The sequence below is a fragment of the Cricetulus griseus genome (genome assembly GCF_003668045.3).
Source record: "Cricetulus griseus strain 17A/GY chromosome 1 unlocalized genomic scaffold, alternate assembly CriGri-PICRH-1.0 chr1_0, whole genome shotgun sequence".
Classification (NCBI taxonomy): domain Eukaryota; kingdom Metazoa; phylum Chordata; class Mammalia; order Rodentia; family Cricetidae; genus Cricetulus; species Cricetulus griseus.
The window spans coordinates 83,137,276-83,209,364 of NW_023276806.1; the positions used below are offsets into that span (position 1 = coordinate 83,137,276).

At 41.2% G+C, this 72,089-nt stretch overlaps 2 pseudogenes; one reads left to right on the forward strand and one right to left on the reverse strand.

Annotated features, from left to right (window-relative positions):
• Positions 1-29,075: 29,075 nt before the first annotated feature.
• LOC100758469 lies at positions 29,076-29,898 on the forward strand (annotated as a pseudogene).
• A 5,779-nt stretch (positions 29,899-35,677) lies between these two features.
• LOC100758760 lies at positions 35,678-36,377 on the reverse strand (annotated as a pseudogene).
• Positions 36,378-72,089: the final 35,712 nt, after the last annotated feature.

The window sequence follows — 72,089 nt, forward strand, 5'->3', positions numbered from 1 at the left end:
TTTGTGCATTTCTTTTAAGGTAAAATGTTTAAAACTGACAAGCCTGTTCAAATTTAGTTGTACGAAGAATGGCCTTTCTGTGGGTTGGCTGCGTCCCCAAAGGTTTATACACCAAAAGCTTCATTCCCAGTGTGATTATACTTGGGGGGGGGAGCTTCTAAACATACCTACCCAATGAGGAGGCAGCTCCTACAGATGAGATTGGTGCCTTTAAAAGAAGAGTAAGAGAGAGATGAACTCTCCTGTGTGTGTGTGTGTGTGTGTGTGTGTGTGTGTGTGTGTGTGTGTGTGAGTGTGTGTGTCTGTGTGTCTGTGTGTGTCTGTGTGTGTCTGTGTGTGTCTATCTGTCTCTCTGTCTCTCTGGGTGTGTGTGTCTGTGTGTGTCTCTGTGTCTGTCTCTCTCTCTCTCTCTCTCTCTCTGTGTGTGGTGTGTGTGTGTGTGTGTGTGTGTGTGTGTGTGTGTGTGTGTGTGTAGCTTTGTCTCTGTCCCTCTTGGTGAGTGACTTTAGTAAGAAGCTACTTCACTGACTACCCACCAGCTTTTCAGGCCACTCAAGGTCTCAGACACTGTAACTCACCCACCCCACCTTGGGATTTGTAGCAGAGACTCCAGAACAAAGCTCAACTTACAGCTTCCTTATAATAAGCTATATTCTCTCCATGATAGAAAATCTTGGCATCTTGGCAGTAATAATCTCACCATGGTATGCTTTCTCTAACCACCGTGATAATGACTACTCCATGAGTCCTCCATGTTTGGGACTTTGTTTCATTGGGGGCTGGGAGAGGGGTCGGTTGGTTCATTTAGGGAGATGGGTGTTGCTTTCTATGCTAGTGACTGAAACAAGAGCCAGGTGCAAGTGCTGAACCCCTAAACTATACCCGAAGCTTGATATGAATTAAATTTTAAGACAGAAAATGTATCGGGAGCTGGGGAAATAGCTCAGTGATTAAAGAGCACATGTCATGCAGATTCAGTCCAGCACTCAGAGGAAATGGCAGTCCCACGGGATCTGACACCCATTTCTGGTCTCCTCAGGCACCCAAGTACATGAGTACATACTCACGTTCACACAAGTCACACATGCACATAAATAAAAATAAATCTACTTTCAAAAAAGAAAATGTGTCAGGGTGAAGTTAAAATTTTGAGCAGAAGAATATCTTCTATATAATATATATACATTTCTTTCCAAATGACTTTGTACAATGCCTTATGTTGTTCTTCAGGCAGCATTTGTACTCTATTCAGCATAATTAGAAAGGGAACAATGGCAGCCTAGAATAAAGCCCTCTTAGAAAGTGGCTACATCCCGAAGCAGATCGTATTCCTGACCCTGAACCAAAAGAGCTTGTCAGCTCGCTTTCCTTCCGTGCAATGTAGTCCTGCAGGGCTGCTGTCCAGACAGTCTATCCACTCTTGTTCAATTTATCTTTCCATGACCTTTTCTCCCCCGGATATGTATCTCATGTAACAGGTGTGTGCACCTGACCCTGACTGCTTTGATCAAACTCAAAAGAGAAAGGAATTAGAAGAGAGAGCTTTCTTGCTCAACATATAACAGGGGGCCTTTTGTTTTGAAGAATGTGATTTGCTGTTATAATTACCTATTTAAAAGTTGGTAACATGGAGTTCTGAAACTGTTTGAAATTAATTTTGCTCTAGATCAGATTTTAATTGCTATGAAATTGTTTTATTCTCCCTCTTATTAAGAATCATATTGCAGAAATACTCATTTGTTTCCAACTCAGAGACGCCTGTAAGGCATAGACTGGAAAATGTAAATGGCAATGTGTCTACTTATATTTTTACAACTGAATGTGTAAATAAAGTCGTGGTGTAACCACTTGCCACTTCTGTGTACCTGTTCATCATTCAAGTCGACCACCCAAAGAGAAGAAAGATTGTCTTCTCGGTTGCTTCAGGCCTTTGCTTAAAACCATTTAGCTCTATTCCCATTGATCCAAGCAATAAGAGACCCAATGTTCCTTGAACCACTTATATTTGAAAATGCTTTTTGCTTCCTGAAAATATTCAACTTTTATAACAGTGAGGGTTTTATTTTCAATAATGTGGAGTTCTAGAATATAGGCAAATCTCCCACCAGGGACCTTTGAAATATTGCAATATAGCAGTGATTCAATTTAAACAGTAAAAATAGTTTCTTTTATACCATACATTTTTCTAAAGTCTGATAGATTTACACATTATTCTATAAAATCAATTAGTATTTGCTAATGTGCATCCATCACTAATATACATTAGGACCTAAGTGTTTAAAGTACAAGATAAAGTCTTAATTAAAATTGAAATCTTTTTCAGTTACTTGAATTCAACCAGAGACTGACATTGTACATATGGAAATTTTCCTATTTTGCTATATTACAATTTTAAAAAAAAATGTAGGGCTGGAGTTCTGTTCCCAGCACCCACGCTTTGAAGTTCACAAGAGCTTATAACTCCAGCTTCAGGAGAGCTGACAGCCTCTTCTGGTTTCCAAGGGCATCTATACACACATCACACACACATACACACACACTCATAAAAATAACATGGAATGTGTGCATAGACTGATTTATTTTTCAGGTTCTGGGTACCCTTTAGAGTAATCACTTAAGTTGTGCTTGTCTTTACCTCTCTCTCCTATGACCATCTTCTAAGTGGATCCTCTTCTAAGTGTCTGACCAGTGGCTCACAGGCTCTGTGCAGCCCACTGTGCTCTGTTCCTCCCTATGCTTTCCCTTTGCCTCTCCAGCAACCGAGGATGAAGTGCATCACAAATTGTAAAGATACTTCTGCCCCTTGTTTTTAGACTATCTAAAGGATATTAAGTATAAAATTCTCACTGTCTTGTTGTTCTAAAATAATTTAAGAGCAAAATAAGTATTTTAAGTTTTTCTTGCCTATTCTATGTAGAACTCAAGCATGACGTGAGAGGGGCCAGCTAGCCTGTGGGATACATTTGAACAAGGCGACCATGGGAACAAGCTGTGTTAGTGGTACCCTAAGTGTATTAAAGGTACCCTTTCTAAGGAGCAATTCAGAGCCCAAAGGTGAATTCTTCTTGCAGATTGTATCCATTTCTTATGCTTCACAGCTTCATTTTTCTTAATGCAATTTCCATGATAGGGCTCAACACAGCATCCAAAATATGAGTAAAGGAGTACAAAACATGTCTGTCCTGTATGGATTAGTTTAGGCTCCTTATTTTGAAAATTTAAAAAAATGCTATGGTTTGAAAATACCACAATCCGTTGTGAATGGATGGATGGATGGATGGATGGATGGATACAGATACAGATACAGATACAGATACAGATACAGATACAAATACAGATACATATTCAAGGGAAATAATGTAGTCACTAAAGTCTCTAATACAAGGACCTGAATTCAACCCAGAACTCATATAAATACACCAGGAATTGTGGCACACCCCTATCCATTACTGTGGTGGTGAAGCTCACAGGCCAGCCAGCCTGTCTTGCTTGACAAGTTCCAGGCCAATGAGAGACTCTGAAAACAAAATGGACTACACTTAAGGAGTGAAACCCAAGGTTGTTGTCCCCTTGTTAGAGTAGCAATAAAGACCCACTAGAGGAAAAGAATACTATCTGGTCTGAGTAGACACCTACCATTCCAGATCAACAACCTGGCCAAGAGACAACATTCTAAGGGAGGTTCACCTTTAACAAAAGAAAGAAGGGATGAGTTTTTACTTTAGTAAGACACTGCACTTTCCTTCCCAGAATGCCAGCACACATCCCTTGAGCCACCTAAAGGTTCAGCCAGGTCTGCCTGCCCTCTGAGGCCTGAATCAGAAAAGTGCAAATTTTTCTTTATCTCTTTTCTCTTCAGATGCTTGCCAGCACCTGCATTTACTTTTTCTTACACTTTCCTACTCTTCCTATAAAGCTCCTCTTCCCATCACGTGCTGTTTGTCCACCAGGTATCTGACCTCCATCCTAGATTAAATGCCTCCTCCACACTTCCTCTGTGTAACTGCTGAAGTTTATAGCTTTCTCTTGCCCTGGGTTTCTCCTTTTAAAAGCTAAGAGTGTCCTTTTTAGTCTGTTCTTTGATTTTTTTCAATAAAGAGACTGAGAGCCTCTACACAGGCCAAGAAAGGCATTTTCCCCTCATTTCCCATGGGTCACTCCTCCAGATGCACACAGAAACACAGGTAAACCCAGACACAAACATGTGCAGACATTGTGTGTGTGTGTGTGTGTGTGTGTGTGTGTGTGTGTGTGTGTGTGTGTGTGTGTGTGTGTGTCCCTGTTCTTTTTATGCTCTCCTGCCTTGCTCATAGTATAACACAGCAATAAGGCCCTTGTCAGATGTGAACCCTGGATCTTGGACTTCCAGAACCATGAGAAATATTAATAAATGCCTGTGATTTATAATTTACTCACCCTGTGCTATTCTGTTATAAGAACACATAGGCTAAGGCAGAAATTGGTACCAAGAAGTGGGCTGCTGCTATAGCAAATACTTTAGAATGTGAAGACAGCATTGGAACTTGGCCATGAGCAGAGGCTGCAAGAATTTGGAGGAGGTGCTTGATGAGAAATAAGAAAGAAACGTAGTTTGCTTATAATGGAGAGTTAAAGACGATCCTCGTAGTACTCCAAGCTACAGGAGGTGCTGCAGGAAAATGGTGAAGCGTTTTAAATTTTAAGAGATTATGACAAGAATGATGGTGGAAACTGGGATAGAAAGGCGAATTGGATTGGGTCTCACAGAGAACAGAGGAACAAAACGTTGCAAGCTAGAGTAGGGGACTTCTGTTGTGAAGTGGCCTTAGATCTGCCACCAAAGCATCAAGAGGAGTAGAATGACTTGTTAATTTATGCTATGTGTATGGATGCTTTGCCTGCATATGTGTGTGTGTGTGTGTGTGTGTGTGTGTGTGTGTGTGTGTGTGCCTCATGTGCATGCCTATTGGATCCCTTAGAACTAGAGTTATGGGTGGTTGTGTGCCACCATGCTGCAAACCAAACCCAGGTCTGATCCAAGAGCAATAAGTGCTCTAACCACTGAATGATCTCCCCAACTTCTGCAAAAGAGAATTTCAGAGCAATGAAGTAGGGTATCAGGAAGAAGGGATTTCTGAGGAAAATACTAAAGGAGAGGCATGGCCACATGTAGTATAATGTGAGCAATGTGAAATTGTTTTGAAAGAAGAAGTTGCAACTCTAAGAAAAGCATACAGGCAGAAAGATTTGAAAATTCCACAGCTGGGCCATGTATAGAGGAAATGGGTGTCAGAAAGGAAAGGTAATTAGTATTGACAAAGGACAGTGGGTGATCACCCTCAGGTCAGTGGAAGAAAGGCCCTGAGGCATTTAGAGCTCTCAAGCTGTCCCTCACTTGACCAGCTCAATGTGAGGCCTTGAGAGTAAAATCTCCACACAGGCTCCCTGTATTCTATCACAGGATGTCTACCTGTGTGCCCTATTGCTATTAGGTAGTCCCAGAAAACACGGAAGATGAATTCAGGAGCTATATTCCAGGAAATCCTTGACTCAGGGAAGTAACTACCAGACCTTGTTCTTTTTATTCCTTGTTCTTCCTAGCAGTTGGAACTTCATTGGGGAGGGGAGGGGAGGGGAGGGGGCCCACTGGCAGGTTTCCATCAACCAATTAAAATCCCCATATTCACTCAAATTAAGCAACCTGGTTCACCCCAACTTGCTCCAGAGTACTGTGTGACAACTCATTTTCAAGACCCTTCCCTGGGGCAGGCAACTGTCACTCCACGTCTCAGTAAGCTTGCTTGCCTTTTTATTTTTTTCTACTGTCTTTGTAGTGAGACAGCAAACTCAGCTCTGACTCAAGACAGACAACAAGAAGGACATGAATCTTAGCGTCAGCATCAGAATGCTATAGTTTGAATGTGTCCCCCTAAATTCCTAGGTTAGAAACATAATCCCCACAGCAACAGAGATGAGCAGTAGCTCAGCCTTTAAGAAATGGTTAGCAGAGGAGTCCCTTGCTGATTAGCAAGGTGAGTTCAGCCCTCCCCCTTCCCTCGGCCGGTGCTGAAGATGGTATAACAAGAAAGCCCTTCCACAGACACAAGTCCACTGAAGTCTAAGTTGGTGAAATACTGAGTTTATTTGGTTTATTTTACAACAGTATGAAGGGCTCAAAAGCAGTTACATCTTCAAAGAGTCCCATCCACTGTGCATGACGTCTTCATGGAAACTGCATTTTAGAGTCCTGGTTCCATTTAACCTTCTATGCCCTAAATAATCTAATACCTCCCAAGACAGGGTCTAGCTGGGAGAGAAAAGGAAGCCATGAGATCCAAGGAGATACTCTCTCCTTTCCTTCTGTTTGGGAATGCCAAAACCCCATTACCATTGGGGTAGACCCAGAAATTTGTATACTGTATGTATTATTTCATTGCTCAGACAATAGGAGTTAGGTTATCTTGTCTCCATGATGGCACTGGATGGTCATGTTACATCTACAGAAAACATCTATCCTACAACATCTGCCAATGCAGTGGGAACCATCCAGACCAATCAAGTGTGAGCCACACTTGTGCCCAGAGCAAGCCTCCTGTAGAAATGGCTCTGAGCCTGAGTAACCTAAGTCTTTCACTTCCCTACAGCACAGCTCAAAGTAGGCTTTCCTAATAGAACATCCCAAATCCTTAACTATTTGATTTTACACAAACTCAAGTAGAGAATGCTAATTGTCTTGCCTGAATGTCTTTTAGAATACTGAAAAGAACACAATGCAAAACCTCATTCTTCCATCTGAAAGCAGGAGAAAGGTGTCTTACATAGCTGGAATGAGTTTATTCAGAAATATCTCTCCAACAAAAGAAACCAAAGATACCATATGAACAATTCTGCCTCCATAAAACCAAACTGCAGGCACTGCTGAAACAAACAGTGTCCTCGGTGAACCCTTTATAAAGACATTAATAACATGTTTTCTTACTTTTAAAATCACGTATAAGTTTTAATTTTACACTTTTTAAAATATATACTATCTGCTGATTGGCACAAAATTCAAAGTGGACCAAGAAGCACTCTCACACCCCATTCTCAGGAGTGACCTATGTCTCTTACTGGTGGCTTGCTCTTTCAAGAGATGGAAGAATCCATGACACTATAGCAAGCAGGTAGTGTCATGTGTCTTTGGAAGATTCTAGATCAACTTCTTCCCCTGAAGACTTAGGCTAACTCCTTACATTAAGACTCCATCATCTTCTGATTTTGACATTTCCCTCCACACACCCTGTGCTTGCAGTGGCCTGAAATTCCATTACCAGCCATGATGTTTTCAAATCCTACCCTACAAGATGGGGTCTACCTTACCTCTGAACTGTAGCTCTATTTTACAGGATGTGTTTTTTATTAGATTTTATTGGTATTCCTTGTCCAGTCTTTTGGACCATTTATCCTGATTTTAAAATTTGGTGGAGATTTTGCACTTTAGACAAGAAGCATGTCCAGAGAATCAAGAACTGTAAAGGGTCTGAGATCTTAACCTACTTGCAAAGCAACACATTAGCCTCCCACAGTCTAATGGATTCTGGCAGAGGAAACGAGACTCCTGGGTCAAAGACAAAGCACAATTTATCGCTCAGAGCAGCAGCAGTAATCAGGGCATCAGTGTTTGTGCCACTTTCCCAAGCACTGGTTCCTACAGTATGACATCAAAGGGTAAATGATACTTCTTATGTGGTACAGTAAGCAGGGACCTGCAGCCTAGGATTCCCAGGCTTCTGTACAGTGAAGTAAACTTACACAGACTTCACCTGAAGAAAATCTCTTTATCGTACCGAGTAGCAAGCAGGCTTGCCCAATACTCTGCCCCTCTTCCAACACTGCTTACACAAACATTCCTGAAAATCTAGTTCATAACACAGAAGGTCTCCTTCATAAGATTTCAGAAATGCTCCTCCTGTTCCAGTCCCACGCCCACTTTGGTCCATAACTATCCATTCTTTTTCCCTTCCTAAGGGAAATCTATCTGCCCGATCCCACCCCATCACCACCCTAGTCCTCACTCTATACCACTGTGGATCTACAGATTGTAGCTTGGTTATCACTGACTTAACAGCTTATATTCATATATAAGTGAATACATACCATATTTGTCTTTCTAGGTTTAGGTTACCTTATTCTGATTTTTTTCCACTTCCATCCGTTTACCTGCAAATTTCATGATTTCATTTTTTTTTTAATGGGTAAGTAAGGCTTCATTGTGTAAATGTACCACATTTTCTTTATCCATTTTTCTGTCAAGGGACATCTAGGTTGTTTCCAATTTTTGGCAGCAATGGACATGATTGAACAAGTATCCTTGTGGTAGGACAAAGTGCCCTTTGGGTATATGCCCAAGAGTAGTATAGCTGGATCTTGAGGTAGATTGATTGCCAACTTCCTGAGGAGCTGATTTCCATGGCAGCAGGAGAAGTTTGCACTCCCACTACCAATGGAGGAATACCCCCCTGGTTCTACATCCTTGCCAGTATACTCCATAGCTTGTGTTACTGATTTTAGACATTCTGACCAGTGTAAGATGAAGTCTCAAAGTAAGTTTGGTTTGTGTTTCTCTGGTAACTAAGGATGTTGAACGTTTCTTTAAGTGTTTCTCAGCTTTAAGTGTTTCCTCTTTTGAGAATTCTTTAGATCTACACCCTATTTTTAATTGTTTTTTGTGTTTTCTTGATATTTAGGGGTTTTTTTAGCTCTTTGTGTATTTTTGTATATTAGCCCTCTACCAGATGTGTGGTTGGCAAAAAAATTTTCCCATTCTGTAGTCTGCCACTTTTTCCAAATAACAATGTCCTTTGCTTTACAGAAGTTTTTCAGTTTCATGAAATCACATTTATTAATTGTTGATATTAATGCAGGCATTATTGGTGTTCTGTTCAGAAAGTCTTTACCTGTGCCAGTGACTTTTGTATCTGGGATTATTTTAAGGTCTTTGATCCATTGGGATTTGAGTTTTATTCAGGATGATAAGTATGGATCTATTATCCTTCTTCTATATATGTAGCCATGCAGCGTGACCAGCACCATTTGCTGAAGGTGTCTTTTTTTCAGTGTGCATTTCTGGCCTTTTTATCAAAATTCAGAAATCTATAGGTGTATGAATTTATGTCTTGGTCTTCAGTTCAATTACCTTGATCAACATTGTCTGTTTTCTGTGCCAATATCATGCTACTTTTATTATTATGGTTTTGTAGAACAGCTTGAAATCAGTGATGATGATACCTTGAGCAGTTCTTTTATTATTCAGGATTGTTTTAGCTATCCTGGGTTTTTTATGTTTTTGTATGAAGCTGAAAATTGTCCTTTTAAGATCTGTGAAGAATTGTGTTGAAATTTTGAGGAGGATTTCATTGAATATGTGGATCACTTTTGGTAGGATGGCCATATTTTTACTATATTAATTCTACCAATCCATGAGCATGGGAGATCTTTCCATCTTCTGATATCTTCTTCAGTGTTTTAGAGTTTTATCAAATAGGGAGGTGGAGGGAAGTGAGGAATGAGGGAGGTAATATTGGGAGAGACAACTAAAATTAAGAGCCATTTGAAGGGTAGTATAGAAACCTAATGCAAAAGAAGCCTCTTAAAATATATATATAATGCTGAGGCAGTGGTAGCATATGCCTTTAATCCCAGCTCTAGTAAGGCAGAGGCAAGTGGATCTCTGAAAGTTTGAAGCCAGCCTGGTCCACAGAGGGACTTCCAGGACAGCCAGTGCTACACAGAAAACCCCTGTCTCAAAAAAACAAAAACAGACTATACAGACATGAAGATGATATAAATGAATTCTCCAAATAATGGGAGAGACTGAGCCCCAGTTGTCCATCTCCTGTCACCAAATGAAGCTTCCAGTACAGGGATTGGGTACATCTAATTGTGTTGTTGGTCAAACAGTTTCCATGGGAACCCCCCAAACAACCCAGGCTGTTGCCAAGAATATAGGTTGTGTGGTAGTTTGAATGTAATTTACCCCTATAATCTCATAGGGATTGGCACTATTAGGAGGTATGGCCTTGTTAAAGTAGGTATGGCCTTGTTGGAGGAAGTGCGTCACTGTGTGGGCAGGCTTTGAGGCCTCTTTTGCTCATGCTTCACTCAGTGTGACAGTTGGTCAATTTACTATTGCCTGCAAGATACAGGACTCTCAGCTACTCATGCAGCACCACATTTACCTGCCATGCTCCTCACCATGCTCCTCACCATGATGATAGTGGGCTAAACCTCTAAAATGGTAAGCAAACCACCACAATTAAATGTTTTTCTTTATATGAGTTTCCATGGTCATGGTGTCTCTTCACAGCAATAGAACCCAAATGAAGACAGATTGCTCTCTACAAAATGATTGCAAGGCCCTATTTTTTTAGGACAACACCTGTACAACTCATTAAACATAGAAAATTCAAGCTGGTGCCTACATAAAGCTTCCCCCCTATATCCTAGCATCATTGGCATTAGAAATTACTCTGCGAACTACCAAAGGAGAAACATAAACACCAGCCCAGCCACAAGCCCTTTGATCTACAATAGTGTCCTACCTGCAAAATATGCTAGTGCAATGGTGGCACAAAGCTTATGGGAGTTACCAACCAATATCTGATTTGACTTAAGGGCCACTGCATTACATGGAAACCATACCCAACACTGCTTTAGTGACCAAGAACCTGAGACTAGATAGCCCAGGGACCTAAGATAAAGCCAAATAATACTGATCTAAAAAAAAGCATTTTAATATAGCAATAATATGACTCCTGATTTCATTCTACTATACTCATAGATTGGGGCCTTGCTCAGCCACCATCAGAGAAGTTTCCTCCTGCAGCAAACTGGAACAAATACAGAAACTCATAGCCAGGTTTATGCAGAGTGAGAGACTTTGGACCACTCAACCCTAAATAGAATGTCTCCATCAAATCCCTCACATCGGGCTCAAGGAACACCTTAGAAGAGGGGACAGGGAGAGTCTAAGAGCCAGAAAGGATAGAGGACACAAACAAAACAAGGCCCTCCCAAACAGTAAGATTGTAGCACATAGGACCTCACAGAGACTGTGGCAGCATGGGCAATGCCTACATGGCACTACAGATCCTAGAGCTGAAAGGAGAAGTGGACACATGTCCCCATTCATAACCCAGAAGTTATCTCCAGTTGATAACCACTGGCAAATGAAAATTGAGCTGCCGCTGAGGGAGTCTCACTGGGGAAACAAACTACTCATAAGGATAGGCTGTGTGCCCATCAGTAGATGGCCAGCAGAAAATGAACTCAACAGTTTCTTTGGAGGTTTCTTGTCTCAAAATGTCATGTGAGGGTTCCTTCCCCCCCTCCTCTTTTGTCTTATTTTTTATTTTTAGTTTCATTTTATTTATATATTTATATATTTTATTTATATATTTATATTTTTCCTTCTCTGTTTTTACCCTGCAGTCTTCTTTTTTTATTATTTTTTATTTGAATTAGAAACAAGATTGATTTACATGACAATCCCAGTTCCCTTCTCTCTCCTGTCCTCTCCTACCACCCCCCCCAACTAAAAACCCTACCTATCACATATCCTTTCTTCTAATCTTCACCTGACTCAACCTTTCTGCTCCCTCATGACCTCTGCATCCTTCCTCTTCTTCCCTTCTCATTCTCATAGCTCCCTCCCCCCTCTTCCCGTGCTCTCAATTTGCTCACCCTCCAGTCTTCCAGTTTAGTGTTCTTATGGGATTCCTGAGTGTGAAAGCAAGTGAGTCTCTGTTTCTTGTGCCTTCTCTTGAGCTGTTTTCCTTCTGTGGTAGTTTTGTCCTATTCCAATACGATAGTTTTTATCATACTTTATTTCATTATTACTCCCGAGAAGCCTGTTTGTTTTGTAATGAGAGACAGAAAGGGGGTGGATCCAAATGTGAGGGAGTGGGTGGAAACTGGGAAGAATAGAGGGAGGGGAATCCATAATCAGGATATAGCTTATAAGAAAAAGATGCATTTTCAAAAATAAAATTAAAAAACAATTTCAGAAATGTGAGGCATCAGTGCAGAATTGTCTCAAACATGCAGTGCTTACAATGCACTAAATCCTGATAAAAATGCAAAAAACCTTCATTTCAGTACCTACTTCATTCCAGAGGCTATATCAGGTGCCCATACAATAAAGGAAATAGCATATGTGGAGGATTGCTTATGTTACAGAAAGACAAGCATTAACTACTTTTCATACTACAATAGTTGACCCATGTACTAGATATTTTTATTTTAACCTGACACAACTTAGAGTCATCTGAGAAAAGGGAACCTCAATTGAGAAAATGCCTCCATAAGAATTGGCTGCAGGCAAGTTTGTAGGGCATTTTTTTAATTGGTGATTGATGTGGGAGGTCCCAGTCCACTGTGGGTGGGACCGCACTAGACTGATGGTCCTGAGTTCTGTAAAAAGCAGGCGGGATCTAGTCATGAAGAGCAAGCCAGTAAGCAGCACTCCTCCATGCCTCTGCATCTGCTCCTGCCTCCAAGTCCTGTCCCAACTTCCTCCAGTGATGTTCTACAATGTGGAAGTGTAAGTCTATTAAACCCTCCCCCACTCCCAACTTGTTTTCTGTCATGGTGTTTTATCATAGCAACAGAACCTATAACTAAGACAACCCATCTTGTTAATTTTTGCCACCAACCTTGTCAGTTGTCAATAACTGAGATATTCCCATTTTAGTCATCTTCTAATAACTGTGGTAATCTTTTACTGGTATAACTGTGTAGCTGAAGACCCAGAGTACTTCACACAGAAGAGACTGATTCTCTGTCCATGACCAGTTTCCCGGGGCTCTCTTTTCACAATTGGAAACAGGAAAAATTGGCTGGCTGAAATTCAGAACTGAAAAACTCAGATACGCAATTAAATAATGTTTAATGACATTAAGAAATGATAAAATAAGATTTCTCCATTTGATTGCTCTTCTCATTTAAAATAAACCCATTTTGCTTATGCAGATTTTGATGTGGTGTGTATTCAACAACAGTGTGTTGTATAATAAATTACTGGTAGCTAAATACTTTTTACCACCGTGCAATAAAATTTTCAAGATGCAGAAAACAACTACCCTGCAAACTCATATATAATGCATAAACACTTTATATAATACCAAGTTTTTAAAAGTACTTTAGGCAAGATAATATAAAACTTTAATTCTCGTTGTTTATTTTTCTCTTGTTTTACACTGCTTTGAAATATATAGTAACTGTACATATCGAAAGCATCCGATATGCAGATATATTCATAAAGCTGGCACCAGAATAAATATGATGAATGTTAACCCCCCAAAACTTTCAAGAACCTACCTGTAGACACTTCCTCCTCCCACCCCCACCCAGTGATGTGTATCATGTCATCATACACACACTTTCATTTTATAAAAGTGGACTACACAGTATGTACTATTTCTAATCTGGCTTCTTTCAGTAGCATAACATCTCTACATGTATTTATGTTGATATCTGTATCAATAATTCATTATTGTTTGGGCTGACTAGTATTCCACTGCATATATATTCCACAGCTTATTTATCTGTTTGTTGCTTGAGTTTTGGTGCACAAGCCCCCGCTCCATGAGTCCCCATAGACTATGCTGGGCCACCCACCCACAATATGCCAATTAAAGAGACCACAGTGGTGAAAGGCAGAGAAAAGAGATTTAATGAGCACTGCAATGTGAGAAAGAAGGGATTAAAGGGTTCAGAGATGCCAAGCCCTTCTTTGTGGGTATTAACGTAAGTTTAAATACAAGAAGAATTGGGACACGGGCGCCAGGTATGCATAGTTAAGCAATCATGCTCAAAGTGTGATCTAGTTACCTGAATTTTTATCATAAAATCCTGGGCTCCAGCAGCTCCAAGAAGCTAAGCTCAGACACCCATCTGTGTAGATCAATTAATGGGGTGAATAACAATAAAAAAAAGAGAAGACAGATTTCTTCTATATTGCTGCCTATGGGAGAGGAACAAAGAAAGAAAGGGGTCTAGTGACCATGAGTCCATCTTTAGGGTACGGACACTGGGTTAGTTTTAAACAAGGACAATGGGTATTCATAATTAGGCAGCTCCAGTTAGGGTATGATTCCATTCATCACTGAGCTACCTCTGTCTCAGATCAATCCCTACAAGATAGTCCTGCAAACTGTAAATTACAGTCCTGCAGAGTGGTCTATAGAGCCATAATCTGTTAATTACTGTCATCGGTACAGAGGATTGGTCTGATTTCTAGGGCATTACTACTTTTTTTTTAACTTTTTATTGATTCTTTGTAGATTTCACATCGTGCATCCTGCTCCCACTCATCTCTGCATTTCCTAGCTTCTTCCCTTGCAACCCCCCCCAAAAAAGTGTAAAAGTAAAACCAAAAAAATCTCAGCATGGGAGCTGTAGAGTGGCCCAGTGAGTCACACATCTTTAGTTGTAAGTGCTCATTGCAATGAGTCATTGTGTGGTTTGAGTCCTCTGGCTTCTGCTACACCTGTGATCCTGGGACTTCACATGGATTCCTCCTGCATAGCCTATTGTTGTCTTGTGTCATGGAGATCCTGTAGCCTTGGATCTGCAGGTCTTGCCCCTTCACATGCTCTAGCAATTCATAGATGAGGTGGGTGTTGGGTTGGGCTACCTCATAGTCCTGGTTCTGGGCCTGGATGGTAGCGGGGTTGGTCAGCCCACCAACTTTCCCTCATCATCACCACCTTGATGAGCTCTCCAACACTATCCTGGCTAGCTCACTCAATGTAGCAGACAGCAAGGAGAGGAGCCAGCTCTTCTGCTCTCAAACCCTTGGGCCAACTCACCAGCATTCACACTACCAGGACCAGCTCTACTGTTTTGCTCAGGCGACGTTCAGGGCCTGTACTTCTAATTGCTGCACCTGGTGAGGGGCAGGACCAGCTCTTCCAGTCTCATGCCCCGAAGACCAGCTCTGCAGCCTGTCACAGGTGGCAATGTGTGGGAGTATGCATATTTCTCTTACACCATGGCATACAAGGGGGAAGGCAGCTTCCCTGCAAAGTGCACAGGCCCGGCTCTCCTGTGCCTCTGCCAACAGAGTTAACACTAGTGCTCTAGTGTGCTGCCTAGGTGAAATGTTATGCCCACTCTCCCAGAAGGGAAGTCTATCTTGAAAGGTTTTGCTTTCCCTGGAATTCAAGGTAATTCAGGAAGAACGGTTGTAAAAGAAGATGGCAGCTGGCAGACTCTCTGGTTAATAAATTGGATAGTGGGAGGGCAGCTCTCCTAGGAAGCGAGTGCATAAAAATACTAATTTCCATTACAAAGGAAGAAAAGTTGACCGAGAAGACAGAATTCATTGCAGATGTCTCAGTAGCATGAGCAATTGTAGCCTGCAGAGGATCAAAACCACGATTTTAGACAAGGTGGGCTTCAGAAAATTTGCAGTTTTTAGTAACAGACTGTTGAGAGAGAGAGAGAGAGAGAGAGAGAGAGAGAGAGAGAGAGAGAGAGAGAGAGAGAGAGAATGCAAAACAATCTGGACACAGAAACTACTCTTGCAGAGGGAGAGAGGGTCCTAGAAAGTTCCCTTTTCTCTGCACTGGGACATCTAGAGTACCAACAAGAAGCCATCTCACAAAAAAGAGTCCTGAGTCAGCAGATCAGTGGTGCTCTGGGAACTGACAGAAAGTGCTGAGGACCTGAAGTCTGAGTGAGATCTGGCCTTCATAATATCACTAGTTAGAGAGGAAAAACTGAATCCAAACTGTGCAGTGTACTGCAGAGGGGAAATCTGATCTGATCCATCGTCAAGTGGATCACATAGGGACAGCAGGAGCAACCACCCTCCATGAGAGTGCACAGAGGCGGGACTAGTCCTGTGCCCAAACCCACATTAGGGAAGCAAAGAGGCAAGACCTGTGTGGTGATTTTAATAGGAATGGTCCCATAGGCTCATAGATTTGAATGCTTGGCCTCCAGGAAATGACACAATTTGAAAGAATTAGGAGGTGTGGCCTTGTTAGAGGAAGTATGTCACTGGGTTTGGGCTTTGAAGTTCCAAGAGCCCAAGTCAGGCCCAGTGGCTTTCTCTTCCTGCTGCCTGCAACCGGTTGTAGAACACTCAGGTACCTCTCGAGTACCATGGCTGGCTGCATGGTGCCATGATCCCCACCATGATAACAATGGACTAAATCTCTGAAGCTATAAGACAGCCCTAATTAAATGCTTTCCTTTATAAGAGTTTCCATGGGAACTGTGTCTCTTCACAGCAATAGAACACTGAGAAAGACAATCAGCCCTTGTATCCCATCTCTGTGGGGTGTGCACAGAGCAAAGGACACCTGTACCACACCCTACACCCACACCCACCACCTTAAAAGCCATTAATATTCACACAGAGACAAGAGCAGCACCCATTCATTCCACAGGCTGTCCTTTCCCTCAGTAGATTATTTCCTTTGGTGTGCAGATCCATTTTTATTAGCTGTGATCTTATTCAGGAGCCTCCTATTTTGCCTGGGCTTTTAGGTTGCATTCAAAAATCTTTGTCTAAATAGATGCTCTTCTTTTTTTGTTTTGTGTTTTCTTCTACTAGTTTCACAGTTTAGAGTCTTACATTTGAGAGTTTGACCAATTTTGAGTTGAGCTTTATGTAACAAGAGATACAACAGTCCTGTTTCTTTATTTTCCACACAGAACTATTACACAGTTTTCTCAGCCTCGGTTATGGAAGATATTTTCCATTATCTGGTGTATATTATTTCTACCTTTGTGGAAAACTGGTTAGCTAGAAACTTGAAGATTTCTTTCTCAATTTATTCCACTTTTTCAATGTGTGTTCTATACCAGTACCTGTTGCCATTACTTCATGTTATGGTTTGAATCAGATATTCTAATGTCTCCAAATGTGTTCTTTCTGTTCAAGATGTTTTTTTGACTGATTGAAGTTTTCTGGAACTCCATGTAAGTTTCAAGATTGTTTTTATAGTTATGGAAACAAAGTTACTGATGTTTTATAGGAATTGTACTGATGATTTTATAGGAATTATACTCCCATCAATGTCTTCCTTCAAGAGTCTCCAGTTCCTAGAGGTTCTACAACCTTCCCAAACAACACTGTCAGTTGGGGAATAAGTGTTCAAACACAGAAGCTCATGGGGACACTGCACAGTCAAACCACACCATGACCTAAACTGAAGACATGGTAAATTTTTACCACTACCTTGGATGCTTATGACGCACAGGTTTTCATTTCTAGGGTGCAAAATCAAATCACAGATGTACTATGTCTGGGGGTGTATGGAAGTCAGTGCATGGTCACCTTGATGGGTGCATTGGAGCTGGACAGGTAATGAGTGGCACAGGGTGCTTGTCACTGTCTAAGAATCAATTGCACAGGGGTTATGTCATCAGGTGCAGGTGGGCACTTATCAGTGCCAAGTGCTTCAGAATGACTTTGCCAGGCCTCTTAGGGCTGTCCTGTTAAGTGAAGTATACTGGCTGCTTCCTGAGTATGAAGAGTGGGAACATAGGACTACTCAACTGTTTTTTGAGGACTCAATGGGCCAAGCATCTAAAAACGGACAGCTCAACAACTTATTGTGGCCACAGAGAAATGCCAGGGCTATCTGCCATTGCTTTCTGGAGACCATGATGGCCAAGCCTCCCAGAAAGGGCTACTCAGCTATTTCTCTGGACCATTGTGTTCCAAGCCACTAAAGATACATGGGTAAATTTAGGAGTATCTCTTGGAGCTGAGGGTGAATAGGCAAGCCATCTGGCTGATTCAGAGTTATCAGAAGAGCACATACTGCCCAACTGTTTTTTGGACTCATTAAATGCTTTCTCTCTCTCTCTCTCTCTCTCTCTCTCTCTCTCTCTCTCTCTCAAACACATACACACACACACACACACACACACACACACACACACCATGCCCCACAAGTGCTTTCCAAGATCACACAGGTGGTCTTTCTAGTGGGTTTGCATGGCTGGGTCAACAGACCTGCTTTGTTGCTGCACAGAAATGTAAAACCCATTCTTTTTTTCTTTCTCTCCATTTTTATTTAAATTAGAAACAATACTATTTTACATGTCAATCCCAGTTCCCTCTGCCTCCCCTCCTACCTTGCCCCCCTCAACTAATACTCTACATGTCCCAAACCCTTTCTGCTCCCCAGGGAGGGTGAGGCCTTTCATAGGGGGTCTTCAGAGTCTGTCATATCCTTTGGGATAGGGCCTAGGCCCACCCACTTGTGTCTAGGCTCAGAGAGTATCCCTCTATGTGGGATGGGTTCCCAAAGTCTATTCCGATGCTAGGGATAAGTACTGATCTACTACAAAAGGCCCCATAGATTTCTGAGGTCTCCTCACTGACACCCATGTTCCTGGGGTCTGGATCAGTCCCATGCTGGTTAACCAGCTATCAGTCTGGGGACCAAGAGCTCCCCCTTGCTCAGGTCAGCTGTCTCTGTGGGTTTCACCAGCCTGGTCTTGACCCCTTTGCTCATCACTCCTCCTTCTCTGCAACTGGATTCCAGTTCAGTGCAGTGTTTAGCTGTGGGTGTCTGCTTCTACTTCCACCCACTGCTCTGTGAAGGCTATAGGATGGCATGTAGTCATACCCTGCCCTCAAGAGGCCACATTTGACATGCATGGTGCATTTTTTCAACATCTGGTCTTGGACTGCCTTATACTCCATTTGATGTCATGGAAGTAGAAAGGCCTTTCCTCTCAGGTGCATGGAAATACAGCCTACTCCATGTGCTGTATGAGCTTCATCTTCTGCTCTGCCTGATTCTTCTTGCTGGATAAACATTTGAGATCCTGGTTGGCAAATCCTCCTCATGCAGCTGTCTCCTAGGCACTCAACTCTCCCATAGTAATGTGTCAGCCTCCGACTCTGTAAGGTGGCTGCTGGGTTCTGTTTGTGTCATTGACTCCTGTCCACTCTGAGCCCCATAATCTTGAGAAATAAATCATAAAGCTCATCTTACATGTTCCTTTTTCTCATGAATCTCCAATGTCTTAAAATCATTGTTTCAAATAGTTTGTATGGTTATTCAGTTGCTTAAGGTAAGTGCTGTCCCTATTAGCTGATAACCAACACACATAGAAGTTGATTATAATTTTTTATTTATTTTTTATTTAAATTAGTAACAAGCTTGCTTCACATGTCAATCTCAGCTCCCTCTCCCTCCCCTCCTCCCCCACCGTCTACCAACTTCCCAAGCCCCCATCCCAACCCCCCTCCACTCCTCAGGGAGGTTGAGACCTTCCATGGGGGGTCTCCAAAGTCTGTCATATCATCCCAGGCAGTGCCTAGGCCCTCCTCCATGTGTCCAGACTGAGAGAGTATCCCTCCATGTGGAATGGGCTCCCAAAGTCCATTTGTGTGCCAGAGATAAATACTGATCAACTACCTGAGGACCCATAGATTCCCAAGGCCTCCTCACTGACACCCATGTTCAGAGGGTCTGGATCACTCCCATGCTGGCATCTGAGCCATCAGTCTGGGGTCCCTGAGCTCCCCCTTTCCAGAATCTCTGGAAATCTCCCTAGTGCCAGATTTATCTTTAAACCTATAATGGCTCCCTCTATTATGGTATCTTTTATCTTACTCTCCTCTATTCTTCCCCCAACTCAACCTTCCTGCTCCCCCATGTCTTCCTCTCCTCCCCTTCTCTTTCTTCCAGCTCCCTCTCCCTTCCCCCCATGCTCCCAATTTGCTCAGGAGATCCTGTAACATTCCCCTTATAATTTTAATGCTTATATAAAATTAAATGTTGATTTAAGCCCATCATCTTCCTACAATTTATGTAAATCAGATTATGCTGGTTAGTTACATGAACCGCATTAATAAAATATATCCTTAGGACAGCTTTTATTTCCTGTGGATACATATGATTTTTAAACAGCTATTAAATGGCAAACTTTTCATTGTGATATTTCCTGAGAATGAGAAAGCTATTAAAACTAGAATAACCATGTAATTATATTTTAATTTTTTAAAAAATAAAAAAATTATATCAGTGTTAGCTATAATGAGGATATGTTAAATATCCCTTACCTAGCTATTATAATTAGGGAATACTCAAATTTACTTAAGCATTTTAAATTCAAGTTTACCATCAAATTTGATAAGTAGACCTCATCTAGAACAACTTGGATTTTAGGAATTTTGCATTTTAATTGCCTTTAAAAAGAAGAACAGCAATTTTAGCATGATGTATCTAAAGCCCTTATATATATGAAGTAAATAAATTCAAAGTGTACAGGTCTTTTAAGAACCATTAGTTAATTACTTTGAAAACCTCTAATGACTTCTTGCAGATTTTGATTAGAATGCCAATTATTCCAAATGACATGTTCGATGTAATTTGGTCTTCCTCTATTTTAAAACTATTTCATTTGTGGTAAGATTGCTCTCCAGCAAATAAGCTAAAAATGTGTCTTAAATATTCAACACTAGAACCTAAATTACATGAACAATAACACTTCATCCATGAAGTTCCACGAACATTTTTAGAATTTAATAGAATAAACATACTTGTATTAAGTGAAATAAGGATAATATCCCTGAGAAGAGAACCCTGTTAAAATTCTGGGCAAGGAGCTCCATTGATTAGGCATTTGTCTTCCAATTGTAAGGATCTGCATTCAGATGGCATCCTAAAACCCATGTAAAACTGGACACAGCAACACATGTCTATGATCCCAGAACTCCCTCCGGTAAGATAGGAGGTGGAGACAGGAGAATCCCTGAAGCTCACAGGCCAGCCAGCCAGGCACACTCTTTGGCAAACAAGAGACGGTGTCTAATACAATATGAAAGGCAAGCACCAACACCTGAAGCTGACTTTTGACCCTGTGGCATGTACTATATATCCACACTCACATGAGCACACAAACATACACACATATACACATATCAAACATATACACATGCACACACATAAAATATTGTAGAACTTTTACATCTGTGTTGCGATAAAGTCACTCAAATCTACATTCATGAGACAATATTAACATTAATTGTGGTGTCGATCTAATAATTCTTTTTCATATTCTTATTTGTTAAGAAGTAGTATTTTTTCCACACAGCTTTACTTAGCTCACATTAAATACCCTTGAAGCCAAGGTAGTGAAAAGACTTATACCTTCTTCCTTCATGGAGTTAATAATCTAGTTGTAAAAGAAGGTAGGGAAACACAAGAAATTAAATAGCAGAAAAGGTATAATAAGCTATTTATAACTTGGTACAAAATAATGCAATTTATTAAAATCTACCATATTCAGGAATTCTACACATCTACTCTTATCAAAAATGATTTAGTATGGGGAAAATTATACTCTTTAGTTGCATGAATTTAATTTAGCTGCAAGACACCTTTCTTTGTTCCCTCTCTTCCTGTCCCCTCCCCATCTCTCCCTGTCTTTCCCTTTCCCTTCTACTAGAATAGATTCATTTTTCTCCAGTCAGTGAGGAAACAAACCCCTACCTCCAGTGTGATCCATCTTGAGACTTCTGTTTATGTTCTCATAATCAGGAAAGAAAAACAACTGTTTTCTCCTTACGTTATTTTTTTAATCTCTCCAGGAATGGTGGGACATACCTGAAATGCTAACACTCAGAAGGCTGAAGTGGAAAGATCACAAACTGAAGTCTAGCCTGTATTTACATGGGAAGATCTGTTTGGAAAAAAAAAAAAAAAAAACCCTTTAAAGTAAAAGTTCATAGCCATTAGCCCCAGCTCAAGTGTCTGTGTTGAAGAGGGGACTGTAGCTACCAGTATAAAGAATATCATTTGTTCCAATGGAGGGACTCTTTAACAAGGAGAAGGGGTGGCAGCATAAACTCACTGAAAAATACACTTACGATTAATAATACTTTAATAATATTTGGTGTAGAAGAACATTTTCACCTCGTGGTGGCACGGAAGCTAAGTGCTGTGACAGGACTGGGTCTCAATGTCCCTTTCAAGGGTATTTCCTCAATAACTTCCTTCCACCAGGCACTGCTTTTTATAGGATATGCTATCTCCAAAAGGCATCTCATACTGACAACCAACCCTTTAACTCAAGAAACTTGAAGGGACGTTCCAAATTCAAACTGTGTGGCACGTTTCCTAACCTACAAAACAATGGTAAGACTGTAAATAGATTGACGCAAATATGACCAGGGCAGGATCTGATCCACTGCCTGCTTTGTAAATGAAGTTTAACTATGGTGCAGGTTCTGTATAGTTCCCTACATGATACAACAGCAAAATAGAGCAGTTGTAACAACAATGTATGATTCCCAAAGCCTAAAACATTTGCTGCCTGGCCCTTTAGAGAAGAAAATCTCTGTCCATGACTGATGGTGATATAAAATTGGCATAACTACTATGGAAATCAGTAGAGAGGTTTCTTTTAAAACTAAACATGGGACTACCATATGACCCAGGGACATCACTCCTAGATATATACCTAAAGAACCCTGAGTACCACTGACATACTTGCACATCCATGTTTAATGCTGTGCCATTCATATCAGCCAAGAAATGGAACCAGTGTAGATGTCATCAATTGATAGACATATAAGAAAGGTATGTACATAAGAACAATGGATTATTGTTCAGCCATAAAGAAAAATAATAGAAAATCATTATGTTAAGCAACTGAAGCAGACTCAAATTCTGAATGTTTTCTCTCATATACAGATCCTAGATTTTAATTGTGGGGTATCCTAAGGGAATGGGTAAAGGAAGAAGGGATAATGGAGCACATATGACATGAAAGTAGAAAGAGGAAGGAGATTGTGGAGAAGAGAAGAGAGGATGGGACTTGGGGAGAAAAGACCATAATAACAGGGTATTATGAAAACACTATAATGAAACCCATTACTTTGTATACTATCTGGAAAAAGACTAGTGAAAAATAAATAACAAAACATCAAGTATTAAAATACATAATTTTAAAAATAAGCATTCTGGAACTAGGGAGGTGTTGGCTAAAGGTTATAGAAGGCCATTGGTTTGGACCAAACTCCTACACTAAGTCCAATAGACCAGACTAAACTAGAGTGACTTGTGCCAAAATACCGTGGCACTGGCTGCACTAAGTCATCCAGTCTTCCAAGATATCAGGAAGAAAAAGATAGCAGCCAAATTGCCAAGCAGGCTGGTTTTAACCGTCATGATGAGAAAAAGCTCTTTGCTTTAGTCTTAGCAGGAAAGATAACCTTGAAACAGTTATTCGGCCTTTTGTGGTGGCTGCGTCCTCTCCCTCCTTCCCCTGACTATGAAGCCAGCCTCCTGTGCACAGCTCACTGGAACGGCGACGGAATTGTGTGGTGAGGTTCAAGAACTGCAAGCAAAGTCAATTAATTCCAATCCCCAGCACTAGGCGAAAAGCCAATTAAGATCTTCCGGCAAATGTGTTGTAATTTTTTTCTTCAGAACGAGTGGTGCTTGTCGCAGTTCTCAGCCAGCACCCTCAGAGGCTCTGCTCTGTGTTACACACTTTAAAGGGCACAGTTATTATGTGTTAATTATTTCTCAACCAAACTGTTACTTTTCTTGAAAGGCAAAGTCAAAGGGTTCTGGTTGTTCTGGTCATTATAAAATTCTCTCATCAAACTTTTTCCTCTTTATTTTTTTTAAATCATTGTTGCCGTTGTTTCATTAGAAATCAGCAAGTAGTGGCTCTAATTCTACCAATGTGTCTGCCGTCTACCAGCTGTATTTCTTCCATAAAAAAGAACTTACTAATCAACTATTTGAGTACAACAGTTTACATGAATGAACTTGAATCTTGCCATTTCAGTTTTTCACGGTGGTGGCTGGCACTGTGGCAACCTCCTGGTGAATGGTGGGATTCGGGGTTTGTACTGTATGCTGTCTGCCCGTGCAATTCAGCCTTTTGTTTCCATGCTTAAACACCCCATCCACTGGAAGCTGCTTTACAATTGACTGTGCCCTTTCTTTCAGCTTCATAACTTTTCCCTGTTGCTTTATTATACATCGAGTATAATACTATTCATGTAAACTATGGACTGCAATCATTCATAGTCATGAAATTCTTCGATCATAACCACCATGAAATTTAGAACATGTTCATTACTCCCCCAAAGAAACTCTATACCCATTAAAAACTCTTTTCAATATTTCTCCTGATCTCCATTCTACCTCCTGCCTTATGCACTCACTAAATAACTTCCTGGCTTTACGGCTTCTGACCTGCATCACATATAAAAAGGCTCAAGCAATACCTCACCTCCTGGGTCTTTTGTCTTCATTTTGCATCTTTTCACAATTCATCTCCGTTGTAGCCTATGTTGGTAATGTATTTTATTAGTTTCAATGACTGAATATTTATTTTGTGGAAATGACACATTTCATTCATCCACTTCTCTGTTGATGGACACTTAGACTGATTCTGATTTGGAGCTGTTATGAGTAAGGCTGCTGTGAGCATCTGTGTACTATTATTTCTAATGGTCACTTCTCATGTTCTAGAGTACAACTTGGAAGAAAACTGCTGGTCTTATTTCAATTTTCAGGAACTGCCAGACGTTTTCCAAGGAGGCTGTGCCCTTTTACTCTCTCTCCATATACCAACTGAGCTTGAGGCTTCCCATATCTCTAGCTTTCAATTATATTTTATATAAAATGGATGTCATTGAAATGTTGATGCACATAGTTCTGAGGGAAAATGAGATTGGACATATCTTTTACCATTTCTATATCTCCAGTCGAGAAACATCTATTTAGATGTCCCCCTGTTTTGATGGGAATTTGTCTCCTTATTGCAGCATTGTGGAAGGTCTTTACGTATTTTAGATGTTAGCTCTTCTCAGGTGTAAACTCTGTAATGTGCTATCATTCAGTTATTTTTCTTTTCATTTGCTTGAGTGCATCTTTTGAAATGCACAAGTTTTCATTTTGATGAAGTCCAATTCATCTATTTTGTTGCTGTTGTTCAAGGTTTGGGTTTTATACCTGAGAAAGCACTACTTTCTCCCAAAGTCACATATATCTTCTAGAAGTTTTACATGTTATGTCTTACATTTATATCTAGGTCTTTTGTGGATTTTTTGAGTGGTCCCTTCTTTCCCACTTCTTTGACTATTGTTTCTCTTTGTCTTGGTTTTGCAGCCTCTTTGTATGAAGTCCTTGTGTGTGAAATTCTTTGTATGATATATATATATATCATATATATATGCACCTCACAATGGGAGAATAATCTTACTACACTGCTGCTTTTGGAGCTACTTTAAAGAATTTGTTTTTCTGTGTAATTTTGCATTCTAGCAAAAGCAACTAGATGCATGGGACTAGATGATGGGGGCCACTGCTGTGCTTACCTGGAACTATGTGGACTTATGCCTTGGACTGGTATCTGGAAAGTTTGGAAAAGCTTCCTAGAGAAAAGTCTAGAAGGCCATTGCAGAGCAGCTCTGTGCCCTCTTTTCCATTAGTGTGTAATGCTTAGACATACTTTTCAGTATTTCGTTTTTGTTTTCATTTGAAAACCTTTGTATGATGCCCAAGTCAAAATTTCAGCAAGTTATTTTGGACTGAATCTACAGCATCACTCAAAGAATCAGGCATAAATCTTTGGTAGCCCATCGGTGGTACCGCTGGGCAGTGGTGGACCCTGGAAAGGTGCAGCCTAATGTAAGGTAGAGAGGCCACTGGGGATGTGTTCTGGAAAGGGTATTGGGAAGCTGAATGCTTTCAGCCTTTGCTTTCTGGCTGCTCTGAGATGAGAGCAGCCAGACATCAAAGCCAACTGACCATGGAATAAAATAGGGAGGCAAATAAACCTCCCCTCCATCTAAGTTGGTTTTTCCAGGTATTGTTTCCATGGTGACAAAAATTTGAATGAGACACAACTGATACTCACAAAATTCTCTCATTAATCTGTTTTCTCATTCTTGGTCCCTGATCCATTATCTAAGTAACCATCTTCACATTTATTTTGATTTGTTACTCTATTATTTCTTACTGAAAATATGAACATTTACATATTGGTACCCATATTCCTCTTTTCTACTCAGAAGGTGTCAAGGTGTCATATACCAACACCATTCCTCTCTCAGAGCTACTCTGCTTCTTTTACATATGTCTGTGTTGGGTGGATGTGCCATGAATGATAGACATTCAGGAGTATTTGTTTACCTCTATAGTCAGTTACGATGTAACAAACCACCATCAATTTAGGAAATTGTGTTTAAACAACACAAATTTGGGGATAGAGAAGTAGTTCAGCTATTAAGAATACTGGCCGCTCTTCCAGAGAATCCTGTTCCCAATCCCTACATGGTGGTTCACAAACTATCTCTAAATCTAATTCCAGGGGATCTTCCAGCCCTCTTTAGGCTCCATAAGAACCAGTCATGCATGTAGTACACAGACATATACATTTTAAAAATAATAAATAAAATATACAAATTTATTACATCAGAGCTTCTGTGAATGAGAAATTGGGAACCAAGTGAACTAAGTCTTTGTGTGGCATCTCCCTCAGGTAAAATCAAGGTATCAGCCAAGACTGTGAATGCACCCAGGTCCTTGGGTTGCTGGCAATTCAGTTCCCTGAAGACATAAGGTGAAGTCCTCATTTTCTTGGCCACTATCAACTCTTAGATAGTTTACTCTTAGATGATCTTTCCACTCAGGTCCTCATCACAGCTCCCCACCTTGTGTTATTGGGGATATTCTCAGGAATATATTTCTCCAAAGCCATCAAGAAAGTCTTTAAAGGGCTCACTCATCAAGACAGGTGTGCCTAGCATAAGCTACATTTTCATTAATTCAAAGTCAATTGATTAGAGCTTTAATTACATCTAAAAATTCATTGACCTTTACCAGATTATATAACCTGATTCTGAGAGGGATACCCTGTGATAGTCATAGATTCTGCTTCCACTCAAGAAAAATTTACATGAGGCATACACCAAGGGACAAAAATCTTGGGCCCAACACAGAATTTCACCTCTACATTTAGTATATGATGTACAATGAAGAGATCTGTATATATGTAATTTTGTATTTTTGTCAATGTATCATTGGCATAAATTCCTAGGAGAAGGATTATACATGTGTATTTTTGCTATATATTAGTAAAGTTGCCTCCATAGATGTCAGACACTTTTGTGTTCTCATTAACAATATGAAAAGGAACTTACTTTCCAACAGATTCAGAGTTTGTTGTCAGATTTTGGAGGAGTCACTCATAATAATAAACAGGATCTTACTACAGCTTGAATTTTTTCTTATTATTAGAGTAAAGTATGTTTCCATTTGAAAATGCTGAAGGGTTATTTTGACTCTGTCAGAGGAATGGTGGCATTAGCAGTTACGACAATGTTCTGTGCTGTGGTCAGCAACAGTGAAGTTGAGGTGTCTAAGACAACAGTGTTCTTCCCCAAGGCTGGGTCTACAGTGTCATCTTGGTCATGGTCCTGATGGCCTTATCTGCCATTATGCCTGCTTGCACCAACAGTCTTCTTTCTTAGCCTTCCTGGAAACTCCAGGAGCAATTTCATATCCTTTCAATAAAATCCTTTTTCTGTTATCGACCCAGACTGATATATCTTCATTTTTCTCTTGTCCAAGTTAATGATGGCTTCCTGAAATGTTTTTATATGAGTCAAAATTATTTCAATGAAATGCAAATTAGTTTGATGGCTACTCAGAAATGAGAAATCTCACGTATTTTGGCAAGAAGAAGTTTAAATTACAATGATCTTGACACAACACACTGTCAGCTTTAATGTCCAATTTACTTCTTGTTTCTAATAAGTACTTAATCATGAAGATGTGCACTATTATAACCTTGACGACCTCACTGTTTCCTTCATGTTCATGTCTAATTCTGTTGCACTCAATACTTTCACATCCCCTGGAAAGTCAAAGTTGTTTCTCAGTATTTCTGCTAATTCTTTAGCCACTGCATCTGCTTGGCCACCCTGCACCTCCATGTTCTTAGGCCCTTGCCTTCTATTCCACCCTACCTTGTCTTAGCCCCTTGCTGAGGTTAAGATATGCCAAGGTTTTATAGCACTAATAGATTCAACTGACTCTTTTGCCATATTTCCATATTGGAGCAGGAGAGGAGAATGTCACATCAAGTGATGCTTTGTTGTGTTGTGTTTCATTTGTTTTATTTGTAGGAGGGAGGACATTTGGGCGATTTGGATTTCTTTGGTTTGGTATTCAGGATTAAATCCCAGCTAAGTATGTCCCCAACCATGAAACTGCACCCTTAGCTTATGCAGTGTCCTTGAAGGTAAACTAAAGATCTGCCATTTTGTTGACTCTCATTTGTTGTTTTTCTATTAAACAAGGATGTCATGGTCATTATCATAATCTTTAGGACCCATTGATCCCCACAGACCTTTTGCCTCCTTTTTAACCCAATAGTAAGCTGTTGTGCTTTATTTCTTGGTGTACTCTGTGTGCTGATGGGCCCACTGCCTTGAAAGGAGTTAGAATCAGAAAGGCAGCTACTAGAAGAAAAAGCTACCTACACTTGGGTAAAACTAAGCAGTAAAAAATCCAATTTGTTTATACATTCATCATACTATGATTCTTAACAAAGACAATTCTAGAAGGAATTTTTGCACAGTTTTTAATATTACTGCATTTTCCCTGTGAAATGAAATAAAAACAACCTTCTACTCAGGTTTTAGAACACATCTGTGTCTGGTACCACCAGAATTCCCTAAGACTTTCAGACTGTGAATCAACCCTTCTGTCTCCACATCAGTCAAGGTATCTTTAGCAAAGCGTTACTCATTGCCACTATTTTTGTTAACAAAAAAAAAAAAGGAATTACAAATCCCAGACCTTGGTTTTAAGATTCAAGAGCAAAGTAAATTGAAAGAACTCTGCCATGCTGCCAGGAATTGACACATCACTGGCTTTCCTATTTCCAGAGCATCAGAAAGTTTGAGTACTCTGTCACTTCCAGCATCAGTTTAGTCAAAAAAGCTAATCATCCTCTGGCATGACTCTGTCCTGCACATCTGTTCTGAGGAGCAGTAAATGGTTATCTCCATCCTATTTGTCTCACAGCAAAGTGCATGTCTCTACCTCATGGAAGACTCAATGAGCACAGATGTGAGCCCTCTGAGGCCTCAGAACTATCTCTTCTGTTGTAAACTAAAGTCCAACAAAGGTTATCATTTTAAGATGGGTGCCAATGAAAATAAGCATATTACCATTAAGATGGTCATTTTAGCAACTGAGACAAAAGATGAATTACATATCATTGAGGCAGAAGCAATGAATTAAGAAGGCAATCCAATCAAAGTCACACTGGCAACTTTGAAAGATGCCTATATAACCAACAATTTCCCTTGGTGGCATTGAAATTATGCCACCTGTGGTCTTGAGGTTGAAATGTGGTTCAGGGACTGAGCACATTAGTAGACAATACCTAGTGGATATAGAGGAAGCTGCAGTCAGAGAAAAATGAGGAGGATGTGGGACTCTCAAGAGATCTGTCCTGGAGGTCGTAACAAGGTTCCAAAGAAAAAAGTAAAACTTGATGAAGAAGATAATGACAATGATGAAGATAATAATGAAGATGAGGAGGAAATGGGAGAGAAGACTCCAGTGAAGAAATTTGCATGAGATACCACAGGCAAAATGGACCAAACAAATGAAAACAGAATGGAAAAAGACTTAAAACCATCAACACCAAGATGAAAAAGTGATTTTTTTAAAATCCTTCAAAACACAGGGGAAAAACTCCTAAAACACCAAAAGGACATAGTTCTATAGAAGACATTAAGGCAAAAATACAAGCAAACATGGAAAAGTATAGTTTTCTTTCCCAAGTGGAAGCCAAGTTCATTATGTGAGGAACTGTCTCCAGATGACTGACCAGGAAGCTGTTCAAGAGAAAATGGTTTAAACAGTTTGAAATAGTCCATCTTACTTCTGTGGCAGCTGTGATATCTGGCGGTCCTTTTTATAAAACAAAGTGAGAACTTTCCATACTGTGTTTGGTGAATTCTATCCAGGTTCCATTGCCAAGAGTGTGTTGTGTAAAATGTTTGCTGAGTGTTCAAGGATGGAACTCCACACTTTACTTGGTTTTAAGTATACATGAACTGTTATGATAGGACATAGTAACAGTGGTGGTCACTTGTGGAAATGGTGGGAAAACAAAAACATATGTATAAATAAACTCTGAATTTTAACAAAGAAAAAAAGCTGATCATTTTCTAGTCCCATGCCTGTCAATATAGAGCCTGTAGTCAAGCAGGTGTTCAAACCTGTCAAGTGAATTAAGCCACTAGTGAGTTATTCATGTGCCAAACATACAGTAAAGGCAGATCTTCTCTCTCTCTCAAAACAGAGAAAGCACATCTGGGATGTGCAGCTACTAGTTACAAGATCTGCCCTTGGCAGAGCTGGTTATCTACAGAACAGAGAACCACTTTGTATCTGGAGTCCATTTCCCAGAAAAACCTCTTTAAAAGACACCACTGTTTGGAACTTAACACTTTTCAAAACACTAAGCACAACTTCTGTTAAGATTTTTGACAGGCTTTTTTATGCCAACACATGCCTGTGCTGAAAACAGTGAGTCGTTTTGACATGTCGCGAGCAGCAGAGTCAAGTGTGATGCCAAGCATCGCAGGGGCTCCATCTACACCACAATCAAAAGTCTTCCTAGGCAAAGTTTTGCTTGGCTAAGAAATAATGCATCATTTTGAAGCTTTTAACGATGTTTTTGTTCTCCAAAAGAGGTTCTGAAATGGTACTTTATTTTTGATGGTGTCAGCATACATAAGCGAAAAATAGGAACTGTCTGTGCTGGGAAGTGCCACTCATAATGTGGAGATGAGTGTAGCAACTCCAGGACCAGTGGTGACAAGTGGGGGAAATGTCAAAAGTCATACAGAGGAGCACATCATTTAGGAGAGACACTTTCAATTATCTCTCCCCTTGCGATACGCTACTTCCAGTTTGATGTTCTCAGTAACAAATGTTTTGTCAAGATCTCTCTAGGGCTAAAGAGATAGCTCAGAAGCTAAAGGACTTAATGTTCAAGTGCAAGGACCTGAATTCAAATCTCCAGAAACTACATAAAAGCTGAGGGTGGAGACACACATCTGAAACCAAGTCCCTGGAGAATCACAGACAGGAAGATATGGGAATCCACTGGCAAGCCAGTTACTGAAACCGTACATTCCAGGCCCAGTGAGAGAACCTGTCTCAAAAATAAGGTGGAGAATGATTGAGGAAGACACACAGTCTCAACAACTGGCCTCCGCATATATGCAAATACACAGCATGCTCAGGTTGGACCTGACCATCACTGTCTTGAAGCTAACCAGAAGACCCTCAGGAAATCAAGCCTATTAACATTCCCTTATCAGGTTGAGACAATGGCTGGCTCGGTAGTTAAAACAATTGCTACACAAGTGTGAGGGCTGCAGTTCAGCACTCCAGAGTCCATGAAAATCCTGGATGGTTCAAGCCTTTAGAGGCAGAAGACCTTCAGAGTATGCTGGCTGGAAAACCTGGCCATATCAGAGAGCTCTGGGTTTGATTGAGAAATCTTGCCTCAGTGAGTAAGGTGGAAGAGCTATTGAGAATGATTGATGATGTCAACTTCCAGTCTACACACAGGATCATACATATGTGTGCAATACACACACACACACACACACACACACACACACACACACACACACACACACACACACACGGAGACAGAAAGAGGGGAATACACACACCACTTACACAAGACATATGAGTGGATTATACTCCCTTATGTAGAGAGAATGAGGTTCATGAGACTCATGTGGTCTTCAAAAGATGCTTCCAGTTGTACAATATAAGATAAATGACTGAGCAAGACACCTCAGTGTTATCACCCATTCATTTATGAGGAATATGAATGATGTGTTAGTTCACTGAACTGGACTTGAGCTGAGCCCTGTCTGTGATCTGTCAGTGGCTTCTGACAGATCTTCTGACAGTGTCTTCTCTGAGATGAACCAACATGTCTTTGTCTTCCAAGGACAAATCATATGGCAAACTGGGACTACTTCCTTCACAGTCTTGCATTTCTAACACAACTCTGGGCAGGTGGGCACACCTAGCTCTTCCTAAGGAATTGGGTACCTCCATCTGCTCTGCTCTGCTCTCCTCCTTCTTTTCTTCTATGAGGAGGGAAGATGAACAGAGTTCTGGTCTTTGGCCTAAACTGTATCAGCAGATGAGGCTGCAGTTGCTTTCCTGTGCTCCATTTCCATTCAACATTGGGACTGGTATATATATATATATATATATCCCTGGTTGATTAGAGCAAGTTCACCCACCAATGATGGGAAGGTAAGTCTGGTGAAGCACTCTGCTGACTGACTCATCCTAGTTTCAAAAGACAGTCTAAACCTCTGACCCCAGTAGCTCCCCTGCCTCTATCTTGGCATCCTAGAAGAGCCTTGCATAGATGATAACACAGGGGCTGAAGATCCACCACCATTTGGGGCTAAAAGGAGGCAAGAGGAGAATATGATATCACCCAAAAATGAACATCTTCTAGAAGCCTAAGCGTGACTTGGGCTCTACAAGCAACAGATTCCTTGTTGATGCCATCACTACCCTTCCACTGCTACAAAACCAACATTCACAGGTGATGTCACTACTGCAGCTAGAGCCAGAAGATAAAGGCACCATCATATGCTTCATCTTCCTCGTGGTATAAGAGCCCAGGCCATTAGAAGGGAGGGATCTGGAAAACGGAATCCTCATGCTTTGTGTCTCAGTAATAGAGGGCATGTATGAGCCTCAGGACTTCCAGAGGACAACTAGCACACCAGGAAACTATGTCCATTTAAGGTATGTTGTGGCTTTTGCCTTTATCTTTGCTTTGTTTTTTTCAGCCCTCTATCCTTGTGCCCTGATCTCAACTAACAAGAACTCCATAGTAAAGAAGGAATGAGAGTGAAATTTGGACTCAGACCTTTCCTGAGTTAGTATTATTACTGCATATTCACCAACAGCTAATGTAGCATTTCCAACTACTCATCAAAGCAATTTTTACCTTTGTGTAAACACATACCATGTGGACAAACATCTTAGTAAAGTACCAAAATAATTTCCTGTGGCTAAACCTAAGAGAGCAATGTGGTAGGGCTCTGGTAATTGGGAGATTTCTAAGTTACTGGTGGGTTCTGGGTTGAAGGATCCCAGAAGTGTTCCATTTATACCACATAGGGCACTAGAACTAAAAGGAGAAATAGACCTTTGCCCCATCCCTAATCTAGAAGCAATCTCCAATTGATAACCACTGATCAATGAAAATTTAGTTTCCTCTAAGACAATACCACTGGGGAAACAATCTACTCTTGAAGGTAGGCCTCAAGCCCAGCTGTAGAAGGCCAACAGAAAATGAACTCAATGGCATCTTTGGAGGTCCCTTGTCACATAATGTCATGTTAGGACTTTTGCCTTTTTTAAAACTTTATCTTATTATTGTTTTTGTTTTATTTACACATTTTTAACACAGTGTCTTTTATTAATGACATACAAATAAAACTGACACAAAGAGAGATGCTTTCTTTCCCCCCTTTGATTCTAGAGATAACAAGTTTCTAGGAAAAAAAACATATATAAAACAAAAAAATTTTCTTCCAACTTTCCTCTTAAAAAAAAAACTAAACAAAACAACAAAAAGCAACCCCACCCTGAAAGTTTTAAAAAGAACCATAGACATTTAACAGCAACAAAAATAACCTGAAATGGGATAAGTTCACTAAAACAAAACAACAACAGAAAAAAAACTTTAAAAAACATTTTAACACATCTTGAACAAAAAACAAAAGAGCCTAATATAGGAGGCTAGACCTTCTGTTTCTTAAAATCATGAGGATGGATGATTATGTATGCCTGATAAACCATTGGGCTCAACACCCACAGGAGATCTGCTGGTCTTGGCCACCATCCCCTTGGTCCAGTGAGAGATCCTGAAGGGCCTTTGGGGATATGGCCTGCAGAGGGTGAGCAGGGCAGGCACTGAGCACATGAGAGCCCTGGTGCCAGATGTCCAGTGACTGGAGACAAGACACTCAATTCACCTCATATGAGGTTATACTTAGGGTTCCTTTTGGTCCCCCTAAGTGGGAGGTATCAGAAATTCATGATCTAAGACAGACAAAGATCAGGGAGTAATTCTTCCAAGCATGTTCCTGTTTCATGATTCTTAGAGGGAGCCTACCAATCCCCTCTGGGCAGCTTCAACTCTCACCCAGAAGCTAGTAGGCCAGGCAAAGGTAGAGCTTTTCCAGTGTAAAGCTACAAGGCCCTCTCTGAAGCAAGGCTGACAGGGCTAAGAACAGCACAGGGTGCTCCACAGAGGACAGATCATGGCAACAAAGAACCCTCATGTACAGGCTACCATGAAAGCAAGGATCTGGGTGGGAGGTGACTGCTCCAGGGAGACTAGCCAGGACACACAGCCAGAGTTAGGCAGGGGGTGAGGTGAGCAGACTGAGGTCAGGAAGTCTCAGAGAGCAACTGCACAAAGGCAAGTTCTTTGCCATGCCTCAAGGCAGAACTCAGGGACGGCGATGGGGAATTGGCAAGTGTGTTTTCCTACGTGAGAGTTTGGTTTTGCTTCCTTGGAAGAACATGGCCCAGGTCGGGATGAGTTCAAGTTCTAAGGCTGCACTCTCTTCATCCTTTGAAGAAGGCGGCCACTGTAGGGTGACACCTACAGTGACAGACAAGCAGCGGTGAGCAACACAGGGAGGGTGTGTAGGTAACCCCACCTTCAAAGAGCTATCAGCACCAAGAGTAGGAGGAAATGGTATCAACTATACCAAGAAGGAGGGGTCCTTCTGGAAAAAAAAAGGGCTCCCCTTGAGACTGAGAACAGAGGTATCCGGACTGAAGTGAGAGGTGTGAGAACAGGCAGGACTGTGATTTCCTTCCTAAGTAAAAAAGCTGAGTCAAGATCAGCTGAGAAATGCAGCAAAATCCATATGCCCAGAGATGCTGCATCCCTACAGCAAACATGTAAGAGACTGGCAGTTCTTCTGGTCTTCTCTGCCTTACTGACAGTGATGGAGACACAGTCTCCCTCCTGAAGTTGGCTGGTCCCCTGAGACTCCACACTGTGGATCTACAACAACGCAGCACAAACCCCTTCATCTTGGCATCAAAGAGCTACATGGTCTCTGGAAGAGCACTTGGTCCCCAGAGTAAAAATGTCCAAGGGTTGTTGTGTGCCCAGATCTGCATCCAATCTTTCTGGGGACCAGCAGACTCCAGGTCTTTTCACAAAGGTGTGTATAAACATTCCACTTGTCCTTATGGGCATAGTGTGGGGCCCTGTCAGAAATCCAGCTGCAGACAAGGGACCCGCCTTCCATTTTAGGGACACAAGAGCTAAGCAAGGAGGCAGGCACTGCACAAAGATGGGCTCAGTGGCCAACCTGTCATCCTTCTCACAGCCTGCTCTCCCTCTGTGTTCCCTCCTGGCACTCTGCTTTTCCAGGAGGAGGTGGAAAGGCAGCTGGGTTCACTGCTCCCCAGGGTTCTGTACTCTCCGGGTATGCCTGGCTTATGCAGGGCTAAGGCACCCACAGCTCTGGGGGTACCTGGCAAGGGGCTTAAGATCAGGGAAGAGGACAGGCCTAAGGAGAGTAACTTCACTGGCAAATGGTTCTGGGACTTCAGTGGCAACAGCCACCACAGTGCCCGCCTGTGTGGGAATGCTGACTGTCCCCAAACTTGGTCCTCCGGCTCAGAATCTCCTAGGGACAGTCCTCCCCACAGCAACCAGACATGCTGGGAGAAGAGTCCTCAATTTCAAACTGCAGTGCCTCTCAGAAGAACTGATAGGCGCCAGGATTGCGTTTAAATACAGTTAGCGTCACCTTCTCCATCTGTGTGCTGTTGGCCGTGAGCTGCAGGATCTGAATGAGGAATTTCCCTAGGCCTTTCCGCTGCACCTTGCTTTCCAACTGCACTTCATAGCAGTACAGGACTTCACATCAAACAGGAAGTGAGAAAAGGCAACTGGGATGGAACTGTTTTCCCAAGCAATGAAGTACCAGGCTCGGTCATCAGTCATTTCCTCCCGTTTCTCTCGGTCCGTCCAGCCCCACTCATTTTGCTCATACATGGTCTGCATATTGGTTTTGGTGAGGTTAAAGGCCCAATCCACAGTGTCTGGCTCCAATCCAGACACTCGTTTACACTCAATGGAGACATTCAACCCATTGCAGTCCTATTTCTTGAAGACTGGGAATGCCTCCAGAGGGTGCCCAAGCTTGTTGGCAGCATCCACTTTGGCACAGACAGCATCCATGGCCACTTGCTCCTCCAAACGCTTCTGCTTCTTCTCCTTGACCTTGCTCGACTTTCTCCCCTTGGTTGCTGTGGCTGCGACCCTCGGCTCCTCCTTCTAGCTCTTGCCCCGTAGGGAGAGGGCAATGGTGACTGGAGCTGTTGGCCACACACTCTATGTATACATTTTTTCTTCTCTCTTTTTACAGGTCCTTTGCATATACATTACGGCTTACAGTCTAGTATTCTTATGGGATTCCTGAGTGTGAGAGCAAGTAGGTCTCAGTTTTGTATGTCTTCTATTGAGCTCTTTTCCTTCTGTTCGTTTGTTTTGTCTTATTCCGATGTTTTTGTTTTATGTTATTTCATTTTATTACTTTCCCTTAGAACACTATTTGCTTCTTAATGAGAGACAGAAAGGAAGTAAATCCAGATGGGAGGGGAAGTGGAGACAAACTGTGAGGAGAGAGTGAAACCCATAATCAGAATATATTATATGAAATAAATCTATTTTCAATGAAAGGAAAAAAACAGTAATGCTGAGAGAGTTGAGGTAATGCTCACTGGAAGTGGGGTGGGCTGAGGTGACAATTTACTAAGGGTGAGGATCAGGTATTTGTTTCTTTTTCTTCTAAGAGGATTAGGAGAAAGTAAAGTAGAAGCTGCCAAGGAATTTTAAGAATGGGATGCCAGATATTCTACATCTAAAGGTGACAGTGAGCCAACTTCTCCATCCATACACAGTCAGTGGATTTTAAAATAAAACAAATGGCTGGATTCTGTAGAAAAGTTAGATTATAATCCACAAATCAACATAAAGAAGAACCAAGTTGAGGAACTACATTGTGAAGACACTTTTAGTGTGTCACAGGAGATGTCATAGAATGCTAGGGATAGGTACTAGGTTTCCCTGGAGTACAGCAGAGCATCACCCTAACCCTCCCAGGGCTCAGGACTATGGGCACTGCTGTTATGACTCTGTAGGCATTGCTATTCTGACACTATAGGCATTGCTACACAAATCTGGCTCACAGAGTGTTCGTGCAGTTAGAGTGTTTGCATCCTATTGGTGGTCTGGGCCTCCCTCTGCTGGCCTTTGTTGCTCCATTACATTATATTCACGGGTCTGTCATCTATCTTTAGACCACAATCAGAACAAGGAACCCAGAACTTTGGGCCAAATGTAGATCTAACACTCTAAATAATCCCTAGTCACTCAAATAGAAGGCCATGACTAATTCTGGCTAGATTTGGGACCAAAGATCAGCCTGACATTTTTTCATAGTCTTTAAACATTATTGTGTTACAGACAGGCATGAGAAATTATAGTAAATTAAGATTACAAATTCCATCCAACATGGAGAGAAAGATGACTATGAGAATTTCGTGACTTGGACATATGTGCTGACTGGTTTTTATGTCAACTCGACACAGTCAACTCGAAACTTCAACTGAGAAAAATATCCCAAATCAGATTGGCCTTTTGGGAAGCCTGTGGTACAATTTCTTCATTGATGATTGACGTGGGAGAACTGGTGTCACTCCCAGGCAGATGGTCTTGAATGGTATGCAGGCTGAGCAAGCCACGGAGAGCAGGTCAGTCAGCAGCACTCCTCCATGGTTTCTGCATCAACTCCTACTTACAAATTCCTATCCCAATTTCCCACAAAGATAGATTGTTACTTGGAAGTGTGGGATGAAATAAACCCTTCCCTACCCAGGTTGTTTTTGGTCATAATATTTATTACAGTAATAGAAACCCTATCTAAGACCAGATGATAATCATAACCCGTGAGCAGTTTTGGTAGCAGAATTTCAACATTGGGACTGGAGCAATGGCTCAGCATCACAAGTACTTGCTGTTCTTGGAAGGATACAAGCCAAGTTCTTTTTTTTTTTTTTTTTTTAGTTCTAGTTAGGGAACAAGCTTATTTCAAGTCCCTTCTCCTCTCCCTCCCCTCACCCCAACCCTCCTCCCCCACCCCCAGTCTACCCCCCACCCCATCCACCCACCACTCCCCAGGCAGGGTAGGGCCCTCAGCTGGGGCTCTGCAAAGTCCACCAAGTCTTCCTATGCTGGTCCTGGGCCCTTCCCCATGTGTCCAGGGCCAGAGTGTATCCCTTCATATGGGATGGGCTCTCAAAGTCCCTTCTTGCACCAGGGAAAAATACTAATCCACCACCAGAGGCTCCCTGGAGTGCAGAGGCCTCCTTATTGACATCCATGTTCAGGGGTCTGGATCAGTCTTGTACGGGCCTCCCGGACAGCATCTGGGGTCGATGTGCTCTCCCTTGTTCAGGTCAACTGTTCCTGTGGGTTTCTCCAACCTGGTACAGACCCCTTCGTTCTTCATTCCTTCCTCTCTTCAACTAAATTCCCGATTTCACAAGCCAAGCTCTTTTTCCAGTGTCCATGTTGGTTGCACACAGCTACCCTTAATTCCAACTCCAAGGGCACCTATATGCAACACACACACACACACACACACACACACACACACACACACACACACACACACACACAATATTTTAAAAGAAAGAAAAAGAACCTCAAGACTATCTGGATACATAGTGAATCCCAGTCCAGTCAGAGCTACACAGTAAGGCACATTAACAAAAATATGAGATCCAGTGAGAACAGATACTAGAGATTCTGATTCCTCATCTTGTATTGAGACAGCTTCCTATTAGCTCTAGGCCTAGAGTCAGAGGCATTTACTAAATTAAAGACATGAGTGCTGGGTGATAACTAAGTCAATAAAGTGCTTGCCGTAGGAGCATGAGGACCTGAGATCAATCCCCAGAGCCCCACATAAAAGCTGGCCTGTACTTGTAGTTCCAGCATAGAGGAGGGTTATTGTGTGACACTATTTCTGGAAAGATATAAAAAAAAAAATCTATCCATCACAGATAAGGAACCAACAACAGACCAAAATACAGATACCACCAAAGTCCAACTTTGTAAACCAGTGAGTTTTATTGGGTTTACGCACAGGAATGAAGATTAGGGATTACTTATGGGAACAAAATTGACTCAAAGACAGAAGTCTACCTCAGCATAGGTAACAGCCCACAAAAGCTGGAAAAGAAGAGAGTATTGCACAACTGATGAACCAGCCTGCCTCCATCTTAGGCTTGAAAGCCATCTTTTAGTAAAGGCAAATTAAGTTCATTCCAGCTTATGATTCAATCTGTTTCTCAAGGATTAGGCTATGCCCTATCTATGGTTCTGTACTGCCTATTCCAGGAATGGCAATCTTGTCTTTGTTTCAAAAGGTTGTTACAACCATCTGGCAACCCTAGCTTTGTTTCAAAAGGTCATTATGACTCCTGTTGTTATGGCTACCTTGTTAGGTCACCTTAACTAACTTATTATGCTTATGATCAGTTCCTATAACCATGACTATTTTGCACACCAAATCCCCCACTTGGAAACTCCCTACCCCCTAGCTATAAAAACCTTGTCTTCCTTGTGTCCAAAGCTAATACCTTGAGCCTAGACTTTAGAGGGAGACTGCCCATATACATGAACAAAAAAAAAACTTGCTTTTATCAATTGTTTGCTTTAAATAATTTAGCCATAATGATTTGGGTTGGCATAGGGACCAGGGACAAAGAAAAAACACCAGAGACCAGGGCCAAGGAAAAAGCTCCCTGCCACTGGTTTGTGACTCAGTGGTCAAAACACAATCAGCCATGCTGTACTTTTTCACTTGTTCACAGCCATGCTCCAAGAAACCTATAAAAGCCCTGCCAACTAGCCCTCTGCTGTCGCTCATCCCATTCAGAGGCAGCCATCATCTGTGTTTCTTCCCAATAAATCTCTGATATGAGGCTTGTTGTGTGTTGTAACTTTGTGGTATTCCTCAGCTCCCTATTGCCAAGATACCACTGGAAAAGGCCTTATAGTCAGTCTGGCGTTGGTGGCACACGTCTTTAATCCCAGCACTCAGGAGGCAGAGGCAGGCAGGTCTCTGTGAGTTCCAGGCCAGCCTGGTCTCCAGAACGAGTCCCAGGATAGGCTCCAAAGCTACACAGACAAACCCTGTCTCAAAAAAAAAAAACAAAAAACAAAACAAAACAAAACAAAAAGTCAGTGGTCTTTCTCCTCACATCTTTGGGATTAACCTATGGACAATTAGACAAGTTGGAGACTGTCTTTTCCTGGTGACTCAGCCTGTCTTAGCTTCTTCTAGGCAGCTTGGCTTAGAGTGTCTCTCAGCAGCAATTACAATTTATGTAAACTGGGGAGGGAGATGCCTTGTCGATCTTGTCAGTTTCAGGGACTCCCTGAAGCTTTGAGATGTTTACTTCCCAAGCCCAAGAGGCTCTTACAGGATGTTTCTCCTCCTCTTAGAGCATCCTGTTGCCCACCCCCACCTGTTCCCGGGCCCCTTAGCATCCTGTGTCTTAAGCTTCCAGGCAGTATTGAAGATTTTAATCTCAGAGGACACTGCTATACAGCAGGGGAACAGAGACAGCAGATCCCTGGGCTTGCACAGCAGCCAGCTTCAATTGCTTAAACTCCCTGTGGCAAGTTCTTATTGATATAGGTTTCTTTAAATCCCTGTTTACATTCATAAGGCAGCTAATTATACACCAGTTTTTAATTTGTTCATTAATTTAAACAAATGGATTTCTTTTTCTTTTATTTTGGTGCTGGAGAGAAGCCAGGACCTACAGTATGCTAAACAAATTCTCTACTGGTATGCTGAACTCCCAGGCACCACCACCTCCCACCTCCCCCCACACACACACAAATTTGTTTTATCATCTTTCAAGCACCATGCTAAGTACTAAGGAAGTGAAAAATAACGCAAATTAAAAATTAAACTCCCAGCCAGGAATGGTGGGTATGCTCTTAATCCATGAATTCAGAAGGCAGAAGCAGGGATCTCTGTGAGTTCAAAGCCAGCCTGGTCTACATAGGAAGTTTTAGGATAGCCACATGCACACAATGAGCCTGTGTCTCAGAAGAAACAAAAGAAGAAAAGTTAAAATTAAGTTCCAAATCAAAAGCACATAACAACACTATTGATTTTTAAGAATCCTCTTTCTCCACTTATATTAATTTTTAATTAAATTAAAAACAATCTTATTTTACATACCAATCCCAGTTCCCTCTCCCTCCCATCCTCCCATTCTCCCCACCATTTCCCCATCCCACCTCCCATCCACTTCTCAGGGAGGGTGAGGCTTCCCATGGGGGGATCATCAAAGTCTGTCACATCACTTGGGACAGAACCTAGGCCCTCCCCCTGTGTCTAGGCTGAGAATATCCCTCCATAGGGAAGGGGCTCCAAAAGCCCGTTCGTTCATGCACTAGGGAGAAATACTGGTTCTATAGACTGCCCTGACCTCCCAACTGACACCCACATTCAGGGGGCCTGGTTTGGTCCTATTCTGGTTCCCCAGCTGTTAGACTTAGGTCAGTGAACTACTGTTTCTGTTCCCCAGAATGGTCTTGACCCCTTTGCTCATCACTCCTCCCTCTGTACAACAACTGGATTCCAGGAGTTCAGCTCGGTGTTTAGCTGTGGATCTCTGCTTCTGCTTACATCATCTACTGGTTGAAGGCTCTGGGATGGCATTTAAGGCAGTCATCAATCTCATTATAGGGGAAGGGCATTTAAGGTAGCCTCTCCACTATTGCTTAGATTCTTAGTTGGGGTCATCCTTGTGGATTCCTGGGAATTTCCCTGTGCCATGTTTCTTACTAACCCGATAACTGCTCCCTCTATCACAAAACATCTTTCCCTGCTCTCCTTCTCTGTTCTTCCCCCATCTCGACCTTCCTGATCCCTCATGTTCTCCTCCCCCTTCCCTTCTCCCCTCCATTAGTGGAGCACGCCCTTAATCCCAGCACTAGGGAGGCAGAAGCAGGCGGATCTCTGTGAGTTCTAAGCCAGCCTTGTCTACAGAGTGAGTTCTAGGACAGGCCCCAAAGCAACATACTAACTTTTTAAATTTATTTTATTTTATGTGTATGGATGCTTTGACAACATGTCTGTGCATCGAATACAGTGCCCACAGAGGCCAGCAGAGTGCGTCAAATCCCATGTTCATCAGAGTTGCAGACAGTTGGCAGTCAGGAGGGTCCTCTGGAAGAACAACAGATTCTCTTAACCACTGAGCCATCTCTCGCTACAAAACCACAAGCAGTTCTGGATCCTTAGTGTAAGGGAAGCTTTGCTGGGAACTTCAGTTGTACACACTCATCCTTTGCACTTGAAAGATCCCCCCCACCCGGCCCTTAGCTTTTTCTTTTAAGTTTGCCTCCTCCTCCGGTCGGCAGCTGGTGGGGCGTGCGGCGAATACATCCTCCCCTGCACTCCCCGACCCTTGATCCCCACAGCCGCCGGCTCCCACTTCCCCGCCGCCGCACAAGGCCGGCCCCCGCCGGATCGCTCCGTCCCAAGGTCAGCCATCTGGACGCGGCAGAAGATAAAGGCCGTTTCGCCTGACTACTAGACCTTGAGAAAATGCTGATTTGATGCTTTTCGCTTCTGTACTGTGCTTTTACTCCTATATAAGGACCCCCCTTCCGGGGCTCGGGGCTTGGCCTAACAGAAGCTAAGTCCCCGGGTACCCGAGCCACTAATAAAGCCTCTTGCTTTTTTGCATCCAAGTTCGTGGACTCGCTGATTCCTGGGTGCGGGTCTCCTTCTACGAAAGTACCTCTTCGCGGGTCTTTCATTTGGGGGCTCGTCCGGGATCGAGACCCCCGCCCAGGGACCACCGACCCACATTTGGGAGGTGTTATGTGGATCCACTGTCTTGTCTCGTCCTGTTCTGTCTTTCTGTCTGAAACCATTTTATGAACTGCGCGCCCGAGTTTGTAGTACACAGCTGCGTACATTTGTATTTGACGGTACACAGCTGCGTACATTTGTATTTGACGGGTTCGGACTCCCGACCGTGGGTCCAGGAGACGTCCTGGTAGCATCTGGAGCCTCAATGGGCTCATTTGTTTTCTGGCTAGGGTAGATGCCTTAGCGTTTGGAGCCTCAATGGGCTCATTTGTTTTCTGGAGTTTTACTTTCGACTCTCTGTCGAAACCGTGCTGCGAAAGCCTGTTCTGTGTTGTTTGGTCTTTGTTTTGTAGTTGATGTGCATAAACGCAAATGGATTACTTTTTGTTCCTCAGAATGGCCAGCCTTTGACATGGGCTGGCCGCGGGATGGTACCTTTAACCCCCAAACTATATTTCAGGTAAAAGAGAAGACACCTGAGGTACTCCCCCCAGGAGAATTGACTGAGGAGCCCCCGCCAGGACATCTAAATGGCCTTAAAGTTATTAAGAACTGTAAAAAGACTTTAATAAAATTTTTATGTTGACTGAGGAAAAAAATATAAGAAACTTAAATAATAAAGAGGGAAAGAAAAAAAAGAAAACTTGTCTAAAAATGTCTAAGAGAGTCAGAGAAATGAACTAAAGGTTATAGAGAATTAAAGCAAGTCATAGCAGAGAAGATTGTTACAGAAAGTGATAGAGGGTTAAAGCAAGTTGTAAAAGGCCAGAAAAAAGTTGTTAAAAGTCAAAAAAAAAGGTTATTATAAATCAGAGAAAAATGTAAACTGTGCTATGGTTTCTCATGTTTAACCATATTAAGCTAATTCTGTTTTAAAAGGTCCTGTTTATTTCTCAAATAAATTATATATACTTGTTTTAAAATGTTCTGTTTCCCAGTAGCCAGCACATGGCAAAATGGTCACATGACTTGACTGGTCACCATTTTGCTAAAATTAAAAAAAGAATACTTAAACCGCCATCTTGACTAAAGGTGACTGCATGGAAATTAGAGGTACCATCTTAGAAACAAGTTTTTCAATTAAGATTTAAAATGTTAATGCTTCTATATATTACAGAAAGACCTTAAGGGAATTTAAATTTCTTTTTAAAACCAGTTTTTTAATATTTGTTTTTATTAATGTTTGTACTTAAAGAGCTTCAATTTAAAATTATTTTTGAGCAAAGCCTGACAATGTAAAGTTTTTGTTTTATGAAAGATGCTGATCTATTATAAGATATTACAGTTTATGTTTTAGAAATAAGTTTAGGATGTTGGTAACACACACCTTTAAGCTCAGGATGTAGGTAGCACACGCCTTAAGTTTAGAACATTGATGACACACGCCTTTAATCCCACCACTCGGGAATAAGAGGCAGATGGATCTTTATGAGTTCAAGGCCTGCCTGGTCCGGCAGATCGAATTCCAGGACAGGCTCCAAAGTCACAGAAAAACCCTGCCTAAGAAAGAAGTTAAGCTACTGTTTAAGGAATATAAGGTAGCTCTATGCAGTTTTAAGTTCAGCTGTGCTGTTTCAAACATCTTACTAAGTTAAAACCAGTTACAGTCAGACTAAAAATTATTTACAGAAATAAGACCTTACCTAGCCACCTGTATACTTAATGTGTGCTTAAGGCAAATAATTAAAACAGACAAACAGACCTCTAATGCTTCAGAGATCTTCAGAATATGGCATTTAAATTGTTATCTTTAAAGTTTATAATGTCAGACAGACTGCCAGATCCTGACAGTGACCCAAAGTCTCCAAAAAAAAAAAAAAAAAGATTACGAGGCACCTCAGTTCCCGCACCTGGACCAGTGAGCGAGATGCTCAGATGTGAAACCTGCCGCCTGCCAGAACCTGGCCGAGACTGTGGACAAAGCTGCTGGACACTGGAAAATTGATTGTACCCCTTTGCCTTGACAAAACAAGGTCAGTCTTTTCCATGTCCCTCTTCCACAGAGAGGAAAAAAAAAATCTCTCACAGTATAGGCCTGGCGAAGATTGCTGTTCTTTGAGACAGCTGCCTCCAACGGTAATGGAGAAACTTGGGTTTGGCTAAGTGTATATGGACTTGCTTCTAACTGGCTTCTGTCACTTTTTAGTAGATTCGGATAAAATATACCCTTCTCAGATCTCTGAAATATTACTGGTTGTCAGCTTGACAGCATCAGACAGTCAGATCCACTATAGACTAGTCAGTATGTTAGCTGATAAAATAATGACTATCTACTGTTCAGGCACAAGCTCAAGGTTTTTAAGTTTATTTTGGTTGTCATCTAAGTACAAACTTAAAGGGCTTTTCATTAGGCCAAAGGCACCTCTGTCCAATCCATACCTGGCTCTCTGGACAGAAGAAAAATGTACATGCTTATAGCCCAAATCTATAGTTTTTGCTAGGACTCAAAGTTATAAATATGTTCTTGCTGTTTGAACAGATATCCAGATATCTGCTTTTTCTACACTGTGGGCTTCAGTAAATAAGTTTTAACCTCTGTTCCCAGTTTAAATGTGTCTTAAACAGGTTTCTGCTTCTGACAGACATCTGAGTATCAATTGCTGACTACTGGCTGTTCTAAGTAGACTGCAAGCCCTGGACTTGCTATGGATGTTAACCAGTCCAGCTGATATGGACACCCCCTGTCTCTGCAACAATGCCTGCTAACCAGAAGCCCCTGATGGATTCCCCATTGCCTAAATTCCTTTTTGCTTTTGACTAGCATTTCAACCTTCTGGGGTCCCTAACTTCGTCCCAAAGTCAGCAGGAAGCAGTTTGGAAAAGAATTTTGCCGTCCATTTTCCCTGGTTAAAATGCTAAGTCAAAAGGAACTCCCTTCCATGGGGATTCGAAACGACAGGGGATGCTCACTGGAAGCCTTCATCCTCATGGGACAAGATTCAGGTAACCAGAGGATGGCAAAAGGGCTCCACCGGTACCACCTCTATGCCTCTCCTTATTTCCTTTACGGATGAGGGTAAGAAAGCAACAGAATGGCAGAAGGGAGATGCTTGGGGCCTTCGCTAATACCTGTCAGGACCAGATGGGGGGGGCATCTTTAAAATTAGACTCAAAGTAAAAACTATCACCAACTTGAATATGTTTACAGCGTACTAGGGAAATCAACCCGATATAAGAGGGAGCCAATATCCTTTACCGTGGCCCTATTATTAGGAGGGATAACAGTGGGGGGCATAGCAGCCGGCATAGGGACCGGAACCGTTGCCTTACAGGGAATTAATCATTTTAAGCTTCTACAACAAGCCATGCACACAGATATCCAGGTCCTAGAAGAGTCAGTCAGTGCACTCGAGAAATCCTTAACATCACTCTCTGAGGTAGTCCTGCAGAACAGACGAGGGTTAGATTTATTATTTTTACAGGAAGGGGGCTATGTGCTGCCCTCAAGGAAGAATGCTGCTTTTATGCAGACCATACAGGAATAGTTAGAGACAGCATGGCCAAGCTTAGAGAAAGACTTAACCAGAGACGACAGTTATTTGAGTCCCAACAGGGATGGTTCGAAGGATGGTTTGCTAAGTCTCCCTGGTTCACTACTCTTGTATCTACTCTCATGGGACCTCTGATTATTCTATTTTTAATCCTTATACTTGGTCCCTGCATTCTGAATAAGATGACTCAATTCATCAGAGAACGATTATCTGCCATACAGACCTTAGTCTTAACTCAACAATACCACCACTAAAGCAGATAGATCCAGAATATCCAGAGACCTCTGAATGAAAGATTCCATTCAGTTACAAGAGAAATGGGGGGTGAAAGAGCCACCCCCCCCCGGCCCTTAGCTTTTTCTTTTAAGTTTGCCTCCTCCTCCGGTCGGCAGCTGGCGGGGCGTGCGGCGAATACATCCTCCCCTGCACTCCCCGACCCTTGATCCCCACAGCCGCCGGCTCCCACTTCCCCGCCGCCGCACAAGGCCGGCCCCCGCCGGATCGCTCCGTCCCAAGGTCAGCCATCTGGACGCGGCAGAAGATAAAGGCCGTTTCGCCTGACTACTAGACCTTGAGAAAATGCTGATTTGATGCTTTTCGCTTCTGTACTGTGCTTTTACTCCTATATAAGGACCCCCCTTCCGGGGCTCGGGGCTTGGCCTAACAGAAGCTAAGTCCCCGGGTACCCGAGCCACTAATAAAGCCTCTTGCTTTTTGCATCCAAGTTCGTGGACTCGCTGATTCCTGGGTGCGGGTCTCCTTCTACGAAAGTACCTCTTCGCGGGTCTTTCACACTCATCTCTCTTCCCCCATCGGGATAACAGCATAGAGTCCTGTACTGGTCTCTTACCAGGAAACTCATGACACCCATCACACATGGAGTATATGCCACCAGAAAATGGGCAGCCAGCACACAGAACCTGCCAGCACATGTAACTCCGTTTTCCCAAACTACAAAACTGAATGAAGTAAGTAAATGATAACTCGAAAGCCACTGAACTTTTTGATATCAGCCTAAGCTAGGCTAATATCTAGGAGTTCTGGAAATGTCTCTTTCATCATCAGAAATAGGAAATTGATTTTTATCCACAGAATTGACTGATTTGTAACCCGGTTGTCATTATTATTGAAATTTACAATTCAGGAGTCTGGGGAGATGGCTCAATGGCTAAGAGCACTGGCTGTTCTTCCAGAGAATCTGGGTTCAATTCCCAGCACCCACATGGCATTTCACAACTGACTGTAATTCCAGTTCCAGGGGACCTGACACAAATGCACATAAGATAATTGTTTTTAAAAAAAAGTCACAATTCAGTAAGAATAGCATGCTTTAGGTAAAAAAATTACAGGTTTTAAGGCAATGAACTCTTGCCACCAAAGCAATAGGGGATCTTGATACTACTGCTTACTGTTTGTTTCCAAGCTCAGTACAGGTAGATGATGGTGTCTCTAAAACACAGACAAATCAGTAGCCTTATGCAGCCCCTCACAATAGCCCTGTGCAGTGTCTACACAGCCCTGTGCAGCTTATTCACTACAGCCTTGTGCAATGTCTACACAGCCTTGTGCAGCATATTTACAACAGCCCTGTGCAGCCCTTCACAGCAGGTGTTATCTTAGTTAAGGTTTATACTGCTGCAAAAATACACCATGACCACAACACTCTTATAAAGGAAACATTTCTTTGGAGCTGGCTTACAGTTCAGAGGTTTAGTTCATTGTCATCATGGCAGGAAGCATGGTGGCATGCAGGCAGACGTGGTGCTGTAGAAGAAGCCAAGAGTTTTATATCTGGATCAGCAGACAGCAGGAAGAGAGCATGACACTGGACCTGACTTGAGCTTCTGAAACCTCAAAGCCCACCCTCAGTAATGCACTTCCTCCAACAAGGCTACACCTACCAATAGTGCCACTCCCTATGAACCTATTGGGGCCATTTTCATTCAAACCACCACATTCCATTCCCATAGCCACAACATATCATAATGCAAAAAAAGTACTCAGTCCAACTTCAAAAGTTCCCAGTCTATCAGTCTTGTCAACACTGTTTAAAAGTCCCAAGTCCAAAAATCACTTCTGAGACTCACGGCAATCTTTTAACTGTAATCCCCTGTAAAATCAAAATCAAAAATCAGATCATATACTTTTCAACATACAATGGCAGAATATATATTTCCATTCTAAAAGGGAGGAAAGGGAGCACAGTGAAGAAATACTGGACCAAAGCAAGTCCAAAAACCAGCTGGGCCAGTTCCAAATTCTGCACCTCTATGTCCCATGTTAAAGCGCTCTTCAGATCTCTAACACCTTTCATCTTTGTTGACTGCAACACACCTCTCTCTTGCTCTGTTTCCACTCCCTGTTAGCAGCTCTCCTCAGCAGGTATCCCAGGGCTCTAATATCTCCAACATTTTGGGGTCTCCAAGGCAATCCAGACTTCCCCTTCATAGCTTCACACAATGACCTCTCTAACCCTCTATGCTGGGACAACCCTGCCACATACCTGGCTTCAGCAGCTTCCCTTAGTTGTGAAGAGAGAGTTCATAATCCCTTTTCTGTGTCCTAGACACTGAAGTCAGAACCATGTGGCTGAAGTTGCCAAGTTTTGCAAACACATTTCCACCCACTCTCTGTTTTCAATGGTTTGCTTTACTGACTAAATTTGACTGTCCTGAAACTCAATTTGTAGACCAGGATGGCCTGGAACTCAGAGATCTGCCAGGCTCTGCCTCTTGAGTGCTAGAGTAAAGGTGTCCATCACCACACCTGGACCTAAGCTTTTCTTTAATTCCTTTTCACAAGTTGGAAGCTTAGCTGGGTAAAGTCTTGCCCTGAGGCCACCAATCCCTTTATTCCATTTAGCATCAAGTTTTTCTTTAAATTTTAAATCTACATTTTGTATTTTTCCTTGTTCAGCTTTCTCCTTTCTATTATAGATTTGCATAAGATTGGCCACTAATAACCACACAACACAGTCAACCAGCACTGGACTGTTTTGAAATCTCCTCTGCAAACATAATGAATCCAAACTCTTCGATTTAACTTCAGGCAGATATTTTGATCAAGGACAGAAAGCAGACACATCCTTCACCAAAATATCATCAGGTCAATCTCCAGGCCACAAACTAATATTCTGTCCTCTTGAGCAAGGATCCCACAGTTCAAATCACCCTCAGCACTGTTGTCTTCCATGCTCCTACTGAGCAAGGATCCCACCGTTCAAATCACCCTCAGCACTGTTGTCTTCCATGCTCCTACTGGTATGGCCCATTAAGCAGTGCTTAAAGCATTCCACTGCTTTCCTAACCTAAAGTCACAAGGTCCACATTTCTCCAAACAAAAGCATGATCAGGCCTATCATGATAAAACTCCTTGGTATCAACTTCTGTCTTAGTTAAGGATTCTATTGCTATGAAGAGACACCATGACCACAGCAACTCTTATAAAGGAAAACATTTCATTGGGGATAGCTTATGGTTCAGAGGTTTAGTCCATTATCATCATGGGGAAAAGCATGATGGCATGCAGGCAGACTTGGTACTGGAAAAGGAGCCAAGATCATCTAGATTTTACATCTAGATCAGCAGGCAGCAGGAAGAAAGCATGACACTGTAACCACCCTCAGTAACATTCTTCCTCCAATAAGGCCACACCTCCTAGTAGTGTCACTGCCTATGGATCTATGGAGGCCATTTGCATTCAAACCACCACACATGTGCATCATTTCACAATAACTCTGTGCAGCTCATCACAACAGCCCTGTGCAGTTCTACACAACATCCCTGTGCTGTATCTACACAGCAGTGCTGTGGAGTGTCTACCCAACAGACCTGTGCAAGTCATCACAAAGACCCCATGCCATATCTACACAACAGCTCACAGCATTGTTAGAAATGGGTGTCTTCTGATTTATGTCATAAGACTCCAAATGACACCTTGCTTATAGTAGTGAACATTTTTAAATGTCTGGTTCTTCAGGCTCAATAATGAATGAATTCTGCACTTGAAGACTGATATTACTTTCACTCCATCTACTGTGGAAAATGGTAGATATTACAGCAGGCTTTATTCAAATGCTGGTTAAACCCAACCATCTGTGCCTCAATTGCTTTCAGAGCTCTTTAAGGGATTCTGGGAGAAAATGGGGGGGGTGTTCCAAACATCCTGTCACTCTGAAGTACCAAAGATGGAAACCAGGTGATAGGCTCTGGACAGCTCCTCAGAGAACTTAAATGAGTGAGTTAGAAGTCACACCTGAAAGAAATAGCACAGTAAACACTATTTTAATGGTGGTTTAAAGAATCTCTCTCTCTCTCTCTCTCTCTCTCTCTCTCTCTCTCTCTCTCTCTCTCTTCTCTCTTGCTTTTAATGGCTTCTAGTTTTTTCATGTATTTTATAAACAGAAAAAAAGAAAATACAGTGTTCCTAAATCATGTTTTTAGAGCAAAACACAAACTGTCAAAATATATGAAAGATTATGAGTAAATACAAGACTAACAGAGTGCTAACATGCAACAAATTTGCTAGACTTTATGTAAAGTGACAAATTTTTAAGAAAATAATCTTTCTCATATTCACTCTCCACTTACTAAGGGAAAATTACCCAATGAATTATGACATTAAATTAGAGAGGCTAGGAGAGATGAATGTAATGAAATTTCATTTAGTATTTAAAATAGCAATGATGGGGTCAGCAAGATAATTCAACAGGCTGAGTACCTAAGTTCAATTCCTCATCTACCTAGTAGAAGAAGAAAACTGACTCCTAATAGCTGTCTTCTGACTTGAACATAAACATGGTTGTATGAAATTACATACACACATATGCACACACAAAATAAATGAATGCAATAAAGTTTTAAAATAACAATATTTTGCATTTCAATTAAACCTTACCTTAAAATACAGTATCTGTCCAAACCTTCTTTCCCCAAGGCTTGAAGAACATGATAGAATAAGTCATGGTATGGTATGGTTGTTTTAAAGAAAATGCCCCCCAAAAGGAGTGGTACTATTAGAATGTGACTTTGCTGAAGAAGGTGTGGCCTTGTTGGAGGAAATGTGTCACTTTCAGGACAGGTTTTGAGGTCTCTTTTGCTCAAGCTTCCCTCAGTGTGACTGTCAGTCAACTTCCTGTTGCCTACAAGATGTTACACTCTCAGCTCCAGCACCATATCTGCCTGCATGCTGCCATGCTACCCGCCATGATGATAATGGACTGAACCTTTGAAACTGTAAGTGAGTCTCCCCAATTAAATATTTTCTTTATAAGAGTTGCTGTGGTCATGGTATCTTTTCACAGCAAAGAAAATCCAAACTAAGACACATGGTAAGATTGTGATGGCTGGAGGTAAGAGAGGACGTCTGCTAAACAATGTCTTCTGAACAGAGCAGGGCTATTGCACTCATGAGTTCATGGAAGCTACAGTTGCCTGTATAAGTCCTGCATAAGGTCAAGCCACTCAACATTCCTACATAGGCACGGCAGGGCTTAGGAATCCTTAATTCTCATTGAGAAGCTATATAGGAAATTGACAGTTGATGACTGCTGGGGGAGGTACAGTCCATTTTATTAAGGAGTGTGGCCTATGTTGGATTGTACTCCAGTGGATAGCTTTGCACCCATGCATGTAGCACTAATTTTGGACTCAGCAGGTCATTAAAGAAACAAGATACATATTTGGAAAGGGATAGGAGGGGTAGGAATCCAGGAGGAGTTGATATGATCAACATACAGTGTGTACTTGTATGAAATTGTCAAAGAATGATCTTTTAAAAATCTCTATAGATTATATGAGAAAGTTAGAAGAAAAGCAAGTTGCCTCCTACCTTATTGAAGGGGCAAGATGGGCCCAAAGGGAAGAAGAACCCTGCTTTACAAAACACCCACTATGTATTATACCTCTCGTGTCACTTTCTTAAGGTCAAATGTCACACCCAAATTAGATTGCACTGCAAATGTTAGCTTATAAAAATCACATGGGAAACTTTAAATTTTATTTTGATTGCTATTATAAGAATCTTAGAAATCATGATGGCAATTCTCAGCAATCCAATGATTTTTTAATTCAACAAAAAAGAAAGTATTTGTTACCCAGAAAAATCCCTCTTTATCTGATAAGCTGACTTCTGGTAAAAAAAAAAATAAAAATAAAAAAATATATTGGTGTCACTGAAGCTATAAATTTTCTATCCTTAAAATGCCAAAGGGTACACTAATACTTTAGAGTTTCAGAAAAACATCAGTTTTATGAACAAGCATGTCTATCTTCTAAGCGTAGGCTTTCACCACATACTGTATACACACACACACACACACACACACACACACACACACACACACACACACTGCAGAATAGAAGATGGGTCACTATGATTGGTTTAATAAAGAACTAAATGGCCAATAGCTAAGCAGGAGAGAATAGGTAGGATTTCCAGCAGAGAGAACTCTAGGTGCATGGGAGATGACAGAAAGACACTGAAGAGGTCAGACATATGGTACAGAGGTAATCGAGCTAAAGGTAATCGAGCCACATGGCAGAATATAGATTAATAGAAACAGGTAAATTTAAGTTATAAGAGCTAGTTGGAAAAAAACACCTAGACTAAGGCCTAGCTTTCATAATTGATAATAAGACTCTGTATTGTTATTTGTGAGCTGTCAGCCCAAAAGAAAGTCCAACTGCACACACACATACACACACACACACACACACACACACACACACACCATAAATTTTAAAAATACCATAACGAAGAACAAGAATAAACCTAAAATCCATTTTACAGAAGGAACTGAGATTCAAACTAAACACATAGGAAACCCACTTAATAAAATTAAAGCATAGAATTTCGCAAACCTAGGAAAAGATATGGATATACAAGCATTGGGGGCATTTAAAGAGCATAATAAATACAACCAAAAGAGAATCAATCCATGTCACATTACAATTAAAAGGCTAAGACTACAGAAAAACAACAAAAACAGTGTCAAAAGATGCAAGAGAAAAATGCCAACTCACAAAGGCAAATTCATGAAAATAACATTAGACCTCTCAGGAGAAACCCTAAATGCCGAAAAGGTACAGAATGAGATGAGCCAAGCTGTTAAAACTAATAACTTCCAATCAAGTGAATTATATCCTGTGATCTTTCAAAACTGATGGAGAAATTTCATGACAAGCTCAAACTTAAGAAAATCATAACATTAAGTGAATATTTCAGAAGATACTTAAAAGAATTATATGTAATGAATATATATTTATAGCTATATAAAATAAATTATGTTTTTATGAAATTTTATTTAAATTAAAAACAGTCTTTTTCTCCACTTTTTATTTGAATTAGAAACAAGATTGTTTTACATGTCAATCCCAGTTCCCTCTCCCTCCCCTCTTCCCCTGCTCCCCTCAACTAACACCCTACCTATCCCATACCCTTTCGGCTCCCCAGGGAGGGTAAGGCTTTCCATAGGGGGTCTTCAGAGTCTGTCTTTGGTTGAAAACCCTGATATTAACCCACACACCTACGAACACCTGATTTTGACAAAGAAGCTAAAGTTATACAGTGGAATAAAGAAAGCATCTTCAACAAATGGTGCTGACATAACTGGGTGTGACATGTAGAAGACTGTAGACAGATCCATGTCTATCATCATGCACAAAACTTAAGTCCAAATGGATCAAAGACCTTCAACATAAATCCAGCCACACTGAACCTCTTAGAAGAGAAAGTGGGAAATCCCCTTGAACAAATTGGTACAGGAGACCACGTCCTGAACATTACACCAGTAGCATAGACACTGAGATCGACAATTAATAAATGGGACCTCCTGAAACTGAAAAGCTTCTGTAAGGCAAAGGACACAGTCTTATTTTACATATCAATCCCAGTTCCCTCTCCCTCCCATCCTCCCATTATTCCCACTGACACCCCCATCCACTCCCCAGGGAGAGTGAGGCCTTCCACGGGGAATCATCAAAGTCTGTCACATCATTTGGGGCAAGGCCTAGGTCCTCCCCCATGTATTTAGGCTGAGAGAGTATCCCTCCATGGGGGAATGGGCTCCCAAAGTCCATTCATTCACTAGGAATAAATACTGGTTCCACCGAAAGAGGCTCAATAGACTGCCCAGGCCTCTTTAACTGTCACCACATTCAGGTGGTCTGGTTTAGTCCTTTGCTGTTTTCCCAGATGTTTGGCTGGGGTCCATGAGCTCCCACTTGCTGAGGTCAGCTATTTCTATGGGTTTCCCCAGCATGGTCAAGAGCCCTTTGTTGGTCACTCCTCCCTCTCTACAACTGGATTCTGGGAGTATGGCTCAGTGCTTAGCTGTGGGTACCTGATGCTGCTTCCATCAGCTACTGGATGAAGGTTCTAGGATGGCATTTAAGTTAGTCATCAATCTCATTTTAGGGGAAGGGCATTTTAGGTAGCCTCTCCACTATTGCTTAGATTCTTAGTTGAAATAAAAACCAGGAAAGAATCAAAACATGTACAATGAGGTAACCCAACAAGCTCCTAACAAGCTTCAGCCCCGGGGTTCTGGCTTTTTGAGTTAAGGATAGAAGAAAGGAGTTATGGAATAAAGCCTATCATTAACAGACACACAGAATGACAAAGAGTTAAAGGATGGAAACCAAACACTGTGCAAGTGGAAGCAAATTAAAAAAACAGAAGTAGCCGTTCACATATCAGACCAAGTCGATATTAAGTCAAAATTAGTAAGACAACACAAAGAAGGTCACCAGATGTTAATAAAGAGAAACATACATCCAGCAGATATAATGAGAAAAAATATTTATCCACCAAACAGTAGTGCATCTAATTTCATAAAACTAACAATGCTGGACAAAAAAAGTTAGGTAAACCGAGACAAGATAATAGTAGGTGGCTTTAATACTCCACTCTCAACAGCAAATAAATCACATATAAAAAAATAAACTTCTGAGTTAAACTACCCTATAGATCAAAAGGACTGACTTAACAGATATCTAAAAATTATCCCTCTGACATTTGGAACACACAATTTTCTCAACAGCCCATGGAGCTTTCTCTAAAACAAATCACAGTCTACACCAAGAAGTGATTGTTAGCTGACCCAGGCCAGGGATTTGTATAGGGTCCCGAGGTGGAGTACCGGGAATGAAAAAGAAATAAAGAGGTAACAAAAGAAAAGAGCCAAAAGCTGTAAGGGCTACTGACCCAGGCCATCGAGTTTATTAACAGCACAGCTCTTTTTATATTTCCCCCCATGGGAGAGCAGAAAAAAGTCAGTAAGAAGCATCAGACAGCAGAATTACAGGGGGCTCAGACATCTCAAGTTCCCCCTTCAGCAAGGTACATCCTGGAATGCCAAAAAAGCATTTCACATCTCTGAGTTTGGAATATTTCATCACTTACATATGAGGGAATGTCAAGTGCCAGTTCCTGGACTACAGATACCAGAAGCCGTGGTGCCAGTCCATAACCACTCTTGCCTGGCATGATCTTGGCTAAGTGAAGGGCAAAATGCCCATATTTCATAACCAGAACCTCTGAGGAGTCTTCAATCCAGTCAAGCCTCCAATAGTCAACAAATGAAAAACTAAAAATGATTTCTCACATATCATCAGATCATAATGAGATAAAACTAGAAGTCAATTGAAAAAGAAACTACATAAACACATGGATACTGGACAAAGTACTCTTGAATTCCCTGTATGCCATTAAAGAAATAAAGGAGAAAAATTTTAATTACTAGATTCAACTAATAAAATGAAATTAATAATGAAAACTTACCAGAACCACTGCAACATAGCAAAGGCAGTCCTAAGCGGGAAATAATGCCAACAATTAAAAAACTGAGACTCGTGAAAGTGAAAGGCTTCTTCAAATAGTGGAAAGAGTTAATCAAGTGAAGAAATAGCCTCAAAAATAGGAGAAATTCTTTGTTACCTATACATCTGACAAGGGATTTATATCTTGAATATACAAAGAACTCAAATACCAAAGTCATAAAAAAAAAATCAAGCTACAAATGAGTTGATGAAATGAACTGGTGATTTTCAAAACATTAAGTTCATGCAACCAACAATCTTTTTTAAATGTACAACTTCACTGTCCATCAGATAAATGTAAATCAAAATCCACTGGGATTCCATCTCACTGATTAAGAATGGGAGTCATTAGAAAGCAAATAATAACCAATGCTGGTGAAATTGTGAACAAAGGGAACCCTTATGGACTGCTTGTGTGGATGTAAACTAGTCAAGCCAATATGGAAATTAAAAAATTACAAATATATCTACTTTATGGCTCAGCTCTGCCAGTCCTGAGTATTTTCCCAAATAGCAAAGTCAGCCTGTAAGAGAAATACTTGCACATCAATTTTTTCTGTAGATTTTTTTTATTTGAATTAGAAACAAAATTGTTTTACATGACAATCCCAGTTCCCTCTCGCTCCCCTCCTCCCCTACCACCCCTGCAACTAAAACCCTACCTATCACATATCCTTTCTGCTCCCCCTGGAGAGTGAGGCCTCCCATAGGGTGTCATCAGAATCTATCCTATCCTTTGGGATAGGGCCGGTGTGTCTTGGCTCAGGGAGTATTCCTCTATGTGGGATGAGCTCCAAAAGTGCACACCTATGCTAGGAATAAATACTGAACTACAGGAGGTCCCGTAGATTTCCGAGGTTTCCTCACTGACACCCATGTTCCTGCGGTCTGGATCAGTCCCATGCTGGTATCCCAGCTGTCAGTCTGGGGACCAAAAGCTCCCTGATGCTCAGGTCAGCTGTTTCTGTGGGTTTCACCAGCCTGGTCTGAACCCCTTTGCTCTTCACTAGTCCTTCTCTGTTACTGGATTCCAGTTCAGTTCAGTGATTAGTTGTGGGTGTCTGCTTCTACTTCCACCAGTTGCTAGATGAGGGCTATACGATGGCATACAAGTCAGTCATCAATCTCATTATCAGGGGAAGTCATTTAAAATAGCCTCTTCTCTGTTGCTTAGATTGTTAGCTGGCATCATCTTTGTAGATCTCCAGACATTTCCCTAGTGCCTGATTCTCTGTAAACCTAAAATGTCTCCCTCTATTATGGTATCTCCATTCTTGTTATCTTCTATTCTTCCCCTGACTCAACCTTTCTGCTCCCTCATGTCCTCCACACCCCTCCTCTTCTCCCCTTCTCATTCTCCTAGCTCCCTCCCCCTTCTTCCCGTGCTCCCAATTTGCTCAGGAGATCTTGACCCTTTCCCCTTCTCCAGGGGACCTTGTATGTCTCTCTTAGGGTCCTCCTTGTTTACTAGCTTCTCTGGCAGTGTGGATTGTAGGCTGGTAATCCTTTACTCTATGTCTAAAATCCACATATGAGTGAGTACATACCATGTTTGTCTTTTTGTGATTGGGTTACCTCGCTCAGAATGGTTTCTTCGAGTTCCATCCATTTTCCTGCAAATTTCAAGATTCCATTGTTTTTTTCCGCTGAGTAGTACTCCATTGTGTAAATGTACCACATTTTCTCTATCCATTCTTCAGTTGAGGGGCATCTAGGCTGCTTCCAAGTTCTGGCTATTACAAATAGTGCTGCTATGAATACCGTTGAACAGATGTCCTTGTTGTATGAATGTGCTTCTTTTGGGTATATGCCTAAGAGTGGAATTGCTTGATCTTGTGGTAGACTCATTCCCATTTTATTGAGGCATCGCCATACTGATTTCCAAAGTGGCTGTACAAGTTGGCACTCCCACCATCCTCTCCAGCATGAACTGTCATTGGTGTTTTGCTTTTAGCCATTCTGACAGGAGTAAGATGGTATATCAGAGTTGTTTTGATTTGCATTTCCCTGATGGCTAAGGATATTGAACACTTTCTTATGTGTCTTTCAGCCATTTTAGATTCCTCTATTGGGAATTGTCTATTTAGTTCTGTATCCCACTTTTTAATTGGTTTGTTTGGTGTTTTGGAGACTTTCTGCTTGAGTTCTTTGTATATTTTGGAAATCAGCCCTCTGTCAGATGTGGGGTTGGTGAATATCTTTTCCCTATCTGTGGGCTGCAATTTTGTCTTGCTGACTGTGTCCTTTGCCTTACAGAAGCTTCTCAGTTTCAGGAGGTCCCATTTATCAATTGTTGAGCTCAGTGTCTGTACTACTGGTGTAATGTTCAGGAATCAGTCTTCTGTACCAATTAATTCAAGGGTATTTCCCACTTTGTCTTCTAAAAGGTTCAGTGTGACTGGATTTATGTTGAGGTCTTTGATCCATTTTGACTTAAGTTTTTTGCATGGTTATAGACTTGGTTGTATCTGCAGTCTTCTACATGCCTGCATCCAGGTTATGCCAGCACCATTTGTTGAAGATATTTTCTTTATTCCATCATATAAATTTAGATTGTTTGTCAAAAATCAGGTGTTTGTAGGTGAGTGGGTTAATATCAGGGTTTTCAACTCTATTCCATTGGTTTGCCTGTCTATTATTGTGCCAATACCAAGCTGTCTTCAGGACTATAGCTCTGTAATAGAGCTTGAAGTCAGAGATGGTGATGCCTCTAGAAGTTCCTTTATTGTACTGGGTCATTTTGGCTATCCTAGGTCTTTTGTTTCTCCATATAAAGTTGAGAATTGTTCTTTCAAGGTCAGTGAAAAATTGTGTTGGGATTTTGATGGGGATTGCATTGAATCTGTAGATTGCTTTTGGAAAGATTGCCATATTTACTGTGTTGCTCCTACCTACCCAAGAGCATGGGAGAGCTTTCCATTCTGGTATCTTCTTTAATTTCTTTCTTTAGAGACTCAAAATTCTTACGGTACAGGTCTTTCATTTTTTGGTTAGTGTTACCACAAGGTATTTTATGTTGTTTGTGGCAATTGTAAAGAGTGATGTTTCTCTGATTTCTTTCTCCACCAATGTGTCATCAGTATATGGTAGGGATACAGATTTTTTTGAGTTAATCTTGTATCCTGCCACTTTGCTGAAGGTGTTTATCAGCTGTAGGTGTTCCCTGGTAGAGCTTTTTGGGTCCCTCATGTAGACTATCATATCGTCTGCAAATAATGAGAGTTTGACTTCTTCCTTTACCATTTGTATTCCCTTGATCTCCTTTTGTTGTCTTATTGCTCTATCAAGAACTTCAAGGACAATATTGAAGAGATATGGAGAGAGTGGACAGCCTTGTCTTGTCCCCGATTTTAGGGGAATTGCATTGAGTTTCTCTCCATTTAATTTGATGTTGGCTGTAGGCTTGCTGTATATTGCTTTTATTATGTTGAGGTATGTTCCTGTTATCCCTGATTTCTTCAAGACCTTTATCATGAGAGGGTGTTGGATTTTGTCAAAGGCTTTTTCTGCATCTAGTGAGATGATCATGTGATTTTTTTCCTCAGTCTATTTATATGATGGATTACATTGATGGATTTTCGTATGCTGAACCATCCTTGCAACCCTGGGATGAAGCCTACTTGATCATGGTGGATGATTTCTCTGATGTGTTCTTAGATTCGATTTGCCAGTATTTTATTTAGTATTTTTGCATCAATGTTCATGAGGAATATTGGTCTGTAGTTGTCTTTCTTAGTTGTGTCTTTGTGTGGCTTAGGTATCAAGGTTATTGAAGCCTCATAAAAAGAGTTTGGCAATGACCCTTCTGCTTCTATTGTGTGGAATACTTTGAGGAGAATTGGTATTAGCTGTTCCTTGAATTTCTGGTAGAATTCTGCACTGAAGCCATCTGGCCCTGGGATTTTTTTAGTTGGGAGACTTCTGATGACTGTTTCTATTTCATTAGGGGCTATAGGTCTATTTAAGTTGCTTATCTGTTCTTGATTTAATTTTGGTAAGTGAAATCTGTCCAGAAAATTGTCCCTTTCCCTTAGATTTTTGAATTTTGAGGAGTATAGGTTTTCGAAGTATGACCTGATGATTCTCTGGATTTCCTCTGTGTCTGTTGTTATGTCCCCCTTTTCATTCCTGATTTTATTAATTTGCATGTTCACTCTCTGCTGTTTGGTAAATTTGGATAAGGTTTGTCTATCTTATTGATTTTCTCAAGAACAAAGTCTTCATTATATTGATTCTTTGTATTGTTCTCCTAGTTTCCATTTTATTGATTTCAGCCCTCAATATGATTATTTCCTGGTGTCTTCTCCTCCAGAGTGTATTGGCTTCTTTGTGTTCTAAAGCTTTCAGTTGTGCTGTTAATTCTCTATTATGATTATTCTCTTGTTTCTTCATATGGTTACTGAGTGCTCTGAACTTTGCTCTTAGCACTACTTTCAAAGTGTCCCATAAGTTTGGGTATGTTGTGTCCACATTCTCATTGAATTCTAGGAAATCTTTAATTTCTTTTTTATTTCTTCCTCGACCCAGGAATTGTGCAATTGAATGTTACTTAATTTCCATGAGTTTGTTGGTTTTCTGCAATTCGTGTTGTTGAATTCTAACATTAAAGCATGGTGGTCTGATAAGATACAGGGGGTTATTTCAATTTTTTGTACCTGTTGAGGTTTGCTATGTTGCCAAATATGTGGTCGATTTTAGAGAAGGTTCCATGTGGCACTGAGAAGAAGGAAAATTGTTTTGTATTTGGATGGAATGTTCTATAGATATCTGTTAAGTCCAATTGCACCATAACTTCTATTGGTGCCTTTGTTTCTTTGTTAAGTTTCTGTCAAGTGTTCCTGTCCAGTGGTGAGAGTGGAGTCTCCCACTATAAGTGTGTGCTGTTTTATGTGTGATTTGAGTTTTAATAATGTTTTTTTAGGAACGTGGATGCCTTCGTATTTGGGGCATAGATGTTCAGAATTGAGACTTCATCTTAATGGATTTCTCCTGTGATGAGTAGGAAGTGACCTCCTTCATCTCTTTTGATTGATTTTAGTTTAGAGTCCAATTTGTTGGATATTAGGATTCCAACCCCCCTTGTTTCTTGGGTCCATTTGATTGGAAAATCTTTTCCCAACCTTTACTTCTTAGGTACTGTCTGTCTTTGAAGTTGAAGGGTGTTTCTTGTATGCAGCAGAAGGATGGATTCTGTCTTCTTATACATTCTGCTAATCTGTGTGCTTTTATAGGTGATTTAAAACCATTAATGTTGAGGGATATTAATGACCATTGATTGTTCATTCTTGTTTGTTTTTTATTTGGTGGTGGTTGTAAAATTATGTGTGGAATTCTATCCCTTTTTCCTTTTGGCTGTGGGTAAAGTGGGATTATCTATTGCCTATATTTTTCTGGTTGTAGTTAACTTCCTTGGCTTGCAGTTTTCCTTCCAGAACTTTCTATAGGGCTGGATTGGTGGATATGTATTGTTTCAATCTGGTTTTGTCATGGAATGTCTTGTTTTCTCCATCTATATTGATTGAAAGCTTTGCTGGGTATAGAAGTCTGGGCTGGCATCTGTGGTCTCTTAGTGTAGGTAGAATATCTTTCCAGGACCTCTGGCTTTCAGAGTTTCCATGGAAAAGTCAGGTGTAATTCTGATAGGTTTGCCTTTATATGTTACTTGATCTTTTTCCTTTGCTGCTCTTAATATTTTCTCTTTATTCTGTATGTTTGGTGTTTTGATTATTATGTGACGAGGAGACCTTTTTTTGGTTCAGTCTATTTGGTCTTGTATTTTCATTGGCATGTCTTTCTTTAGGTTGGGAAAGTTTTCTTCTATGATTTTGTTGAATATGTTTTCTGTGCCTTTGAGTTGGATTTCTTTACCTTCTTCTATATCTATTATTCTTAGATTTCATCTTTTCCTGGTATCCCATATTTCCTGGATATTTTATGTTAGGGAGTTGTTGGACTTAAGATTTTCTTTGGTTGATGAGTCTATTTCTCCTAGTATATCTTCAACTCCTGAGATTCTCTCTTCCATCTCTTGTATTCTGTTGGTTACGCTTGCATCTGTAGTTCCTGATCATTTACCCAGCTTTTCTATTTCCAGCATTCCCTCAGATTGTGCTTTCTTTATTATATCTATTTCAGGTTTTAGGTTTTGAACTGTTTCCTTGAGAGACTTGTTGAAATCTTGTATTTTTTTGGTTTGTTTTTTTCTTCTATTTCTTTAAGGGATTTTCTCATGTCCTCTTTGAGGTTCTCTATCATTTTCATGAAGATGTTTTTAAGGTCATTCTCTTCTGCTTCATCTGCATTGTGATGTTCAGGTCTTGCTTGTGTATGGTTCCTAGTCTCCCATGTTGTCATATTGGATTTTCTGTTGTTGAATATGCTTTTACCTTGTCCTCTTCTCATTCTTTCTTCTGGTGGGTGTAGCAGGAGTCTCTTCCTCTACTGGTGGGTATGGGACCAAGGTTCTCTTCTGGTAGATGCAAACAGTTCCAATACTCTGATGTGCTCTTCTTGTGGATGGAGGCAGGACTGTTACTGGGGCCTTGGCAGTGTCTGGGTGTTTTGTGTCCCACCACTGAGTTCAGATCAGGTGAGCAGAACCCTGGTGTCAGAAGTCCTTGAGCACATCAATTTTTATTGCAGCACTATTCACTACAGCTAATTTAGGGAACTAACATAGATATCCAACAACAGAAGATGGATAAAGAAAATGTGATAACATAGACATAATGAATGAAGTTATATTGTTTGTGAGAAAATACATGCAACTGGAGATAATCATATTGCGTAAATTAAGCCAGTCTACGAAAGACAGATACCACATTCTTGCTAATATGTGGTTCCTCAATTTTATGTGGATACACGAAATCATGTATGTATACATGCCATGAAAATAGAAGCACAACTGTCTAGGGGAACAAAGAGGACTAACAGAAGAAAAGGAAGAGAGGGGAGATATGGAGGTGAATGTGATCAATAAACAATGCATACATACATACATAAAAATGTCCTTACATAGTATACTACTGTGGCCCCCAAAAGGAATGGCACTATCAGGAGGTGTGACTTTGTTGGAGTAGGTGTGGCCTTATTGGAAGAAGTGTGTCACTGTGGGGGTAGGCATGGAGGACTCTTATGCACAAGCTACTCCCAATGAGATAGATCACTTCCTGCTGCCTGCAAGTCAAGATGTAGGATTTTCAACTCCTTCTCCAGCACCATGTCTGCCTGCACATCACCATGTCCCACCATGATGGTAACGGACTAAACCTCTGAAAATGTAAGCTACCCCAATTAAATGTTTTTCCTTTATAAGGATTGCCATGGTCATGGTGCCTCTTCACAACAATAGAAAGCCTAGCTAAGACAAGTACCATATTCAATGATTATATACAAAAATAAAAAAGTAACAATAACAAACCAGTGAACTTTCTAAAATAGAAGTCAGGGAAACAATGTCAATCACAACTGCCTCAAAGGATTAACTAATTCATTAATTCTAAATGTCTAAGAATAAACCAAAACAAGGAGGGAAAAGACCTGCATGATGAAAACTTTAAGATAGTTGAAGATAAAAGTTGAAAAGACCTGAGGGATGGAAATGCATTCATGTTCCTGGAGCAATGCTGTGAAAACAACTATACCACTAAAAGTGACTTCACAGAACATTGCAGACCTCAATGAAATCCCAGCAATGCTCGTCACAAAACTAAGAAAAATATCCTAAAATTGACACCAGTGCATGAAGCATGAAGTACAATGAATAAGGACGACGACGACGACGACGACGATGAGGAGGAGGGGGAGGGGGAGGGGGAGAGGGAGGAGGGGAGGAGGAGGAAGAAGAAGAAAGAAAGAAAGAAAGAAAGAAAGAAAGAAGGAAGGAAGAAGGGAAGGAAGGAAAAGAGAGAGAGAGAGAGAGAGAGAGAGAGAGAGAGAGAGAGAGAGAGAGAGAGGAAAGAAAAAGCTGTGCTCCAGGACCAGGTGCTAGAACAGCTGATATCAAATTACATGTCGTCAGAACCCTAACATCAAGGCCAGCATGGTGCTGACATAGAAACAGATATGTGGACTGATAAAAATAGAGTTCAGGATCATAAATAAACCCACACAAGTCAATTTGTCTGCTTTCCACTAATGGCACCAAAACCATGTTAAAGAAAAGACGGCTTCTCCAAGAAACAGCTCTGGGAAAAGTGGGTACTCACACAAAGAGGAATGAAACTAGATGCTTGTCTCTCAAGCTGGAGGACAATCAACTTGGAATGGATCAGACTTTAATGCAATACTTAAAACTTAGAACTGCTAGAAGAAATACAGAACACACATTTTAATATACAGGCAAAGACTTTCTGAGTAGAACTCCAAAGGCCCAGTGTGTTAGTTTGAATGTAATGTCACCCATAAGCTCATAGAAAATGGCTTTTTTGAAGTAGGTGTGGCCTTGTTGGAGGAAGTGTGTCACTGTGGGGGTGGGCTCTGAGGCCTCCTTTCACTCAAACCACCCTCAGTGTGACGCAGTTCACTTCCTGTTGCCTGCAGATCACGATGTACAACTTTCAGCTCCTTCTCCAGCATCATGTCTGCCTGCATGCCACCATGTCCGGCTGTGATAATAATGTACTACACCTCTGAAACTGTAAACCACCCCAATTAAATGCTTTCCTTTATAAGAGTTGCCATGGACATGGTGTCTCCTCACAGCAATAGAGACCCTGACTAAGACACCTAGTAAGTATTTTTAAAAAATGATACTGTGTGGCGTAAAAAAGTATAGGAAAGGAAATAAGTGTCCGGGTGAAAAGAAGCCTACACGTAATGGGGGATCATGCCCAGCTAGTCATCTGACAGAGCCGGCATCCAGAACTTGCAAAGAACTCAAAAATTAAACACAAAAGAAGGAAAGCCCCAGTCTTAAATGAGTAAATAAATTGGATAGCTTTATAAGGAAATATAAATGATGAATAAACACATGGAAATGTTCAACGTTCTTTTGTAATGTTTTTATTTAGCCTTCAAGAATTTCATATATTTTGATCATACTCATTCTTCTCCCACAGTTACCTCCAGGTCCTCCCTACACGTCTACCCAGCTAACTTCATGTTCTCTTTTTAAAAAATGGTATTAAGGTAAAAATTCAAAAATCGTGGAGTCTAGTTTGTGAGCATGGGACCTGCCCTGGAGTGTGATTGACACTCCATTAAGATGCCTCCAGGATCTCTCCCTTTATGGAAACTGCCTTTCCCTCTCCAACATCTATCAGCTACCAACAGCTCCCTGGGTAAGGGGTGAGACTTTGTCCCTATGATCTCTTCAAGCCAGGATTTTGTCTGGCTTGATCTTGGGCAGGTCTTGTGCATGTCGTCATGGTCTCTGTGTATTCATATGTACATCTGCTCTGTGTGTTAGGAAGACACTGTTTCCTTGAAGTCATCTATCTTCTGCTTCTCTTCCTCATAGATCCCCAAGCCATGAGGTGGGGTATAGGATATAGACATCCCATTTAGGGCTGAGCATTCTAAAGTCTCATATTCTTGGCACACTGACGAGTTGTGGGTTTCTGTGTTGATTCCCATCTACTGTAAAAAGAAGCTTCTCTGGGGAGGGTTGAGTGAGACAATGATCTACAGATATAGATAGCAGTGTGTCATCAGGAGTCATTTTATTGCTATGGACATTCAGCAGAATAATAGTAGTAGGCTTTTGCATAGGGCCCGCAAAATTTCTAGCCTCAGGTCTTGGCCTTACCAACAATGGCAGGCATGGGCTTCGTCTTGTGGAGTGAGCCTTAAATCCAATCAAAAGTGCTTGGTTACTCCTGTAACATTCATACACTATTGTGCCAGTGGATGGAACATTTCTTAGCCATCAGAGAAGTACAAATCCAAACTACACTGAGATTCCATCTCACTCCAGTCAAGAAATTAACCAAGATGTGTTGCTAGCAAGGACTGACGGAAGGAGGGACCCTCTAAACACTGCTAGTTGAAATTTCAGTTAGTGCAGCCATTTGGAAATCAGTATAGAGCTTCATCAAAAAGTAGAGATATCATAGGATCCAGCTATACCACTTCTAAGACTATACCTGAAGGATCCAAGTCAGCATGCTACAGAGACACCTGAACACGCATGTTACTGGAGCACTATTCACAGAAGCCAAGTTATAGCATCAGCTGAGGTGTCTTCACCTAAAGAATAGGCAATGATATGTGTGATAGGGAGCAGGGTGGCAGCTGACAAAAGAGCATGTCACTGCCATGCAGAGCTGGTCCTCAGGCCACAGGGAGCCTCAGGCCACCACCAGGCCTGCTAGGCCCTGGAGCATCCACTACTGCTGCTGTTCTTGCTGCTTGCCATGATGCGAGTAGGCGAGCACAGGGACATGCCCTCAGGCTGCAAACAGGATGGTCATGCCCAGGGTGCCAGCAAGGCAGCTAACGATAGAGTGGTGTAGTGCCCTGGGACTAAAGCAGGTCCAGCACTGGATGTGCAGCCCAATCACAAAACCACCCTCACTCTGAGCAGCAGAAAGATGTCAAAGAAGGTTAATTTTCTGCGTTAAGTCTTATTGAAAGATTTCTGAGATCCGTGCTTGCACTGGAGGCCGTGTTGATGTCTGTGCTGGCACTGGAGGCTATATTGATGTCCATGGTCTGAGAGGCTACTGGGAACTATGTGGAAGTCCATGGGCCCTGTTGCTGCTGGTTGCTGTGGGCAGGGAAGCTTCTTTTCCAGTGGCATCAATGACTGCAGACTCATAACTGAGAATGAGAGACATTTAAGGCTTCTGTGACAACCTTCCCCTACACACACACACACACACACACACACACACACACACACACACACACACACGAAATTGTCTGGACATGAAACTATTGAAGTATGTGCTTAAAAATTGTGATAAGGATGCTCAAGTGTAGCTCTTCATAGTCAATGGCTTCTGTCAGGGGGAATGGGAAAGGACTTGGTTGTCTTCAAGGGGTTGGCCACTGGGAGTTTGACCACGCTCCAATGAGTATGGGCAACACAAACTGGACTTGGCTTTTTCTTTTCTTTGCGGGGTAGGGGGCGCACAAGTGGGGGTGGGGGGACTTAGAAGGAATGGGAAGTGAGTATAATCAGGATGCACTGTTTGAAATTCCCAAATAATTAATAAAAATATTATGTTGAAGCAAATAAAAGATATGTGTGATGTATGTGCAAAGGAGTTTTATTCGGCCACAAAGAAGAAAGACATGACATATGCAGGGGAAAAAATGGATGAAACTGGATATTAACATTTTAAGCAGAATAAGCCAGACCCAGAAAGACAAATATTGCAGGTTCTCTTGCAAATGTGGAATCAATTCTTAAAAAATAAATAAGACTTAAAGGCAGAGGGGAGCTATTTAGGTAGAAGAGACAGGTAGAGAGAAGGGCAGATGATGATAAAGGGAAAATGGATTTTAAAAAAAGCTCATGATACACACACGAAAATGTCACAGTAAATCCATTATTTTGCACAATTATTCTACACTAACAAGAACTATTTAAAAATAAATAAATAAATATCACTGAGCTTCAGCTTCAACATGGGAGCCAAGCCTTGAGGCTTGAAATGGTTTTCATCATGACAAAATTTAAGGCTAAAGCCTTTATTTAATTGTAACTTTCTTTTCTGCTACTGGAAGATTGTTATCAAGACACGGACTTTCTTTTGTCTAGGAAGCTGAGATTCACAAAGGTGAAGCCAAAGTCCTGTCCACTTCTCTCAGTGGCTCTAAGACACCCAGTTCACCTCCTTGTGGGCATTTACTCCCACCAAGGCATGGGAACTCCCACAAGGCACACACTGGGACAACACTGCACCTGGATTTTCTTTCCCTTGTGTCCTGAAGATCCCACCATTTGGGATGGTTTCATTTCCCCTCGTGGGGCATTCATCGAGTCCCCTTTAGTAGGAATGATCTACATAATGCATTCAGTGTTCTGTCCTGCAGAGTGTCCCCTTCAGTGCACCGGGATCATATGGCTGCAGCTCTGCTCAGGAAGGAGGATAGGGGCCGCCTTCAACACAGGATGGTGAAAAAGATGCAGAATAAATCAGTATTTTCAAAGGCCCCATTGTCCTAGAATTGCTCTGTTTGGTTCCTTGTAGTGTACAACATGTGTGTCTGGAGTTGCTGCTCTCCTCTGCAGCCACCCTTCCCAGTTCCTACACTGGAAAATCTACAAGTGAAAGGAGAGTTAGCTTCTTTTCCTAAAAATCTCAGAAAGAAGTTAAGGGAAAAAAACAAAAAGTAAATTAAACTTGTGGGGAAATCCAGACATCCATGGCTGGGTGCCACTGAAAACCATGCCCAGTTTATCTGCATGCTTGGGAGTGATCTGTTAGCCTAGACTGATGCTTTTTTTTTTTAATTAATTTTCCATCCCCCCCATTCCGAAGCCCTCCCACCCACCTATGTTCCCCACCAACCCCACCAACCCATCCCCCAACTCCTCCCCAGGGATAGTGAGGTCCTCTACCAGGGACCTTCAAAGTTGGTCATATCATTTGGGGGAGGGCCTAGGCCCTCCTGGCTGTGTCCGGGCTGATGCTTTTTTATGACTTACTCCATTCTGTTCCACTCTACTCTGCCTTTTTACATGAGTCATAACTTAGGGCAGTACTAGAAGCTTGTAAAGAGACGAACAGCACAGATTTTTACATTTGCTTGGAAAGTTACACATTTCTCAAGCATCTTTGCAATGTTTAGAAAGGCTCTGTGCAAATGGAAGCCCCTTGCAGGTAATCACATGATGATTTATTGTTCTAGTTTTTCCACACTTGCACAAATTTGTACGTACTCGCCTCAGTGGCTTGTGCAAGAGCTACGGAAGCTCCTGTGTCCAATACTTTAACAGAGAAAAAAAGGGAAAAAGTCCTTTTCTAGAATACTTACCATATTTTTATTTCAAATGTAACATTGATAGATTCCTTAAAAAAAAGATTTTACATGATTATTTGCATTTTTTAAGTTTTTTATAATAACAAGTTAAAACTTTATTGTAAAGAACTTGAAAGTAAAAGCCATCACACATTGAGAGTAGCCAGACCCAAAATCTACACATCTCAATGAACTTCTGTAGAGTTAGAGTATCTGTTCCAAAGCCAGGAAGCTTCACTTCGGATTTTACACCTCATTATCACTTTCATTTTTATACATTTATGCACCTCAAGAAAAATAACCCAACAGCAAAAACCAGAAAAACAATTAACTCTGCATCCTCTCTCGTGGCTCATGTTTCCATTACCTGCATTCTACCCTTTCTTGTCCCCTAATATTTACATGTCTTGTTCTCCTTTCCACACACCAGACTATACCATCGTGCACATGTGTTTACATATGTACATGTACATATTATAGGCAAGCAGCCACATATGAGGGAGAGCATATGGTGCTCCCTTTCTGAGACTGTGTGACCTTGATTAATATTATACACTCTAAGTCCCATGCATTTTCTAAGTCCATGCAAATTTTGTGGTTTTGTTTTTCTCTAGAGCTAAAAAAATATCCCATTCAATCTACATACTAGATTTTCATTATCCATTCCTCTGTTGATAGACATCTAGGCTGGTGAATAAAGGAACAATAAATCTGTGAGTGCAAATATCTCTATGGTAGGGTATGGGTGTACGCCCAGGAGTGAAATGTCTGTGTCATGTGGTAGTTCTAATTTTTGTTTGCTTCTTTGTTTGTTTGAGATAGGGTCTTGCTTTGCAGCTTTGGCTGTCCTGGAGTTCACCATATAGGCCCGCCATCGTAAAAGTCACAGAGATACTCCTGCCTCTGTCTCCTGAGTGCAGGGATTAAAGATGTAGACTACACCCAGCTCTTTTTATTGTTTTGAGGAATCTCCAAACTGATTTCCACAATGGTAGTATTAGTTTTCATTCCCACCAGCAGTGGATAAGGGCCCCTCTCTTTCCACATCCTCTATAGCGTTGTTGCCAGACTGTGTGATGTAGCCACTCTGACTGGGGTGAGGTGGTATCTTAAAGTAGTTTAAATATACATTTCCCTGATGGATAGGGATATGGGACACTTTTTAAACTAGTTATTGGCCATTTGCATTTCATATTTTGAAACTGTCTATCCAATTCATTAGCCCATTATTGATTGGCAGTTTTATTTCCTTGGCATTTGATCTCTGCAAATTGGCATTTGATTCTCTGTAAATTCTGGATATTTGCTCTCTGTCTCAACCGCAGAAGGTAAAAATTTTCTTCCACACTGTGGGCTCTGTTGATAGTTCCCTGTGCTGTGAAGAAATTTTAATTTTCATGTAGTCTCATCTATTGAAACTCATAATTTTAGTGTTTAATTAACACCAGCACATTATTATAAGATCAGATGGTAAACCAGAAGCATCCAGGTCCTCTGTGTTCCCCAGGCTATGATCTTCAAAGTAAAAAAAGGTCCTATATGTCATACCTGATTTTTTCCACTAGAGAGCAGTATTCGCTCATCTATACTCTGGTTTCTACATGATCAATTTGCTTTCATTTGACTCTAAAATACACTTGAAAAGAGTATGGTTAAAAATCAGGTATACGATACATTATTACAATAAAAAATATAATTTTATGCTCAATTTCTGTCAACACAGGAAGATTTTAAAAATGGACTTTCAGTGATATATTCATAATCAAATGAGAACTGTGCCTTTATTAGAATTCATTATTTCATTGACTTACTCAGCTCATCAGTCTTTGTAGAATGATGTTTACAGAACAATTTATAATAGACACTTACCAGTAATACAAACTGAAGAAAAGCACTTGACTCCTGCAATCAGACTAATCCTTGATTCCAAGGGTTTTGTCCCATTGGCTGGTGAACCATAAAAGGCAGGAGATGACCACTTTAATGCTTACCCAAGTCCATGGGCCAGAAACAGGAGACACGAAACACTTCAACAAGGAAAATAAGGGCACCAACTATAATTAATAGTGATACATTAAAACACTTGACAATTGCTAAGAAAATGGGTTTTAAATGTTCTTTCCACATGCAGGATAATGCCTATACTAACTAACTCAGGGCAGCCATTCCACGACGTGTCTATGAGTGCATGTATATGTGTATATATGTTTATGTGTGTATGTTTTAAAACTCCATGCTGTGCACCATAATACATATGTAACTTTTGAAATAACAAATAAGAAAAACCTTATTTCCCATCAAGGCCTTCATCAGCACAGCGCCTGCTTCATATACTTAAATATGAAGTATATTTAAAGCAGTTTTGCAAATTTCACAACTATAATGTATTATTAACTTGTTTTCAGTACATCTTTCCTAATGAAGCAAGGGACTAATGTTTTGATATCAAAAAAAAAGAAAGGCAAAGGTTGAGAGACTTGTATTATAGCTCATGGTCCTTTATTATGCATCTTATTGAGAAATGTGCCTTATATAAGCTATTGATGGCATTTTATCTCATCCCCTGAGTTGGAATAGTTTGCAGCCTAATTGCAAGAGATACTGGATTAAACTTTCAGCGCTGAAAAAGAAATGAGGTGTGTGGGGGGGGAGTGTTAGAGGAATAAGACTGATGCCACCATCTTTCCCCAGCCCCCACATCCTCCCTAAGTTATCTTCACATTCAGTATTTCAGCTAAAGGAGAATCTTGTAGACACTGTCCCATTGGCACCCTCTGCTGATCTTACCTTCTGTCTCTGGAAGGGTGGCCTCTGTCCTCATAT